The sequence below is a fragment of the Cupressus sempervirens genome, chromosome 2, assembly GCF_028749045.1.
Source record: "Cupressus sempervirens isolate cs-2001-9-10 chromosome 2, ASM2874904v1, whole genome shotgun sequence".
In the NCBI taxonomy this organism is placed as follows: domain Eukaryota; kingdom Viridiplantae; phylum Streptophyta; class Pinopsida; order Cupressales; family Cupressaceae; genus Cupressus; species Cupressus sempervirens.
The window spans coordinates 228,546,230-228,618,318 of NC_143119.1; the positions used below are offsets into that span (position 1 = coordinate 228,546,230).

Sequence of the window (72,089 nt, forward strand, 5' to 3'; positions counted from 1 at the left end):
TTAGTTTGAAAAGGTTATGCACAAGATGGAGGAGTAGATTATGGTGAGACTTTTGCATCTATATCAAGATAGGTGTAAAAACATTGTTGGCCTATTCTACCTACAAGAAGTTCAAAGTTTATCCAATGGATGTCAAATCTACATTTCTAAATGGAATACTTGAGCAGGAAGTCTATATTTAACAACTTGAAGGATTCATTGAACCTAATCAAAGGAAAAGGGTTTTAAAATTGGACAAGACATTGTATGGACTGGACTAAGCACCGAGAGCATGGTATGAAAGGTTAAAATCATATTTGATTAAGATTGGTATTTCTAGAACAAGTGAGAACCGTAATATGTATTTAAAATGTGAATTTGAAAGTATGGTGTTGATTGTTGAAACATTTGTGGATGATATTACATTTGGAGGAAACTACATGCTATGCAAGACATTTGTTGATCAAATGACTACAAAATTTGAGATGTCTATGTTTGTTGAGATCAAAATTTTCATTGGATTACAAGTTCATCAAACAAATGAATTTATATATGTGACTCAATCTAAGTATGTAAAATAAATATTGAAGATAGTTGGGATGGATGAAGCTAAGCCAGTCGTTACACCTATGGTGACTGGAGTGGAATTATCAAATGAAGAAACTATTGAAGATGTAAATGAAACACATTATAGATCTATGATTAGTAAACTACAATATATTGTACATAGTAGACTAGATATTACACATGATGTTGGTATAGTTGCAACATTTTCCGCTAATCCTAAGGAAACATGCATGACTACTTTGAAGAGGATATTCAAATATCTAAAAGGAACTAAAGATTATGGCCTATGTTATAAAAAAGATTATAAATTTAATCTTAAAGTCTACACTCATGTTGATTGGGCTAGAAATATGGATGATAAAAAAATTTAAAATGGTGGAGCTTTCTTTTTGGGAGAAAGATTGATAACATGAATAAGCAAGAAATAGAGTTGCATTTCACAATCTAATGTTGAAGCTGAGTATGTTGTTGTTGTAATCAATTGTTCAAATATTGTATGGATTAAGAAATTGTTGGAAGGTATGATAGAAGAGATAACTAAGCCTATTACTATTTACTATCATAACTCTAGTGCAATAAATATATCAAAGAGTCTGGTGATGCATGCAAAATGAAGCACATATCAATCAAGTATTAGTACTTGAGGAAGCAAGTTGAAGAGAAAAATGTGAGTCTTGAATATGTGAAGTCTAAAGAGAAAATTGCAAACATATTTACTAAGCCATTGTCTGAGGAAGCTTTTGAGTATCTAAGAGGTAAACTGAGGGTCTTGGCCCTATCCAAAATTCACTAGGAGAAGATGGATGCTGCATTTTTCATGGATGAACATAAATATATTTGTGAAGTTAATGCAAGAGTTCACACTTTAGGAACATCTATGAAGTTGTGAAGATGATTGTTATGAATATGATGTATACCATATATGCAAGCTATAAGGATAACTACAAGGTTTTATAAGTTTCTCATTAGAACTTATAATGACCTTTCGCATTTCTAGCATAGGGGGAGAAGATTTAAAAAGGGATAATATTACCAGAGTAGGAGAAGTATATCAAAGGAGAGAATCTATATAGTGGTGAAGAAAATATGTATCGGGGAATATTAGAAGATTACTAAAGGAAGAGATGACTCATAGGGAGAGATGAGATAAGTGAGAAGCAAAGAATGTTATGCAAAGGGGGAGCAATTCTGAAATAATCAAAGTGAAGTTGAATATAAAGACCATATCCTAAGGTGGAAAAATATTGATGATGATAGTTGTTTCTCAAGACCATGTCTAGGGGCATGTGAAGGAATACTTAGGGGCACAAGAGGATTGATAAATTCATCATATAGTACTCAAGAAAGTTGCATCCATGCCCCCCTCATTAAGATGAGCATAAGGCTACGTTGACATCTTAACGAAAAGAGAAACAAGGATGCTTACTTCCAACAAGGAGATATCCCTAAAAAACAATGTATGCGAAACTCTAGAAAAAGTGACACAACTCTCTCTAGAGACAAGGAAAGATAGTAGTGTAAAAGGATATCTACAAGAAGTGGAAAGAAAGCCTTGGGAGGAAGGGATCTAGTTACAATACAACCACCTCCAAGAGGAGAGCATGAACAAAATAACATATTCAAGACAAATGGAGAAAGGAGAATAGGAATCCATGTTTTGGTCTCTTGTTGCTATCTGAAATATGGATTCTTGATTAAGGATGACGAGCTTTAAGCTCCCAAGTAAGGCAAAATGTTTATGATAGAACTTTGTTAGAATGTCATTTATAAAGGAGAATGTTGTTATTATGTCATACTAGTTGTCATTGATGTCGGCACAATTCTATTGGCTTATTCTATTATGACTCTTGGATATTCAATGATACAATTTATATTGCTTTGGTATGCATCTCTACACAATCATATTTGAAGATACAACTAAGTTAGCATATTTTGGTATGTGTGTTGCTTTTATATGCAAGAGTTCTCAAGTTTTGATGCTTCAACCACATTGCTATTTTTCATCTATCTTGAAAGTTCTTATGGAAAGTGGGCCCAAGTATAGGAACCCATGATGAGATATAATTGAGTCTATTACTTCATATGGACCTCGATATTTCTTATTCTCTAAATATTTACTTTTTGATGCATAGCAAAGAATGATCAATGTAAAAATGCATGGTCATTATATGATGGATGTGCACCTTTAAGAAAGGGCAAAATATAATGGGTGAAATTTACATGTAAGTGTCAATTCACATTTGATTTTGGACAACTTTGAGAAAATATCTTAATGCAATTACATAGTGCCAAACTTTTTCTATTAAATTTTATTTCTAGTCTAATCGCTATTTGCCCTAGCTTACCTATGGCTCCACACAATCTAACTTGTTCATACCCTATCTATACGTGTTCCTCTACCTCAATGTCATTATTTTCTCAAACTCTTTTCAACTTAATTGTTATCTTGAAATAATGCATTCCCCATTTTTGGCTAATTTGTTTATATATTGGTTTTCTATCATATAAAACAGTTATTATTCAAAATCCAAATTTTAAAACACTCGGATTACCAAATTCCACCCCTATCCACTCGTCTTTTGGATTCAACTTCATACAAGTCCATGTAGTTATGCATTGCCTTAGCATTTCCAAGATGGTTCTACATTGTCTAGATATTTAAAGATATAAGTGTTGAACCACATGTTAATCATCCTATATCATTAAGACATTTTAAATGATTAGCAACATTCCTAAGAATATCCAAATTTGAAGCACTACTTGCATTAACATTCAAATTCAAAACTATGGCTTTTCTTGCTTGCAATTCACCAATGCTTAGCAAAGGTTACAAAGTTAGTCTTTCAAAATGGGTAATTAGAGAGAACATGATCCCTTACTATTCAACAATTTATCCCAAAAAAATTCTAAAGACCATCAATCCTGACACATTAGCAAAGATCAAGGATCACATCGTACATGACAATAATCTATAGTCAACAAAGTTCAAACTCTCACCCAAAGATTAATTCTTTTACACAAATTGATCTTGAACTAGCAAATTAACCATCACTCAAATTGTACAAAGTTCAAGGCTACTAGTTTTCTAATCAGTCAACATTTGTTTCATAAATCATTAGTAATCATGTTTCATCATTATATCAAAATCTAACTATACATTTTCTTTGCATCTGACTTTTGAAAAATAAATCTAATTATACTTTATTTATACTTCATTTATACATTTATTTATTTAATTAGCCCATGCTTACATAAATAAATATTAATAGTAATTAATCGCTATTTGCAAAACTTCAAATCCTATAAGTTTTAATAAAATTAAAATATAAATATAATAATAAATTTTGGATAAAATTAAATACACTAGAAAATTAAAAAAAATATATTGATTTTTTAAAAAGCCATCAGAAATACAAACATTTCGTGTGTAATTACATTTCTTTTTTAAGTCCTTAAATTAAGACCTAAAAGAAGAATTGGAAATATATTTAATCAAACATAATAGAACAACTACTATCATTACAAGGCACTGATTCCTTTAAATTTGTGGAACAACCTACCAAAACCATCTTTTTCATCTTTGTGAGTCCTCGGAAGCTTAATGGCCATTCTTCTAACATAGAAGAGTGGCTCAAATCCAATTCTTCCAAATTTTGGAGTTGCCCAAAGTTTGAAGGCAACTTTTTCAAGGCTGTACAATAATCCAAGTACAACTGTTTTAGGGAAATGAGATTTGCAAAGCTGGATGGCAATGCACATAATGAAGAGCATCCGCTTATATATAATGACGTCAAATTGCTAAGTTGCCCAAAGTCTGCAGGCAACTCTTTCAATTCATGGCACTGTTCTAGCCACAACTTTTTTAGATTGCCGAGATCCACCAATTCAGAAGGAAGTTCTGTCAACTGATGGCAATCAATTAAATACAACTCCTGTAACTTTGATAGCCTTTCCAATCCATCTGGTAGTCTTTTTATACTTTTCAAACCAGAAAAGCCTAATTTAACAACCGAAGCAGCTGGACTGATCTCTGCAGGAATTTTTGAATTTTCAAATCCACTCTCAGAAGAGCCTATAAAGTTCAAAGCGAGCAGGCTTGGAGGAAGCTACATATTTGCACAGAAGTTATGAACAAGGATTAAGTTGTATTAATAATTATCCAGTCTGATGAAAGCTAATTGAATGAAAAACATGATCTGAAGAGGCAAATCTTACCTCATACAAACTCATGGCTTGTGTGAACGGACCTCTGTATCTGGAAAGATGCCCAAGCTTCTCAAACCTTATTGGTAAATCCATGACATCACTAGGAATTACAAGGTTTCTGAGCTCTTTAAATGGTTTATGACATTTCCCCCTGAATATTATTTGGGATCCTTCATAAGATAGCACTCTTAAGGAGTTGCTCATACGATTTAGATGATTCTCATTGATTTCAACTGGAGACTGCTCATACTCTTCATTTAAAAGGATGCCTTTTATATTTTTGAGTTTCTGCACAAAAATAGACCATATATACCATTATGAATGCGAGTCACAAAAGCATTTCCACAATCTTGACAAAAGATGCTGTAACTAGACATACCTCTTCATCATTCAAGCATTTTAATAAAGTCTCTGAATCCCTTATTCTGTTTTGCTCTGACATCTTTTTTCCTCTAGCTTGAACTATGTCATGAACAAATACTGTACCGAACTGAGATTTCTTGATGAATGAAGCATCTTCTAGAGCTCTAAATTCCTCCTCTCCAACTATGTAGGCAACTTTTTGACTTGGCCAATCATGAAAGAAGGATGTGATATCTAGAAAAGCCTCTTTCACAGGTGGTAATAATCTGTGGTAAACAAAATCAACCATACGGTCACTGATGTCTTCCTCTTCCACCTTCTCTCCATCTCTAAGCAACTCTAATACTAAATTAAATGTATTTCTGCTACTTATAGCCAGTTGCGAACCAGCTATTTCTAGCAGAAGCGGTACACCACCACACAGCTCAAGGAGGTTGTGAATATTCTCTTCATCATTGTAATCAGTAGCTTTCCTCAACAAAATCTTTCTCGCCTGTGTTTGCGGAAGAGAACAGACATGATATTGTTGATGCTGAATATTCCTGGCATTGAATATGTACGTCTCATGGAGGTTTCTCGTCGTAACAAGTATTCGGCTTCTGGGTGAAAGGCAACTGCCCAGGTCTTCAGGCAGAAGTTGCTTGAGATCAGTATTTTTCAGACCATTGTCAATGTAAAGAAACAAAGCCTGATTGGGATGTTTTTGGCAAAGTGACCAGATCATTCCTCGACCTTGGTCACAGTCTGTCAATTCCACATTCTGTTGGAACAATCCATACAAAATCTGCTGTTGGAGGACTTTAAGATCTTTCTTATTACAGTTTTGATCCATGTGAATCCTACAATGTTTATAATTTTTAAGGTCAATCTGTGCATAAACTGCATCAGCAAGTGTGGTTTTCCCAATTCCCCCAAGACCATACACAACCACAACAATCGGCATTGCATCCTGTGCATTTAGATCAAGGAGTTGAATTACACTTTCCAATCTGCTCTGGATTCCAACTGTAATTTTTGCAGAAAAATTCTGTCAGGATTGATTAGCTTAATATAAGAGGAAGAGTTAGTAAAAGAAAAACACATGATGTCATTTTGAAGAGTGGCTATACCTTGTTCCTGGTATGCGAAAAACTCCTGTGACTGGGAAGCCATCTTTGGTTGTCTGCTTTCTATCTCCGTTACACCCAACAATGTTAGGTCAGCATATAAATGATTTATTTTGTCCCGGAAATCTTGTAAACTCTCAGCATTCACAGAAGCAGTAAGAAACCTTGAAACAAATCAAGAATTCAATGTGACATTAGCAAATAGACACTAAATTTTACACACAAGTATGTGATTTTAATATTACCTAATAACATGCTGAATGCTCTGTTTATCTCATAGCAATTGTTATCACTGGATTTTAATTTTGTTACTATGTGAAACATAGTGCTTTGACACCCTACAGTTCCTGTGCACATTACATGGAATAAAATAATGCCAAATAGATGCTAGTTCAGTCAACCCAACACGCCAACTTCTTCAATAGCAATATGCTTGATTCAAAACATGAGAACCAATAATTGCATTCCGAAACATGTTAGTTGATCGGTATGGAATAAAATAGAATTTAAGACCTGTATTTGATAATGGTGAAGGACCCGTGAAAGGCATATAAACTGTATTAAATTAAAGAAGAAATAACTGGCTTGAAGAAGTTTCTTGGAATAAAATAAGTACTAAAGGACATACTAAGGAATGAGGTGCATCGATGATGCCCTTACATGAAGCAATTAGGAAACCGCCTGCTCAAAATTCAAGGAGAATCCTTCGGATAATGGAATGTTTTGAGTTTTTGACCGGAGATAGGACTTGGTAGTTGTCGGATGAAAGAATAGAATATGCAAGAGAGAAAAAGGAAAGAGTGAAACTAAAAACTGACCTTAGTAGCAGTCAATCTGAAAAATGTTTTTACCCGAATAAAGATAGCACTTTGTTGAATGATAGTAATTTGTAAAGGTTAACCTTGTATCATGTTCCAGTAGCTTTTCACCTTACTTTTTAAACTGACAACTGACAAGTGTATATTTCCATGCCGCAGATTAAAGAAGTTGTAAGCTAAAGAGGAGATTTTCTAAGAGATCAGAGATCTTAGGGACTTATTTCATAAATGAGATTTTCTTAACAGTTATCACTCTTATGATGTTTGCAGGATTGAGATATTGTGTGAGAGTTCAGAACATTTGGGATCTTCTATGGATTATAGAGCTTTCTTAGCATTTAAATACTCAAGCTATTAATAATTATAATGTAAAATGAGATTTCCTCATTGCAATAGTGATATTAAAAATGTTCTTGTACTGGTAGGAAATCAAGTCAGTCCTCATGAGTGCATGGGCACACCTGGAATGATTTTAAGGACAATGTAATCAAATTGTGTCGCATGTTTTTCTGCTTTATGGCAATGCACTCGAGTTGTGTTACTCTGATATTTATTGATTGATAGGCCATTATGTGATCTATTACCTTGTAACTACCAGATATCTTTCTTTTTCTCTTGAATTCAGATTTACCAAGAACAAATCATACTTTTCTGAGACATGTCATTCTCTTAAATAGTTAAAGGGAAGGGATGATATGCTGTCATTTCTGTTCATAAGTAGACTTCTAGGTAGCAATTTGTTGTCAGAAATATACATGGTTTATGATATGGCAGAAAGGAAGCACAATATTTTTCTCAATGAGATTCTTTATGAATTTGTTATATCAATAATACCTTACCCCTCTACTCCAAACCATGTAACCTTTTATAAGATCCTTCTCCCACTTCATCTTTGGAAGGAGCGGCTGATCTTCCTACTTCATTCTTGCTCCCCCTCTTCATTTTTCCTATAGCAAGTTAATATCAACTTTCTATCAGCAGATATATCAAGAAAAGCATCATGAGAGGCTTCTGATCTGGAGCATCTACTTTAATATTCCCCTCCCACAATCAGTCAGCTGAGTAGTTGTTCAGTAATTTGAAGACTCTTGTTTTACTAGTCTTTAATTAACAGCTGTCATCTATTTTATACTTTCAGTTTCTGAAGAGTTTGATTAGTTTGTAATCTTTAAGAGCAGAGTTAGTGTAGTTCTTACACTTTCAGGGCTACTCTTAGAGGGAAATTAGTGATGAGAAAAGGGATCAGCTCCAAGGAGGATGCAAACAGTAGAGGCTGGATGCAAGAAGTTCAATATTTTACAATCTTTCCACTACCCTGGCCATTCTGGTGATTTTAGTTACCCGCATAATACAACTGGTTATATTAATATATTTTTCTTGATTATAGAGTGGTTGGATTTATGCCTTCTTGATTCTTAATTATTGAAATCCTGTATATACGTAAGGGCAAGGAAGAATACAGTATGTTGTGAGTATAATTTGCAGGTTATTAAAGTTTGAACTGCATCATTTTGTTATCAGTTCAAAACATAAATAGCCCAAAGGGAAATATTTTTACTTTTGAAGAGTTTGATTAGTTTGAAATCTCTCTATAAGCAGAGATAGTGGGGTTCTTATGTTTTGAAGGATAATCTTGGAGAGAAATTACTAATTAGTAACGAGAAAAGGGATCAGCTCAGAGGAGACAGAGAAGCTGAAGCTGAATGTTATATGGTCGATATTTACAACCTTTCCACTTCTGTGGCTATTCCCATAATTTTTAGCTCCCAATGTAATATAGGAATAACTGATTAGGTAGTTCTCTTGGTTCGCTTAAAGGATGCATTTATGCCCTCTTGATTCTTTAGTGTTGAAATTGCATATATTTGTAAGGATAAGGCAGAACAGAGCATGTTTTGAGTGTAATTTGCAGGTTCTTAGAGTTTAAACTATATCATTTTGCTATCAGTGCGAGCTCATGCGGTGTAGCAAAGAAAAGGTCAGAGGAAACCAAGATGGAAAGGTAACCAGATGAAGTGCTTACAAAGTTGCAGGCCCTTGAGGCTAGGCTGCCTCATGAGAATTCTAAGAAAAAATTAGAACTACAAAGAGGTTGAGGATGTTATTTTCTGCAGGTGTTATGTAATGTATATGTATTTTCTTGGAGGACTGATAGAGGAGGAAATGATTCTTCCTTCATATTTACCGGAGGTGCCCCTTCACCATGGGTCACCACACTTCCCTTAATATAATAATACAATATAATTATTATATTATTATATAACTATTATATTATCATTTCATATAATATAATTATATCACTGCAATAATTATATTGTAATAGTTATATCTCAATTTTTTATTACCAATAAAATTATATTATCAAAATAATATAATTATATTATCGCAACTAAGTGTTATCTATGTCAGCCTGAAGAAATCTGACCATAACTACAATAACATCAACAATCCCTCCTAGCTAGGGAGGAATCATTTTTGTCATTTACAAGTTGCATTACCTTATTGTAATGATTGACACAATGGCTATATCCATTTGTGGAAAGATAACACCTCTTGTGATATCAACCATTATGACTTATCCATAGATATTGCTTCAGTCATATCCGCCATTATTGCTTATAGACATCTCTACACATGATATCCACCAATATGGCTTATGCATAGATATCACCTCACGCAATATCCACCATTATGGCTATCCATAAATATTACTTCACAAGATGTCAACCATCATTATGAGATCATCACCTCACAATGATGGTAAGATGCACAAGTATCTATCATTGTGAGATTGTCACCTTACAATGATAGTCACCATGGCTCATCTAGAGGGTGAACACACAAGTATAAGAAAGTCACAAGGGATTCTCTCATTTGGTGTTGTCATGGCAATACACATTATATCCACCATGAACCATATCAAAGGGTCGTAATAAGGGCTTACACCTCAAGTCTCTCTCAAAGAGAGATGCATTAATAATGGATTGCACCTCATACTTCTCACTCATGGAAAAGAACTCATTATAGTACATCTCAAGGAATCACTGATGCTGAGACTCCCTCTCAGTCTGGGCTTTGTTCTCCATAATACCAAGATGCTCCCTCTGAATCTCAAGTTCTTGCATCAACCTCACGACCTCTTTGTCCAAGGTCATCACTGATGGATTGTCAAACTCCCTCTTTTAAAGAAACATCTTCAACTACCAACTCATTCTCATAGTAGAAATTATCAAGTTCTTCCTTCCTTGAATGCCATCTCTTATGCTTCTTGGTCCGTCTTGAAAGCATTCAAGAGATTATGCAAATGAAGAATACAGGATTCACTATCAAAGTTATAACATGAATTAGCTAAATTAATTTCATTATCAACATTCAAGGGTATGATCATAAAATACTTATCTCTAGAAGTCAAAGAGTAACTCCCTCTAGGCAATACTTGAACCCCTTTCGAGCAACAGAGGTTTAAATTGAAATTGGGCAAGCCGTCTTGAAGATTAGAAAGCAAAGAGTCTTCCTTGACAACTTCAGCTTTGACTAAACATCATTTCCCAACATGAGTTCCCTCTCTTCTAAGTTGACTGGATTGTACTGACTAGACTTAATTATCAATGTTATGGGCAAGAACTCCCCATCGCCTTGACATCAATGTATCTCACAAGAATTGAAGATGCATCAACTTCTCTATATTGGTTAATAAATCCTGCCAAATTCTTTCATATCCTTGTGATTGTAATCATATTATGAGACTCTCGCAAATAAAGAAGAAGAAGTCAGAGTCTGCAGATTCCATGCTAGTTAACTCAACCCTGTGCAAGCCTTTCTTGGAATGCTCGCCACAAGGAAGTTGAAAGCCGCACGACCAATAGCACGACCAAAAATTGACATGAGGCTTGGCCTTTTCATTTAGTCTACATAGCAACAGATAAACCCACCGCAAGAATAATCGTGCCTAATTCATGTTATAGCAAGAGCGTTTGATCCATATTGATGACACGATGATATTAAATTATTTGGAGAGCAACAATGGGTAGATCTGTTGTTTGAAGAGTTTGTGGTCTATCCTCCATAGAATGAACTGTACATGCTGAGAATATTGATTGAAACTGAGTAGATAATTCATAGCGACCGAAAGCCCTGTGGATGCTTCAAGGAAGCCTTCCATAAGCTCTCGACTACATTTAGAAGCCATATCCACGAGCCTATGGATGGCTTCCTCGAAGCATCCACATGGCTTCCAAAAGAATCCAGCACCCATCCGCATCCAGCGTCGAAGAGGAAGCATGGGTATTTAGTATTTAACCACCAAATAGTAGTAAAAATAAGGAATACATATGCCAAAGATGTAAATTGCTCCTATATCTCCAACAATCAATATAAGGCTCAATATGTTATTCCAACACAACACGTGTTATTCTTAGGGAATCATGATCTCCAATGACAATTCCTATCTACGCATGTGATCAAATACTAATAAGCACTGTGATAACTCCAATCCTCTAGTCACTAGGAATAACCTTAAGTAGGCATCAAACTCTATATTTGTTGATCAAATCATTGCTTGTATAACATTCAATGATCTTTTGTCGATCAAGTAATTGCTTGTATGGCACTCAATGATCTTCAAGAATATGTACGATATTTATTCGGTATTTACTTCGTAGATATTAGATGAAAGCATCTAGTAGAGTCTTTTATTATTTCCAATCCAATTTCATTTCTGATTAAATAGACAACTCTCTTACGCTGATATTGACTTAAAATTATTTCCCTAGGTCAACACACAGTTGGATCTCCATATGTCGCAAAAAAATATATTTGATCAATTGGTTCTCATATAATCCCTAATATCGATTCTGTCAATGACAATTCATTTCTTTAATGGATTGATATAAGAATATCCTGTAGCAATATTTGGCATCAAACCCAATATGATCATTACTTAGCTTCTATAATTTGATTACTTAACACTTGTGAGGTGAACGCAGAAGTGTTATTGCTATGTCATGTCTTATGGAGAAACTTCATTGTCAACTAAATGATGCCTTAATGGATGTCTATGTTCTCATTTAATGCTTTCATTTCATCACTGGCTGCTACTTCTATTCAACAAATTTATTGTTAAAAATTATAAGGCTCCAAAAGGTGGCTTCTCTATGTTGGCAACCTCATAGCCATTTACAGCTTTGAACTCATAACAATAGTATTAGCAAATCCATTTTGAGCATATCCTTACTTGATGATACCATATTTCTTTGGGGACACTTGTCAAGTTGCTAACTTGTTCCGATAACGATGTGTGCTATTTCTATATGTGACCCTTAGAATAGTGGGGCTGAGACTAATATCACAACATGAATAGATGGATGATACCTTCCTACCTATATCATATAGACCGGAAGGGACTACTAGGAGGAAAATACTCCCCCTCCCCAGATAGCTTCTAGCGCGCCATAGATAGTGAAGGGGGCGGAAAGTCCTATCCCTATAGACCCTTTATAAGAATTCGCAAGTTCAATAATCAACAATAAGAAGAGCCAAAGGATATTGTTTCCAACAACAAATGCCAACTATAGTCAGCCTATTTCCCACTTCTGAACAATTAAGTGTGGGTGGGAGGGCCCCTAAAATTCTATGGTAGGGAGGTAGATTAGAACCATATTAGCAGCAGGGAACATGCCTAGGAACACGAACGGGAGAAATATACGCAAATCTGACGCCCTACGGGACCAAGACCCTCTCTATATTGGCCTACCGATTGGTACACTGATGGGCTCGACCATCCTTTTGCATCATTATTCAGCAGGATTCCTTCTTAATTCACTCTTCAAATTAGGGAAATTTTCTTTTCATCAAGGAGGCATGTTATATAATTCTCTAATCTTCTCATTGATCCTTGTCTAGCCAATATTGGAGAGACGTAATTTCTCCTTGATCCATTGATGAACAACTTGGCGATCAAATAAATCAAGCATAAAATCACAAAAAATGATATATGTTGTTAGCGCTAGATGAGTAGTCACTGCAACATGGTCACCATGAACAGCAACATGCTAGTAACATTATTTTTGAAGCCTTACACATCTGGTAGGGAACTTGCTTTGATAGCATGCTATTTTTTGTCGGTGTTATATAATGTATATATATTTTCTCTCGGAGGACTAATAGAGCAAGAAATAATTCTTCCTTTATACTTCTCAATGGTGCCCCTTCACCAAGGGTCACCACACTTCCCTTAATTTAATAATAATATAATTGTTATATTATCAATATAATTATACTATCACAAAGATATAATTATATTATCAGAACTCTACATGTTATCTATGTTGGGTTGATAAAATCTGACCATAGCTACAATAACATCAATAGAGGAGGGGACACATATCCCATGGTATAGAGTTAATGTAACACATGGACTCGCACCCCCTACCAAACCTCAAAGTACCCATCCTCGAGATGTCCTTGCATCGGGTACTTGAGTACCTAACTACCTCCATCTCCGCCATTCCGCCTCTAGGATGGGTACTTGATTTCTATTTGAATTTTGATTTTTGAATGTTACTATTGGGTATGTAATATGTTGCTATGTTGAATGTTCAATGGTTCTAGTTCACGTTGCAATTTTTCTATATTCAAGTATTTTAACTTGGTATGCTCTACTGAAACATGATTTCATAACTAACATTTCAAGTTCTATATGTATACTATACAACCCCACTCCCTACCGCGTCCTCCCCTTACCGTCATCTTGAAAATGAGGCCCATTTCCCCTTGCCTCGAAGACTTGTCTAGACGTATCCCGATACTAGTGTTACAGTAGGTTAATGTCCCTAAGTTTAAATGTGAGTTAAATCTAAAATTGTTCTTGGAATGGATTCAAGCTTTAGAAAAATACTATGACATGGAAGGAATTGAAGAAACTGATAAATGAAGAGTTAAATTTGCAGCACCTGAGATGAAGTCTCTATTAGCATGAATACTAATGGTATTCCTTGGGGGAGTATCCTAAGCATTGCCAAGGCATGTGGAGATTGTTAGCATGATTGACATGTTGCATTCATGACTATGTTTGCCATTGATAACAACATAGTATGGTTTCTGTGACAATTGGCAGAGTAGCAAACAGAAAACGAGGTCATACGAATAGAGAATTGATGGTCAGGTGACGCCCAGTTAAGGACATGTTCTACACTGTGTTCTGATGGCAAGATTAAGTGTGCATCAAGTAAGTCAAAGAAATGCAGAAGATATGTGTGATTTATAGAGAGTAGTATACAGAGAGAGTATTTGAGAAACAATTTATGATGAATGGATTGTATCTCCTAACAGAGATGGAATCGTGATATGCGAGGTTAGACGGTGACAGGAGACAACCCGATGGTGACGTCAGCAAGTGCGCAAGGTCTAGAGTTGCACGTATGAGAAGTTGTAAAGATTGTGAGCTGACAGTGATGTGTAATTGTGAAATAATTAATTATCTTAATGTGGTCCTACTATAATTAATTGAGAAAGCTTCAAGGCCAACTCAAGGAATTGTTTCAAGGACATGGTATAAAGGAAGGATATTTTCCTTGTTTGGAAATGTATTAAGTGTGCGAAGAAAGGCAGAGCATTTGGTAAATGTGAGTAAGTGATCCAAGGGATTATTGGATGCGAAGTTGGTGATTTGGTATCAAGATCAGAAGAAGAGAAGTCTGGTTGACAGGACAAAGGAAGAGGAAGTACAAGTACAACTCATCTCTATTATTCTGCAAGGAATAATACAAAGATCATTTGGATAGTGGGTTCAGTGGTCTTGCCCTTGAAGCCGTTTGGACAATGGGTTGATTTTCCTTCTACAACTCCTCACAGGGTTAACAGGGATTCAAAGTCTCCTAACATATCTGGTGTTATTGTGTATGAGTATCTTTTTATGGTTGTTGATTATATTGCTCATTCAGTTAAGGATTAATAAGGTTGATAATTGTTATAATGGTTGATTCACCACCCCCCCCCCCCCCCCCCCCTCCTAGTTATATCAGTGGACTTTACTTTCTAATAGTCTCATCTTGGTCTCTAGTGGGAGAATCTCCAAAATTTTATGGAAAGACATAAGGGATTATTCATATCAACATATAACAGAAGATTATTTTGGGCTGAAAATTATAACTAATTTGCAAGATGATGAATATGCAGCAGCCAGATACATTAATGGACTTAGATTTCAACTCCAAAATGAGTTACCCCCACTAGAAGTGAATGCCATGGGTGAGGGATATCAATTAGACTTAAATCAGAGGAAAGATCGCATAGATTGGGCAAGTGGCAAGCAAAAGAGGTGGCAACAATTCAAGTAGAGGTAGAAGAAGTTCCTCCAAATTAACTAATGAAGGAGAGCCAAAGGAAAATGCAAAGCCAAACTTCCAAGAGAATTTGCCTTAAAATTAGAGGAAAAACCAAGTAGGTCGGAGAATGTGGCAAACTAAAGAGTTAGGCAATTTGAATAGAGCCAGAGAAATTTCCTCCAAATCAACTAATGAAGAAGAGACAATAATAATGTGAAGCCAAACTTTGAAGAGATGGGTGGCTTTACAGGTAGAAGATGAGGAAAGCAATCTTTGAGGTTGGAAATGTTTAAGGTAACCCTAGAAGGAGAACCATAGGAATGTAAACTGCCCCAAAACCCCAAGAGAGCAACGGTGACCCTAGAAGGAGAACACTTGATAAAAAAAGAATGAGCAAAGACGGATGAGAATTTGATGTTACATGAACCTTGATAGTTGGATACAAAGAAGTCCCTGTAGCTGATTGGAGGAGAAACACAATGCAAGTATAAAGATAAATTGTGCAAGATGATTGTGAATGGTAGGACTGCTAACAGCCTGGTAAGTACAAAAGTATTCCAAAACTTATAACTTGTTTGCATTCCAAAGAATCTAAATTTTTAAAAAATTGGTTGGAAATGTCATTGTGTGTTTGAAAACTGGATATTGGTTTGTCGTCTTAGAATTGGTCCACATGAAGATATGGTGTTCTGTGACTTACTGCCAATAGATGCTTGTCACTTTTCAGTAGGTAGACCTTTCAAGAGAGATAGAACAGCTTTAATAGCAACAGTTTTTACTTACAATGGGATGAAAAGAATTTTCAGGCAATCTAAGGGAGAGATTTGTTATTGGGAAAAGAGAACCCAAATCAGCAAACAATCCCATAAGAGGTGCAGAAATTGTTGCAACAATATTCTGACTTGGCACCAACTAATCCAGCTGCTAGTTTGCCTCCATCCAAAGACATTACCCATCAAATTGATCTAATTCCAGTTGCTTAGCTTCAAAATTAAGCTACTTGTAATTTTATAAATTAACTTCTGTAGAAAATGAGAAATGTTGACACAGATTTCTGAATTATTGAAAAGGGATTTCAATAGAAACCATGAATCCATGTGCCACACCATCTCTGTTCTTCCCAAGGGAAGAAGAAAAATGAAGATTATGTATGTATTCTAGAGCCATCAACAAATCAGTGTGAAATGTCAATATTGATTGAATAGAATGAATGACTTAATTGATTTCCTATAGAGAGCAAAGGTCTTCTCCAAAATCAACCTCAAAAGTGGATACAATCAAATTTAGATTTGTAAGGTGATGATTGGAAGACTATCTTAACACATGAGATAGGTCAGTTGAATGAGTGGCAATTCCACTCAGATTGTCCAAGGCTACAGCTATCTCCATCTGAAAAACGAACTATGTATTCCACTCAGATTGTCGCATAACTCTTGGATCACAAAAGCTTATCTGCTGAAGTACAGATGAACAACTCCATCCTATAAACCAATACCAGGAGGTTTAAAGTTTCCAAGAGAAGAGGAGGACAATGTTGATTGTCTGTGATAATTGTCTAATCTGACATTCAGTCAGTTGAGTTGTAGTTCAGTCATTTTAAGACTTCTGTTCTAGGATTTTTAGTAGCCTGTTCCAATTTGTATTGACCAGTTCTTCACAGCTTTAGCTATTCTCGCTTTCGAAGAGTTTTATATGTTAGAAATCTGATGGAGCTGAGTTGTTAGAGTTCATTCATTTTGAGGGATGGTCTAAGGGGTAAACTAGTAATAAGATGGACCAGATCAGAGGAGACTAAGAACAGCAGAAACTGAGTGTTTTATGGTCTATTCAGGTAAAATTTTGTTACTGATATAAGATAAGAATAACTGGCTATGTCTTTGTCTCGTCATAGAGCGGATATACTTGTGCCTTTGATTGTCTGATATTGACATTACTTAGATTCTTCAAGGTAAGGCAAAACACTGAACAGATCATATTTTCAAGTCTAATTTTCAAGTTCTTAGAATTTGAACCGAATCAGCTTCTCTTTCTGGACTTCCTAAATACTCATTTTAGTTCTCCTCACAAAAGGAAGATATCGAGCAATGGGATGCAAAAGAATGAACATCCAACTGACTTGACGACAATCACCCTCCATACTAATGACTTTTTTGTTAGCTTCTTTGTGTTACTCCAGAAATTTCTTCCATGAGGAAGGAGAAACTTCATCTGAACCATTGCAGTCAGTATGCCTCGCTTCGAACAATTATATTTTTTTATCTGAGACATCATTTGTTTTGCACAACTTTGAGAACTGAACACTTCTCTCTGAGGAGAAAAAAGCAGAAGGGGAAGAGATTCGCTTTTCCTTAAGGATATTATCTACGTGCCCCACTTTAAGGTGGAAGTAAATTAAAGAAAAGAAAAGAATATCTCCATAGTCAATCTCTTGCACAAATATGGTGAGGGGGAGATTAGCCAGGTCCCTAGAAATTTTTGAGCAGGCATATATTGTATGCTTACTTTCTAGAGATACTTCATCTATTTCTACCAAGTCAGCCAGACACAATCTTCACACAAAAACTCCGTAGTGGCTTCCAAAAATCAGCGGGGAAGCCGTGCAAACGAATCCAAACTTCATAACGAGCAGTAGGGAAAATAAGACCCAATAAACCCAGGGAATCATGCTTTCAAAGAGGTCTTCCTGTTTAAATTCTAGTATTCTCACGGAGGAGTAGAGCATCACAACCCTCTAGGCAAGAAAAAACTCAAAATAAAGAAACCTTTTGGGAAGAAAACATACCTGCGGGGAGGTGGACAAAGAAAAGTGCGCCCATTCTTGGACTGTTGAGACAAAGAGCCAAGGTTCCTTGCAATGCCCTTTTACGGAATAGGCCTGAAGCTTTAAATATACTGCTGCAGCCTATGAATCTGAAATGGGGACAACTGAGTACAGATGGTTACAACCAATGTGGTGATGACCCCACTGAAACATTATTCCAAGTGAAACCGCAGTCGCCAGGGTGGAACATTAGCCCCTCTCTGCACACTGCACTCTTTCCCTTGCTTCTAGAGTTCTGCAAATTGCGAAGCATATTTCTGACTATTGATCTTGAATCTTCCAATGCATTATTTGGGCAGTTTATTTGCAGCATGACGGTCAAAATGCAAGATAGTATGTAAGAGTATTCGCTTCAGGGAATGATATTTAAGCTATGGATGAAGGCTCTAGCTGTAAGCCTATAGGAGAGTGTTTCTAGACATGAGAAGAAACTTTTTTGTTTGTTTTTTAATGAATAGTGACCTTTTTTATTAATAAAATATATTCAGATTATAGTTCACAAAAAAGGGGTTGGGGGATACAAGATCACCTCGCGAAAGAGTTCAAACGGTCAAAGCCAGAATAAAAATACGGTTGCAACCGGAATAAAAAACTATTCATCAAAAAAAGCATAAAAGGCAACCTCAAGCTGCCAAAGCAGTGCCAACCGAGGGTGGTGGATCATCTTTATCTTAAAAACCCCAATCATCTTTAGGATTAGGGGGCGGGTTGGGAACAGTCCAACCATCGTCACCAGCAGCAACAATAGTGGCAGCCTCTGCATCTTTAATCTTTGGCTGCGGAGGAGAAATCGCCAGGTCCAAGCAAGGCCATTTCCCCGAGTGCGCACAATGAGAGCCAGGAGGAGGAGTCGGGGACCAACCAGTACCACCATGAGGTGGGGAAGCTGAGCGGCGCCTCCATCTGCCATCACCACCGCTAGGAGAGCAGCGGCGAGAAGCTTGGGAGCACAGGGTGTGCAAGTGGCAGTCGGAGGAGTGGCGCCGAGGACGGCGGCTACGGGGTGTCGAGGTCTCCACTAAGGCATCTGGAGGAACTCTGGCGCAATGTTAACATCCAAAAACTTTGTGTGAAAAGAATAGCATTCATATCTTTCCACAGAGAAAACAGGATCGCCAGCTTGAAGGTATGCTAAATCTGGGTGAACTTCCGAGGAAATCTAGAAGAGTCACCCAGTAAAATCATATGCCAAGAGAAAGACTCAGGTCTGAATGGCTTGAAAAAATCATGAATCCAATGCCAATAATTATGAGCACGCTTGTAGAACCAAAAAATATGCAAGAAAGACTTTGGTTGTCCACAAAAAGGGTATCTAGGATTAGGAACCCCAATATGTTTGAGCCAAGGCCCTAAGGGAAGACCTTGGAAGGCCAAGCACCAAGCAAAATGCGCAATCTTGGGTTCAGTTATAGCATTCCATATGGTGTTAAAGCATTTTCTCCAAATTGAGAAAGGGAAGATTGCAAATGCCATCTGTGGTTTAGCGTATCCACCATGGGAAGATGAGGCGAAAGCCATCTGTAACCCAAACTTGGCTTGTAATTAGAAAAGGAGTGGTGGGAAACCACCTCCAATCAAGCCACCAAGGGCGAACAGCTTGAATCCCCACATTATGAACTAAGTGAATAGGGATGGAAGAAAGCAGAAGGTCAAAAGTCTATCGGTCTGAATGGACAAGGCAGTATTGTACTTGCATATCTTTCCAGGTCCTAAAACTCATGGTGACCCATGAAAAGAAGTCCTTAGGAGTTCTGATGCCACGTTTGAAAAACACAGAGCACTGGCCCCTTGAGTCTTGGCAAGGGGAGTACCCTGAATGGCAAACAAGGGAGACCACCATATGTTATGCTGATTCAAGGAGAGGCCATTACAGAATTCATCTCCAGCCCATCAAAGCTAGGGCTCAATAACCTCCTAGGCTTTCTAGATGCTCTTGATGACGAAGGAGCCCTGAATGACCACGGGCTCACACATAATGAGAAGGGTTTGGAAACCAATCCCCTTCCAAGTAGGCCTGTTGACAGGGAAGCCAGAAGAAATGTAATGCTGAACCAAAATCTTCCAAGCTTCATCTCCTGAGAGAGCCCTAATAATCCATTTTGCACAAAGAGCAAGGCCTTGTCTCCGAGTGGAAAGCAAGCCAAGACCACCAGACTCTTTTGGGAGACAACAGAAATCCCAAGCCACTCTATGAAAGCCATGGTGATCAGAACTAGGGGCCTAGAGAAAATCCTTGAGCAATCTTTCCAACTTCATGTAAGAAGCTTTAGATGGAGCCCAGTAGGAGGAGTAATACACATGAGTGGCCACAAGAATCTTAGAGGAAATCTTGAATTTTCTCGCAAGGGAGAGTGGCTTTGTGATCCAGTAGTTGAGCTTTTTGCTAATTTTAGCCAGCACGACATTCCAAAGTTCCACAGGCAACGCCTGAAAAACAAAAGCAATGCCAAGAAAGCAGAAGATTTCTCCATGAGCAACCCATTTCCACTCAAACTAGCTAAGCCAAGGTGGAGCTGGCAGAAAGGACTGGCGGAAGAAGAGCGTTTTATGCCATTTAATGGCAAAACCAAAAGCTTGACAAAAGGTGTCCAGGCAACTTAAAGCATTATTGATGTTTTCTTCATCCTCTAAAAGTGTGAGAAAAGAATCATCAACAAAGTGTCCATTGACTAATTGGGAGGATGATTTAGGCAAGGAAATGCCACGAACTAGTCCTGAGGACACAAAATGCGCAAGTAAATATCCAAAACCTTCTGCAGCAAGGACATAAAGCGCAGGAGCTAGCGAACAACCTTGTCTAATGGAACGAAAAAGTCCAAAAGCTTATGATTGCGAATTGTTGATGGTAATGCAAGCATTAACATCCCCAAAGAGCATCTCCACGGATTGGAGGAAGTTGGGGCCAAAACCCAGAGCTTGGAGCATAGCCAAGATGAGGGACCATTCAATGCAATCATAGGCTTTAGCAAAATCTATCTTTAAAAAGATGGCCTTCTAATTGGACTTGCAAGCCCATTCCATTCCCTCCTAGAGAGGAATGATGTTGTCAAGAATATACTTGGACTTGATGAATCTAGTTTTCTTTGGTCGCACAATTAAGGGCAACATGTGCCTGATTTTGAGAGAGAGTGCTTTGGCAATGATCTTATATGGCACATTCAGAAGAGTAATGGATCTCCAATTACATATATCCTCTAGATCACCAGCTTTAGGTATGAATTTGATATTTCCTTTGTTTATAATGGCTCCTAAGCTTTTAGAGTGATAGGCTTCAAGATAAACTTTGTGCAGATCAAGACCTATATGCTCCCAGAGGTATTTGTAGAATTCACAAGGGAACCCATCACACCCAGGGGACTTATCATCCGCCATGGAGTAGACCGACTCTTTAAGGTCTCGGAGGGAAAGAAGTTGCTCACAAAAAGCGCGTTACTCAGCTGCTAGATGGTTTGGAGTAACAGAAATACACTTTCTGAGAGCTTCCTCCTGAGCAACTGAATTTCCCTGCGAAGCAAACACATTCTCATAGTGATGAACAAATGCTTGCAGGATGGTAGGGAGACTAGATAGAACAACATTTCCTTGTTTGATTTTTTTAATCCCAACATTGGTATGACAGGCACAAAGAGCCTGAAAAAACTCCTTTGAGGCTTTGTCGCCAACCTCCAACCAGTGGAGACAGGCTTTGATTTGGGCTCCCCGCACAGCATAATTATCAACAATTTGTTTGTCATGGCAAAGCTTGGCAAGCTGAATTTGCAAGTCCGCATCAAAGGGATTGAGGGTGAGGGCCTCAGAGGCTTTTTTGAGGGCAAGCATGTTGGCTTCATATGACCATTTATGGAACATAGCCAATTGTCGCCCATAAATGCGCAATAACTAAGCAGTTCTAGTAATGGCATCATTCCACCATTGAATCCAACCCCTTTGAGAATGCGAATGTGGCTCCAAGTTCCAAACATGTAGGATGTGCGAAATGGTGGAAGCATGCATCACCACAGATGTGTTGAGGAAGAACTGAGACTTGGCCACCTTTGGGACAGTTGTTTGCCAAGAAATGACAAAATAAATGGGGTAGTGGTTAGATAACGTCACATCTGGCAGGGGAATGATAGGAAAATCTCGATCCTCAGAAAAAGAGAAAAAAGATTGCACAATGATCAAGGCATTTTAATATGCGGTCAGAGCCAGCTCAAAAGTTGGACCAAGTGTGCCAAACCCCACTATCCTAGCGGCGGTTGGTATTGGGATAAAAAAGGCCCAATTTATTGTGCATGTAATACCAAGCTTGTCTTTCCCCAACTGTCCAGCAAAAAGGTAGAATGTCATCTTGGTTAGAGGCCACTTCAACCATATTAAAGTCCCCACACATAACCCAATTAGCTGGAGGCAAGTTGTCAGCCAGCCAAGCCCACATCTGGATCTTTCCACAACGTCATTGAAAGCATAAACATTAATGACTCCAAAAGAATGATTGTTAATGGAAAAAAAAAGCTAAATAATTCTATGTGTGGGGTCAAAACCGTGCAAAATAATAGCAAAATGAAGGTAAGGTGACAGGAGAGTAACTACACCACCTCAGCTAGCTTTGTGCTGGGAAGAAAACATCACGCCATCCTGCCAAATTACACAGCATGCCAAAGAAAGCATGAAACCAAAAATTTTAACTTCTTGCAGGTAGAGAAAATTTAAATTACCAAGTCTATGATGGACATCCCGAACATAGTACTTTCTGGGGAGGTCTATGAGACCTCGAACATTCTATGATAGGAAGTTCATGAAAACTCTTCCATATCATCTTTGTCCTCAAGAGAGGAGTAGCTATTCTGCAAGAAGGTAGAAACATGGTTTAAGTCAGACGGAAAACCCTCTGGACTTATAGCCTGACGTTTCACCTCTGGTATCTCTACACATCTAGGAGGACTGCGAGAATGCCACGTCGTTGGCGGTGCTATGGAAGAGGCAACAAGAGGAGTTTGCACCCCAGCCAAGGCAAAAACCTTGGTAGCTTACTTAATCCCCTACGAGCCAATAGTGTTTGAAACCTGCGAAACTCCAGAAGTAGTTCCTTTGTCTGTTGCTTGCGTCCCTACACTGGCTGGAATTGATGCTCCTGTAGGGATAGGAGGAACCATGATGACCATAGCATATGACTGCTTGGGGGGCAAGGGATTTGAGGGAGCCTTGCCCTTATGCCCAACAGTAACTCATTCTTCTTTTTTTTCTTTGGCTTGTTTGACAGGCGCCTCTTTAGGCATGGGCTTGACCCTAGGTGTAGCTAGAGGGTAGTCCTTGATCTTGTGTTCCATGGACTGGCACCTATAATAGGTGTTGGGGAGGTTCACGTAAAGAACCCTCTAAGAGAAGGTTTTAGTCCTAATTTGAATTTCCACATAATCCTTGAGATCCTTGGAAACATCCACCTCTATGCAAATGCACCGTTGCGGGTGAGCATTAAAGAATTTCTCAAGCTCCTTTGTGACAACTTTGCCAAGGGCTTTGGCAATGGACTCAATGAAAGGCTAGCAAGGTAGGGGTAAACCTGGGAACTCGACCCATATAGGAACCTTAAGCTTTTTATCATCTGAGACTGTGCAGTCTCGTGACCATTTTTGAAAAACAAGCAAGGAAGAATGCATAGACCATGGTCCGTTGTTAAAGACCACATCTACCTGCGAGGGGTTAGCGAAGAGAAATTTAAAAAAAAAAATTGGTAAGGTTTTGCACAGCGTCGAGGTGGACTCCATGAGGAGTCTAGCTATTGTTAACCCATTTGTAGAGCATAGCTTTAGGGAGAGTCCTACCCACAAAATAACCTATCAAGTTGTGTTGTTCTAAGCAATCACATGCAGCATCAAATTCTTGCAAAGGAAGGATAATGTTAGGATGACCTCGTGAAAAACCTTCAAGACAAACTTGCACGGACGTTTGTTCTGTGGAGGCGCCATGGCAGACCAAAGTAGTAGCGTGAACACTAGAAACAACTGGTTCATTGCTGGCTAGAAGCCATTATATCCTAGCCTAAAAACTACCATAGTAAATGTGATATGACAAGTGGAGCTAACAGAAGGAAAGTTTAGATGAAAAGCTGTAGACAAAAAACTGAAAGATCGCATGAAGCAAGAAACCCTAGCAGAGCAATAAAACCTCCCCGTCCCAACCCTTTCATTCCTCAATGTCTATTTTTCTCAGAAGAAACTTTTTTGATGAATAGACATTTTTATTAATTTAAAACTTTGAAGATACATATTCACAAAAAAGGGGTCAAGGATATAGACCACCCGGGAGTTCAAACGGCCCAAGGCCAGAGATCAACTCTGAAGAAGAATCTTTTCTTTTTTGATGGAGGGTTCAAATTTGGAAGGCAACCCAGTGAGGATAAAATGGAAAAACCGCAAAGAAATGGAGAGAATGTTTGGGCGAAATTGTAGCATCATTTTATCGTATCTTCTAGAAATTTTGAGTTTTGTTAAGATTATTTTAAGATGGGTGGTTTATAAAATTTAAGTTATAAGAAATTTGGTTGGGGAAGAGAATTAGTAATAATAATGATATTATTATAAATTTTTATTTTATTTATTCAATATTATTTTTTAAAAGTGAAAAATAAATGATAAGTAAAAGTTCATTAATAAATACATGTATCATTATTATTATTTGTTTATTTAGTTTATATATACATTATCATTGGAATATGTGTTTGTACTAATTAATAATTTTTAAATTTTATTTAGTTCATAAAAAGATTCATTTGTGCACTAATAGAACATTTGTATGCAAGTATTAGAATTTCAAGTACACCATTATTAAGACATCTCTTAAGTAAGAATTATTAATATTAAAGAAAATACTATATCTAATTCTAAACTTCCTTTTTAATGTTTGACGAGACCACTAATAGATTTTGAAGTTCCCCATTAAACATTACTTTATATTCAACATCTATAGCATCTTGCTTTAAAATGAAATAAACAAGGAGAGAACAAAAAAGAAGTTGGGATGTTCACTAATGGGTTTGTAGAAGGTTTCAGTCATTGATCCAGTCACATGTTGCTAAGTCTTGATTGTTTAATATGCTAGGGCATTATTTGGTTCTCTCAATGTAATGATTCAACAAAATCACTTAACAGAAAAGATAATATTTCTTTAATTATTTGTTAATTAGACATAAAAAGTATACAAAATGTAATCTAATTTTTTGTGTCATCCTTATTGTATAGTACCTTTTCTTAATCAATTTAATTGGTTGATTTGCTTTTGTGTTATAGGAACCCTTTTTTTGGTTGGGTCCATAATTTATTTTCTGGGCACAATTTTAGAGATAGATCAATAACAAAACTAATATTATCATTAAATCTATTACAATTTTTCTTTTAAATCATCACAAAACTATATATTATATTTGTATTAAAAAAAATCTCACATACATATATAATTTTACTAACATTAATAATTTAAAGAGTTAATAGAAATAAATAATTTAAGCTAATTTAAGTTTTTAAGCAGTATGGCTATTATTTATTTTTTCCAAACTATTTGCTATGACTTAACTACAAGTACATGCTACTATGTGGCACTTGTTTAAGTTTTATTGAATCTAGTGGTTTGATAATTTTTTAGCACTTGATTAATGGTTATAAATAAAAAGGCACAAAGTGAGATGTGTGGATCATATTATAATCATTTTAGTCTTAATGCAACAATGTCCCTAAGGTGAACCTCCCTCAATCAACATTGCAACACAAACTTGAAATAACACAAATCTATGACTATCAAATTTCAACGTTCAACATGAGAAAATTATTTAAAAGATGTTAGTAAATAGACCAATAAAATTTTATGAAATATAAGTAAAAAGTAAATTGGCATATCTAATTGATCATGTGTATTGTATGTCATCTCTTATTAATATGTCTTGAATAAACTTAAAACAATAACCAATTACATTATAGTATACTATGAAAATATTTATTTGTTCTTTCTCAACAAAAAAAAAAGAAAGTAAATTAATATAATTTATTCATTTTATACCTTTCAAATATATAAAAAAGTATATTCAAAACAAAAATTACAATATCTATAAAATAGTATTGGTTTATTCTTTATTTAATATTTTATTTAAAACTAACAATACGATCACTTGGAGAAATTGTATCACACTATGTGAGCATGACTAACCATTTCAACTTTAACAAAATTGAATTAATCATTCTTGTAGGAATTAATCAAAACCTTCAAATAAAATCAAGCGAATAATAGAACTAACCTGAAAACTTTTGTCATCATTGATTGTGAAATGCACATGGTGCATCCCACCACAATGCATTGGACTGTCTCATTTAGCTTGTTCTTTTGTTCTGGCATTTCGTCATTCAATCGCATGATATGTTTTGCAAGCTTAAACATGTCTTTAAGAAGTTCAAGACACTCTTGATAGTTTTTTGACATTTGATTGTATCTCTCTAATGCAAATCCTACAACAGAAAGAGCTGCTACCACCCAGTGAAGTTTTCCAGCACCTTTCAGAAAAGTTGTAACTACTTTATTTGTTTCTACACTCACTGCATCCTTCAAATCTTGCTGTAAAAGAAATAATTAAATGGTTCTCTTAGAATCTGAGTATTAGCATATAGACAAAAATATATGTAGAAGAATGATGAAATATTGATTCAATTAAAATCTTACATTGTATAATCCAAAAGAAAATAAGATAATTAATCCTCATAAAAAATTTAAAAATATTACTAATTGAATTTAAGAAAGAAACAAACAACCTTATGTTTTCTTATAACACACATAAGAACTCTAGTATCATTGTATTATCAAACTTATCAAACTTGTCAAACTTGTGAATGTAATTACAAAACATTCACAACCCTTATAATATAAAATAAATTAAGAATATTTTGGAATTAATTTCATCTAATAAGCAATGACGAGTATGAATTAAAACCCATTAAAAATCTTTAGTTCTTAGATATAAATTTAACCTTTTCATGAAGTCTATCAATGTGCTTCTCAATTGTTTCTAGCAATATTTGTCCATCTTGGATATAAGGACTGATTGATGCTTCTTCACTCTTCTTATCTGACTGCATATGGAAACACAAGACACATATTAATCATGGTTAAGTAGATTGTGAAGCTAAATTTAATATGAAGCTTGAAAATGAAAGCTGCATAAAACAGAAAACCGCAATTTCAAATAATGTAACACTGAGTTCTTGAATATGATTATCATGTAAACTGAAAAACATTTAGTGAAGAAAGTTGGCGTATACAGTAAAAGGATAAGTTGGTCATAAAAATGTAACATGATATGATATGTATTTTTAAATTCACATGGTTGATATGATACGTTTGTATCTATTTTTAAATTCAGATGTGTAAAATTTATTGTATCAATAATTTGGATCAAACTCTATTATCTATAATCGGAAAAAAGTGATATAAAAAAAAAAATCTAAAAAAAAGTTCTTAGATCATTTTTTAATTTCTAGTTTTATTCCAATAATATATTATAAAATTTAATCTCAGATATAAATACAAATAAATACTAATATAAATAGAAACGTTTCTTCTAATACCTCAGAATACTATTTCTAAACTAAAATATAGATTATAAAACATCTAAAACAACTGAATCAAAATTGAGGCTGGTTTAGCAATGGGAATATAAGCGGAATAGGCATATGTAAATTCTTAAAATTTTGAATTTTTCATTTGGATGCACCAAATCGAATACGAAGTAAAATAGGAATACGTATTCCAATTTTGGCCCAAAAATGGGATTTTGCAATTTCATCCAAATAGGTGTTATTGGAATACATATTTATGCCAGTTTTATTTATTTTAGAAAACATAAATTTTGTGGTCCGCAAATTTCCCATCAAATATTGGCTGAACCAAACAAGAATAGGAATACATAGCCCCATTTTCTATTCCAGAATAAGTATTCCAAAATAGCTATTCCTATTCCCCTATTCCTATCCCGCAGTAAAACAGGCCTACAACAGATTGTAAAACTTCATAACAACATGAACAAAGTTCTCGAAGTTGCTATACCAATCGGTTACCTAAGTTGCCTACAAACTTAATTATACAAATGACATATTGATAAACTGTAAGGTGAAGTGTGCATTATAAGACTTCAAACAAATGATATCATGTCTGAAATTGTTGTACTACGTAAAATTAGTTGAAAAGGGAACAATATGACTTACTTTGCTATCTAAGAGCTTCTCGATAAAGTGAATGAGATCGTTAAGCTGGCTGATATCATTGAATTTGTGGAGAAAACTTATAAAATCAGTCTCTACTGTAGTGGAAGAGTCACCAATAGTGTTATGCCGAGTAGAAGCAAGTGCTTGCTCAGGAGGAGTTGAAGAGGATGAGAAGCAGCAGATAGAAGGAAAAGAAGAATACTTCCCCATTGCAAGATAGATAATTAGTTACAGGGAGGAAACTTAACTAAAATAAAATGTTCGCGGTTGTGAAAGGCTCGTATGGCTTCTGATGTTATATCAACTTTCGATGTGGGCTGTGGTTGAAAAGATGGATAAGAAAAAGATGGAATTGCACCTCGTGTGTTTCTGTATGGACGAAAGTTCAGGCAGAGTGTCATTTCTTTTGAGTTTACTTTTTAGCTGGCAGCGTTTAATACGTGAAATCAGAGCACTTTTCCAATTCCTGGAAGGAATAAACTGTCTTCATGATCAGATGGTTGAATAATGGAAGAAAATCATGGCAGGCTTTCAAATCGGAATAATGTGGCTATGTTGCAAACAACCAAGCAAAAATAACACGTATACCGATCGTTGCTCTTGAGCAAATATTACTTCATTGAATCCTCATGTTTTAGGATTTCGATGATGTATGAAAATTTATCATGGTAGCATTCAAATCATGGAGCTGTTCTTGATGGTTATATAATGTTTTGTTTTCCAAATATATATATGCTTTTGAATATGGAATTAAATTAGTAATTTGAAATTATGAGTGAGGGTCATTTGGTTGGTGGAATATGATTTGAGAATTGGCATTTGAAATCTTGGATTTGGGATTCTGAAACTTGAAGTCCTTATAGTTTCCAGACTTTATTTTGGGACCATTTGGTTCAAACCTAAAAATATTTGATTTTCAAAATTTGTTATTCCAAAGTTTGGTTCAAAAATATGAATATGTGATTGAGAAGGTAAATATAAATGTTACAGTGATCAAAGCCTCAAATTTCTAATCTCAAAACTTGAAAAACAACAATTAATGGTAGACTGTAGTACATAAAAAAAAAAATTTTGATTCAAAAACATTGATAAATTTCCAATTGTATGAACAAAACTAGATAAATTTTCTATGGTAAAAACTTAGATAGAGTCACGGTAGGCAATCCAAGCTCTTGTATACCCAAAGCCCAAACTTAGAGAGAGCCACCGTAGGGAATCCAATTTCTTATATGCCTCAAGCCCTTCATTCAAAGAAGAATCGCTTGTGGTAATGAGTCAACGACATAGGTGTTTGATGGTGGTGGTGTTCGGTCATTCGAATCAACAACACAATTAGAGTGTAGATGCAGTCATCAGAGTTCAGAATTGTGTTGATTCTAATTAAATGAAGAGGGGGAGAGGGTAGTTATAGAATCCATGGCCAAAGTTAGATGCCCATCTACAATGCCCAATTCAAATATGATCTAATTCATCTTCTCCTATCAGAATAAGCCTTTGTCTATCTCTCCCATGTTTGCAGGTGACCAACACTTCAAAATCCTTGCTATTTCTCCATGCAATTCAACTCAATTTTTCTGTACATCGATTGGATCCACTATTTCCCCAGTGATCTTCCTTCAATCTCCAAAACTCTTTCTTTGTAGTTACAAAAATGAGCATTCGGCTGTCAAAGATGAATCAATTTCACTCTTATTTAGAATGTTCATTTTGGAATGGGATTTAAAATTGGAATCCCAAATAACAAGTATTTTGGAGGAATACAAAATTCTTGTTTTGGGGGTTAAATGGGGATACCAAATCTATGTTTGCCCAAATATCAATTCTCGTTTTGCAGACCCAAATAGTGGATTAATTTTTTTAAAGAATTCCAAATTCTAATTCTTGCTCAAATTTGCGATCCAAATGGGCCCTAAATGTTTTTGATTAAGATGGCATAGAGAATTTTGAATCAGAAGATAATAGATCACATTGTAGAAAGTTAGAGATTAAATGACTTAAACATCACACTAAGATTTGATTCCTAGACTAACAGTGTTAAATAGGAAAAGTTGACTTATTTTTCTAAGATTGACTTCTTACTTAGTATGTAATGCTTAAGAGTCACTCAGACCATTACTATTTGAAAGTAAAACCACCATCACTTACCAAAATTATCAAAAGTCTTCACCAAAGTATTAAAACTAAGACACTTAATACTGCTATTACTAAAAAGATTAACTACATATCGTTCATGATTAAAAGTAAACTAATTAAACTCCTCTCTTGGTTGATAATAGAATTGATTTCCATAACTATCTTATAAAATATAGAGTTTAACATAAGAGTAGGAAAAAAATATAATAGAACTACTATCCATTGAAGCATGCCATTAAATCATTTGGAACTATTTATAGCCTCCCATTCTAGAGAGGCGCTATTTGCAATTATGCATAAATGTTACGTTGATTTGAGATTGTCTTTATTTAAAATAAAGTCAAATTTCCACTTCACTACTAATCTATAATAGGTTTTAAATCTTAAATATGAGTATAAATTTCACTAGTACTCAACAATAGGTTTTAGCTTTATCGAAAAAAATTATAATGTCGATATATATCCTCATCATATTTATAAATCTTTGAACATGGAATTAAATGAAATTAAATAATATTATGAGTAGATGATTTAAGTTTATTCAAGATTGGTTGTATCTTAAATACAAGTGGAAATTCACTTCACTAATCAACATCATTTTTTTTCTTTTCAAATGATTTTCTAATGTCTATGTTATATAATATCATCTATATTGGTAAATATTTGAACATGGAATTAAGTTGTTAAGTGGATATTATGAGTAAATAACAATTTGAGTTGAGATTGGTTATATCTTATGGAAGAGCAAAACTTTCACTTCACTTGTAGGCAATCAACAACAGATTTTATCCACGGTTAATTATATAAGTGCATGAGAATATATACATACAACCTCTCTTATGATTTTTATGTATTTCATTTATACATTATATAACTTTTTACAAGAAAGAAAAACAAGTACTACATAGTAGCTTAGTACTTGCCTTTAGTACTTGCTTTTAACAGTACTACTTTTAATTTTATATGTAAATTTAGTTATAATTTTATTATGTAAATTTATTATATGTATGAAATATATTAATGTTTACTTTTATAATTTTAAATAATTATATTCATTGTTTTTCAAACATGTTTTATATATAGTTCATTTTATATAATGATGTAGTTGTGGATAAATAGTTCAAATTAAAAAGCTATTTGTGTAACCAACATATTAACTCACATAAGATTCACACATTATGGACTTCTAATAGTAATTAAATTTTAGTTTAAAAATAATTAATCATTATAATATTAAATATAACAATCGAAACAAAATGCTTATGTACTACAATGCAAAAAAAAAAATGTATTCAATTTAGTTTTATAATATTTCATGTTTAAAATTTACAATATAATATTAAAATTTATATAAAGAAAATGGAAAGAACTATTTAATAAATAAATTATATATTAGTATCGGATGAATGAAATAACCACAATATATTTATCAATTTAAATATTTAACAAATAAGTATTTGTGGTATTAAAATTTCTATTTTTTAAAAATAAAAATAAATGTATTCTAATTCATTCAAACATATTTTTAATCACTAATTAATAAAAAATGAATGGAATAGCACTCACCTAAGTATTGTAATAAAAAAATTGCATAAAAACTTAAAATATAGAAAAATGTTTTTTATTTCAATATTTTTTATAATTAAACAAATATTTATAATAATTCTAGAAAACTAAGAAGTGTCAAATGTTTTCTATTGTAGAAATTCATATACACAATTAAAGTGTACTTTAAATAAATATATAACAAATATAATATAAATGTGGTCAAAATTAGGGATAAGAGAAACCAATTCAAATATTTTATTAAAAAATCATATCTCACAAATCCCCATATAAGAGTCTAAATCATTTATCCAATTAAAATCTATTATATATATATATATATATATAGTTAAAAGTTGGCATGTATTTAATCAAAACATAATATTTTTATGAAAAATCAAAAGAAATGAATTTTAATTGGTAGAATAGAGCTTATTTTATAACAAGTTAACATCATAATTCAAATAATGACAAAATAGTACTTAGCCTATGGACAAGTACTAATAATAAATGAACATTATATACTATTATAGACCTTATTTTCATAAAATTAATGTGTCAAATCAATTGATTGTTATTTCTTGTACTTAAGTGGAGTACTTGCATTCTTTATAGTAGACTAGTTTGTGCACAAACTTGTTTGAAGAAAAAAATTGTAACATGCAAACATAATAACAAATTATCTAGGAGATAAGGTGTATGCTAGTGTAAACTAATATGATAAAACTCTAGCAAAGGGAAGGCTAATGTCTAGTGATCCATTAAAAGTATATAGTGAGTTTCAAAAGTTTATGTGATTTTATGATGTGTATTAGAATGGCAATCATAACCAATGGCATCAATAAATTTACAAATTACATTCACAATATAGTAGAAAATATTAATCTCAACACCAATCAAAGAATCAATATCCTACACATTCAACTTAGAAAGTTAGAAAAACAAGAATATGGAAAAAATGCCTTCATGATGTTTTCTCTCCTTGTCTATTCAATCTAGACAAAACTCTTAGTTCATGTAAAACAATGATTAAGAACTGATCCTAGTGAGATTTAAAATTGATACTTAAATGTTCAATTATCCTTCAAGTTTTAAAAAGCAATAATTGTGACATAAGAATCCAAAGTAGGATGACAATATTTTGAACGTCTATAGATATTTTACTGTAATTTAAGTATATGTATGAATATCCAACTTAAGATGATTCTATTGTCTTTTTACCTTTATAAAAAATGAACTTATGAGGCCAACACTATGGCTAACCGCAATAATACTCCATTCAACTCAATAAAAAAAGCATAATTTGTGTTCTACTTTTCACCTTATTGGTTATGCCTAATTACAATTTTGTGTTTACCTTTCATTTTTAACATTTCCCTTCTCTAATTATTAGTTTGCAATTTTTAATAGGTCCTATTAAACTCATGTCCACCATACAAATCATTTAACATTTTTCATTATTAATTAGAAGCTAAAACAATAGTTATAAGCTCATGGGTCATATACAAAGACATCTACCATCAAAAAATCATCAAAATGTGACGTACCATTTAAGAACTTAAGATACCAAATGCTTACAATAATAACCACCAATAGCCTTCTCATGTTTACCACAAAATCTCAAAAGGCCATGCGCATAGCTCTAAAAACTTATCAAAGCTCAAACTATATCTATTAATTTACCATTTCTAAAATTCTTTAAGTCATTGTATTAACTATTCTAATTCTAATTACATAGCTTTCTATATTAAGATAATCTCTAAATGAGATAAGCATGTTGACCTTCACACTACCCTCTTAAATTTGATCGAATGATTTAATGCAAACATATTAATAAAAAGAGGCGCATGTGTCAAAGTTCCTGTCTTCATGTTTTTATTGTTGACTGAAGTAGTATTACATGAAGGGGAAATTAAATTAGTTACAATTTTTAGCAAAAACTTGTTGATGATAAACATTTTTAGCTACTTAAATTAAAAAAATTAAATTGTTGATTACTTAAATCAAAGTACCAAAATATGTAGTAAGTTTGAGGGGTAGTATTAATGGTATAAAAATTTACAATTGTCAAAAATAAACATCAATGTAAAACTAATAAGAAATATATATAAAATAAGAAATAAAAAATATTTAACTCTATATTTGAACTTTGTAAGATAGCTAGTAAAATATAATGTAAACTTAAAGAAATAACATTTTACAAATTACAAAAATAAACATCAATATAAAACTAATAAGAAATATATTTAAAATAAGAAATATAAAAAAATTAACTCTATATTTGATTAAAATATCTAAATTATACAACTGAAAAAATATTTAACTCTATAAATTCATATGACTTCTTCATCATACACTATCTTAGATAATAAATGTATTTAAACTAAGAAATATAAAATATTTAACTTTATATTTAATGCCGATAGGCATTCTACAATGGCAGAATGGGGGAGTGAGATGGTGTGACCATGTTAATGTTAACTTTTATTCTTCTAAGTTAAATTTGACAACCATCCACATGTCAAAAGTTTACATTTTATTATAAATAGAATATACTTTTAAAAATAATTTAATAAATACCACATACAATATCCATATAAATTATTATATTTGGAAATATAAATCATCCATTTTCAAGAAATTAAATAAATAGTTTAAGTTAGCAAAAACTTAATAAATGGAGATAAAAGAAATATAAATAATTTTAGATGTAGTAAATTAAATTATTATTCTTTTATGGTGGATATCTATCGGCATTTCTTTAAATCGATTTATTTAAGATATCTAGACTAGTTGGTTAAAATATCTATATTTGAACTTGGTAAGAAAAATAGATAAGGATAATTAATATTGATTAGACATTCATCTGTGAGGTGGAAGATAAAAATGATTTAAAAAAAAAAGTTAATCCACTTGTCACAAATGTGGAAAAGATAAAGTTGTAATTAATACATTCATTAATAGAATTAATATTTGTATTTTTGTTGAAGAAAATTGAATTTTTTCATATTTTTTAATTTAAAAAAAAATTCAAATTAATATAACTTTTGCAAACATTAATATATCATCAAATTTCTAAATTTATGTAACTAATATAAAATCTAATTATTCTATTAGTTTCCTGCGAAAAGAAACAAATAATTTCGAAGAGATCAAGCGACCAAAATCCACAACATTAATAATTTTTCTACTCCTTGGAGCCCAATAATGTTGACTCCAACATACAATTGCAAAGGAGCGTTTATAAAACTCCAGAATAAAAGAATAAAATAATGGAGGTGATCGCTTTATGAAGGAGAAATCATGGGCTCCATAATGAACGCCAGAAGGAAAAAGGACGATGCGCATGCGAAAGACAAGTCGAGGGGATGTACACTAATATTATCCTTTGCCACGAGAAAATCTCACGCACTAAGTGTGCTGTTGCAGGCTTAACCAGTAGAAATTTAATATACCCCAACAGGCATGGTGTGAAATGAAATGAATAGACTTAGTGCGAACAACCCTTCAAGCGTACTTGATAAATTATTGCCCAGAAATTGTTGAAGAAAATGAACAAAATCATAGTAAGCTTGCAACTGAAGAAAAACGTCTAATATACCATCGTAGTGTTTCTTACTTTTGTAAGAGTTCGGGTTCTATCTGCTTTTACTTAATCAGAATGTAATGTAATCAGTCTACCATCGTGGAAAATCATATTAGATTTCATACTCATTCTAAATAATTTCAATTAAAATTTAGATTTTATTGTGCGATCCATCACCATAAATAGATAAGTTTGCATTCAATTGGTGTACTTCTATGATTGCATTCCTGTTTTTGCCGATTAGCAACTTTATTGGCAGCTCCTTGCCCTTGAAAAATCATCTAATTAATCTCTTACCTTCTATTTTCTCCAAATCTTAATAGAGGTGCTTACCAAGCAAATGCTCGATAAGACTATTCATTTCCATTGTGAAACCAATGTTTTGAACATAACAATAAGGCTTGAAGGGCACATTGTACTCAAGTTTAGGCCAATGATCATGACAGGTTCCAGCTTGTCAAGGTCACGTCACATTGCAGAATAGGTGGCCAACCATCTTTACCTCCACCTTTCAAAGTCGGCATCTATGGGGTATGGAAATCATATCTACCGTATCATATTCCTAGATGAAATCTTGTGATTTGTTTTTGAAATAAAAGCAGTGAAAATAAGGGGGCCGACCCATTACAAACAAGCTGGATGACTACCACCAGAAACCATTAGAACAAAACTAACTCCTAACTCTCTTAAAACAAAAATAGAAGTATGCTAAAAAACCAGAAACTATAGGGTTAAAACAAAATGCCTGTTAATCAAGCAACATAAGTTTATACTTAAATTATAAAGATATCTACAAGCTTTAAACAAAATGCCTGTTAATCGACAGAAGTCACATAACAAAAACAAAGGCATGGCATCCTTAAAATCAAAAAAGTTTGTAAACCAGTGGATTAACAACATGCAGACAAAAGAAGGGGGGGAGCCCTTAAGATTTCTTGACCTCCTTCTTCCCCAGGAGGACATTCACCCAATCTTTTGCCAGGAAGTCATAAAGCAGCTTGGAGTCCTCCCTAGGATGGTCCCCATTAGCTTCCCTCAACAGGCACATAGTGGTAACTGCCGCATGAGTGACTTTAACCGTAAACTTGGTTAATAGTCCCATTCTTTCCTCCAGTGTCTACATTCTCTCCCGTAGCTCATTTCCAGCCTTATCTGAAACACTCAGATGTCCATCCCTACTAGCTTGCGAATCCTACACAATAAGGGGGTTAGTGGCCTTTTTAGAACCTTCCTTAATAGGGGAGGAGATCGTAAGGGGGGAAGGCATCTTGTCCATTGTTTTGGGGAATTGATCTTTAGTTAGGTCCACACATTCGAGCACAACCGTCACCGAGACATGTGACACCTCCTTGTTCTCCTTGCCATTACCTAAGATTGACCTAAAGGAATCAGAAATCTCTTCTTCAACCCCCTCTGTACCTCCCTTACCAAAGTTAACAGTTTTCTCCTTCATTCTTCTTTTGTGGTAGCTCAAATCCTCAGAATTTGATTCCTCCTCATGTGAGGCTCCCTCCCTTAACTTCCTCTTAGCCTGAGACTTAGCCAACCTCCCTAACCTCCTCCTTCCCCCTCTCTCCTCATCCTCCAACTCCATTTGCATTTTCTCCTTACCTTTTCCTTTTTCCCCCCTGGGGGAGGGATTAACTAGGGACCCACTAGGAGAGGACTGAGGGGTGGGAGCTCTAGGACTAGTAATCCTAAGGGGGACCATTTGGGCCCTGGGTTTTGGGTGAACAGGAATATCAACTTCCACAATCCTAGGGGGGACCAAGGAAAGGTGAAATTGGTATAGCCTAAAAATTAGACCCTGGTGCAGAATAGTAAAATCAACCCCCCTTCTCATTTTATCTTTCACATCCACAATAGAATCTTCAAGTTCATGCAATAGGAAGAAGGGAATTGAAATAAAATCATGGTGTCTAAAATGATTAAGAAGAGGAAAATGGTAGTAGTAGCAAACTCCATACCTTCCTTCGAGGGTAAGATATTTCATCAGAATCAGACAAACCTCATTCCATGGGTTAGGCAGCTTCTCCCTCATGAAACCCCTTCTGTGCAGAACTGATTCCTCACCATCCTTGAAGAAATGTTGTAGACTAGTTTCATTAATCACTTGTGTCACCTTCTACCATTTTCTTCCCCTCATCACCATGCTCGTCACTATAGCAATCAACTCTTCAAAACATGAAACGAGATACCATTAATGGTCACCTTGCAATTTGCCCATGAGTTAACAAACTGCATAGAACAATTCTCGTCATGACCATTGAGGGTCTCCATGAATGGGACAAAACCGTCCTCTCTCAGAATGTAGTAGACCAAGGGCAACAGGTTCAATGCGCAACAGGTCACTTTTCTCTCTATTCAAAACCCAAGCCCTAAAAAATACTTTGCTCTTAGAAAGATAAACACATAAATGGAGATTATAATCACATTTAATAGTAATAAAGGAACCTGCCAAATTGGTGAGAAAGATCACGAGTTGGCTGCCATAATCTTTCCCCCAATCGTTTCCATCATTCCCAACATGCCACAAATCAATAAAATATAAATCTTTTTTCTACACGGCGTATGATGATCCATAAAGGGAAATGAATAAAAAATCCCCCATTTCAAATTTTCAATTTTCGGGCCATGAGTTATAATTATTGCCTATACTCAAGCCTTTTCTCCTTACCACATAAGCATCAAGTACGTTTTGACCCCGCCAACTCAATAGAGTTATAAAAAGCAACCAGCTAGGATTCATCATTATTTATTTCCTTATTCACTAACTCCCTCACCAAATTTGGCAAAGCGTTCAAATTCCTCCAACCTCTTAGCCCTTCCAGTTTTAAGCCAACCACCACCATGCCATCAGTCGCGCTATTTCCCTCTCAAAAAATGTGATTCAAATCAAATCTATTGAGGGTGGCTAATAGGTACTTGATATCATTAATAATACTTTTGATAGCCCATCCCTCCCACATATTGCCTTTAACTGTCTCAAAATTGACTTTAGAATCACCTTCAACTTGTACATCTTTCCATCCCACACTCAAGAAAAACTTTAAACTCTAGTACAGAGTCATCACTTCTGCAACATTATTTGAAACTTTCCCTAACAGACCAACATAAGCCAGTAACATCCTTCCCTTACAGTCCCTAATAATCCCTCCTCTTGCTGATCCCTCCTTTCTAGCAGCACCATCAAAATCAAGTTTGACCTAGTTAGCGAGTAGGGGTTTCCATTGAGTTCTCTTTCTAGCCATAAGATTAGAGTTGTTAATCTCCATAATCCCATCCATCAACGACCAACACTTTGCAATTCTTATCTCCAGGGTAAAAGGGGGGAACATTGGTTTTCTCCAATTGTTGCATCTCATGTTATCAACTATCAATTTTGAGACTATATGAACCACGACCTTTACCTCCCTCTCCTCATTTCTAAACACCTTGTTATTTTGCTCGTTCCAAGTACCCCAACACACCTCGGGGGGAATAATCTTCCACAAGTTGATAAGTAGGGGGTGGGTGAAGGGGCCTTGCCAGTTCACCAAATGCCCCACCTCTGCATTAAACACCCAATTCACCTCAAACTTCTGGAGGATTTTCCCCCACACCTTAGAAGCAAATTTACAATGTAGGAATAGGTCGTTGATGCTCTCTTCCTTCCTCTTACAGATACAATATCTGTTAGGTAATTGGAAACCCCTCTTCCTCAAGTTGTCAATGGTGAGAATTTTTCCATGGATAGTGGTCCACCAAAAAATGTTGCTTTTCAGGATTAAATGGTTAAACCAAACATTTCCCCAGTCATTAGGTTCAAGAGATTTATCAAACATTAGCTTGTAGGCAGATTTAACTGAGAATTCCCCAACCAAGGTGACCATCCAAATGAACTCATCAGTCCCATTTCTTCCCAAGATATTGTACTCTTCCAACAAAGAATTTCTCCCCAACAAAAATAATTGTTCTATAGGTTTTTTTTTCTCGATTTGATTTTCTTTATAATATTTGTTGTCATATTAAGGGGGCCAACCATCTTTCCTTCTACTTTTCAAAGCCGACATCTATGGGTTATGGAAATCATATCCATTGATCATATTCCCACTTGAAATCTTGTGATTTGTTTATGGCCAACAAAAAAAATTGTTCTATATATTTCTTTTCAAAGAGGTCTATAGGTTAGTTTGATTTTCTTTATATTTGTTGTCATATTATTCTATATGATTTTTGTTTGTGAATTGTAGAATATTTATATTATTATTAAATCAAATATCATTCAATAAATCTATTTCATTTTTTCAAAGAAAAAGGGATTCATTTGATGGAATTCCCTATTATAATGTTTAGAATTCTAGAAATGCATCGTTGTTTTCTTAAATTTTTATGTCAAAGAAGACATGTTTGTTTTTTACCACTATATGTTTTGTCTTGGTGTTACATAGTATTTTTATAGGGTTAATTTTATCGTGCTTGTGTCTCTCTTATTTATTATTATAAGTAGCATTGTATCATCTATAATGTTAATGAGTAACCACTTCCACACCTTGAACAATATTAATGCTCTTTCATTTTCCATTAATTTAGCTTGTGTTATGCTTTTAACAATTGGACCATTCTAGAAAACCAAATCATATAAAATAAATTTCATGCTAATTAAAACTGAGTTAATGGATTAAATTGTGAATTTGAGACTTGAGTTAATTTTCTATGATCCATCATTGCAAAGTAGATAATTGCTCCACTAATTGTTGTCTTTTATCACCCTTTTATAGATCTGGGTTTGCTGGACATTTATTCAGCACTCCCCTCGAGAGTTGTGACAAGGGCTTAATCACCTCTTGTGTATTATAAGTTGAGTGGTTGTATCGAGCAATGAGAGATTAGTCTTTTGGCACAATGACAACCCCGCTCTAACATGGCTTGTTAGTTCAATTGCTAATGATAAAGCCTTGGAATAAGTATGCATAATTAAATGGAATAGAGAATTTTGATAGGAATCTAACCCCTAGAGTTAACATCATGTAACCTAATTGAGATAAAGTATCTCCCAATAGAGTATTTGTTCCAACTATCCAAGAGATATGATGCATTAAATTAAAGGTACAACTTTATATCTATGTCTATTTCTATTTCTATATCTACTTCTATATCAATATCTATATCTATATCTATATCTATATCTATATCTATATGAATGATACTTACATACATACATAGATATTAATGAAGGGTGGTTGCCTTATTGACATAAACACACACAACATAATAGAGAAATTTTAACAATTTGAAAGAACAAGAAGTTTGATTTTTATTATCTCCAATACAATTACATTATAATATTGAAAAAGATGATATGAAAATCTATAAGGCCATTTTCTTTACAACTTTCTACAAGGCAGAACCACAACATACATCCCCATAACCATCCTAAACAAAATTACTAGCCTTCTTTATATAGATTATTTTAACCACCCAAGAAGGTTCTAATAAATTTAAACCTTAAACTTAGAGGGCAACAATTCCTAAAATATTATTATTTGTATGTTCTTTATTCAGTAAGCAAAGAGAGGGTATTGACCCCACACAAAGAGCCACATTATAGCATTACAATACAACAAAACCAAGAATTACAACATTCTAGACCACCTAAAGACCAACCAAGCTACTTTAAAATATAGAAAACAATAAAAAAGAGAATCCATGTATACAAATAATAGTTAGAAAAACCACTTTAAGTTGTCACTATAAACTTACTACTATTAACTATATAGTTTCAATTCAAATATAAAAATAACATATGCTATCAACACTAACCAAAGTATAAATCCCTTATGTAAAAACAATGAGAAACCAAAATAAAATGATGTTTACGATATCAAAAGTGTGTAAAGTATTAAACCAAAAATAATTAAAAAAGAAAAGCAACAAACAACTAATCATTTGGTTTTGTAAAAAGCCTCCCAATTCTTGGTGAGTCAACTCAAGTCCTTCCAACTCTCTTGCTTCCTCATTTCATTGTTAGAGTCATCTAAATCAATCATGCCATTTTTTTCAAATACTTCTCAATTCTTCTTCTTCTGGTAGTGATGCCAACCAATGAGTTCTTCATCACATCGTTGAACAACTTACAGAGAGAAGAAACCACCTTGTTCAAGTCATTGAGCGATATGATCAAGGGGACTACTTCCTCTAGTGTAGAAATCCTATTGTTAGGGGTATCTAAATACCCTTTTATAGTGTCCATGTTAATCTGACCACCTTCCTTACTCATAGGGTTGTTTATACAAGTGTTGACTTCAAACTTATTAGGATAATCAACCTTAATTTCTCCTAAGTTCACCCCTATTTCTTATTCCCTAAGATTGTAATCCTTATCATCAAAGTTTTTAGTTTCTTCATAATCTTAAGGGGCACACTATTGGTCCATCTCCAAGATCACTTCCTCCTCAACTAACTTCTCCTTGTTCAGGATTTTACTTTTAATTATGGAGAACCAACATTTCTCTAAGCTTCCCATAGTCTTTTTATCCTTTGTAGAATTACTTTGTAATATTTTTACTCTACTTCCTCAATAAAGTCCTTTGGATCGAGCTCAATCTAGCATTTCTCGATAGAGATGGTTTTTTCAATAGGGGTTTTTTGCTTGGAAGGGCTAGTGTCTAACAGATTCTTGTGCAATGAAATCATGTTATATTTAATCTTATTTCTCTCACATTTAGGCTCTTTCTTATGGGAAATTTATTTAACTTTCTATGTGATTTACTACTGATCATTTCAATACAAATAGAGTTTTTAGGGTTATGAGTAGAGTGGGGGTAGGTAAGGTTTCTACTAGTGAAAGTGGTAGTGTTAAAGATATGATGATAGAAGATGCATGTCAATCCATGGTGCAAGGGGGGGTTGGAACATTTCTCAATGGTGTTACAAAGAGAGGAAGAAACAAAAAACAACACATAATTTTATGACATTATGAACATGGTTGAGAATGGGAAAATGGTAACCTTGGATAATAGTGTACCTACCTTGAAGGGTGGAAATACAAGAGGAAGGGAGGTGAGATCATACCCATTACTAGAAGAAATATTAATTGGTTTCCCCTCTTTCTTGAAGAAATATTTTTGGTACATTTTGTAATCTCCTATGATTTTTCATTCCACATTTTCACCTAAATTATTGAGCCCTATCATTATTGAGCCGAAAGGAAATCTTGGTATTGTCTATTAGTGAAAAATAATTAGTCATTCACAAGGTAGACTTGGTTAGGCAATAGTGTGATTGAGCTACAATAAAGACCAAGCTACAAAGAGAAGATGTGGACACGTTCAATATTTGTTGAGTAACATTCAGTCATCGAGCTATCCAGAAGGAAATAAATCATACAAGCCAAGTGCTACATGAGTCAATACATTTAGAGAGAGAATAGGTTGAGCCAAGTGCAGTATATGTCGAGGATCAATAGGAAGATCCAAGCATGACCGAGTGTTAGAGGTTGTATGTGTCAAGTTATGTAGTTTGTGTATATGAGTTTGGAATGACATAAAATCTTACATAAATCATTTTTTCTGAGCATGAAATGTGTCTTTGATCAAGGTAAAGATTAAGGAGGTAATTACACCTATAATTTTGTATCACTAATCCCTATTCTATATGAAGAACAAATTATAAAATTGGAAAGGTTAAGTGGAAAAAAAGATGAATGAGGATCATTGATTATGATATAGAAACTTCTTAAGTTGGATATATAAGAAGGGTTTCAAGATAGAATAATGTTGCTACAATTTGAAGAAATGCATGTATGCAAACATGAAGGAGAATTAGTGAGTATCCATTGTTGAAGGACTAAAGGTGTCTAAGTAGTGTAATGAGGAGTTAGTGTGTATTAGTTAGCATGAGGTGATTAGATATTGGAAAGAGAAGATCCATTATCAACAATTACTATAGACTGAAGGATCAAGGTATTGTTACATTTTAATTAGTGTATTAGGTGAATATCTTAATAGAGTGGTCCTAATAGATCTATTGTAAATCTCCTAACAGAGTACTCACTAAGCTGTGAAGGTAAATAAATCCTTTTGTAAAGGTATACTTCTATAATGTTTAGAATTCTAGAAATGCATCTTTGTTTTCTTAATTTTTTATGTTAAAGAAGAAATGTTTGATTTTTACCACTATATGTTTTGTCCTAGTGTTACATAGTATTTTTATAGGGTGAATCTTATCATGCTTGTCTCTCTCTTATTTATTATTATAAGTAGCATTGTATCATCCATAATGTTAATGGGTAACCACTTCCACACCTTGAACAATATTAATGCTCTTTCATTTTCCATTAATTTAGCTTGTGTTATGCTATTAATAATTGGACCATTCTAGAAAACCAAATCCTATAAAATAAATTTCATGCTAATTAAAATTGAGTTAATGGATTAAATTGTGAATTTGAGATTTGAGTTAATTTTCTATGATCCATCATTGCAAAGTAGATAGTTGATCCACTAATTGTTGTCTTTTATCACCCTTTTATAGATGGGTTTGCTAGAAATTTATTCAGCACTCCCCTTGGGAGTTGTGACAAGGGCTTAACCACCTCTTGTGTACTACAAGTTGAGTGGTTGTATCAAGTAGTGAGAGATCAATCTTTTGGTGCAATGACAACCCCACTCTAACATGGCTTCTTAGTTTAGTTGCTAACAATAAAGCCTTGGAATAAGTATACATAATTTAATGGAATAGAGAAATTTGATAGGAATCTAACCTTAGAGTTAACATCATGTAACCTAATTGAGACATAGTATCTCCTAATAGAGCATTTGTTCCAACTATCCAAGAGATATGATGCATTAAATTAAAGGTACAACTTTATTTCTATATCTATATCTATTTCTATATTTATATTTATATCTATATCTATATCTATATCTATCTATATCTATATCTATAGCTATATCTATATGAATTATACTTACATACATACATAGATATTAATGAAGGGTGGTTGCCTTATTAACATAAACACACACAACATAATAGTGAAATTTTAACAATTTGAAAGAACAAGAAATTTGATTTTTATTATCTCGAATAAAATGATATTATAATATTGAAAAATATGACATGAAAATCTATATGACCATTTTCTTTACAACATTCTACAAGGCAAAACCACAACATACATCCCTAGAACCATCCTAAACAACCTTACTAGCCTTCTTTATATAGATTATTTTAACCACCCAAGAAGGCTCTAATAAATTTAAACCTTAAACTTAGAGGGCAGTAATACCTAAAATATTATTATTTGTATGGTCTTTATTAAGTAAGTAGATAGAGGGCATTAACCCCACACAAAGAGCCACATTATAGCATAACCAAGAATAACAACATTCTAGACCACCTGAAGACCAACCAAGCTACTTTAAAATATAGAAAAAAATCAAAAGGAAAATCCATGTATAAAAATAATAGTTAAAAAAACCACTTTAATTTTTCACTAAACTTACTACTATTAACCATATAGTTTCAGTCCAAATATAAAAATAACATAGCCTATCAATACTAACCAAAGTATAAATCCCTTATGTGACAACAATGAGAAACCAAAATAAAATAATGTTTATGATATCAAAAGTGTTTAAAGTATTAAAGGAGAAATAATTAAAAAATAAAAGCAACAAACAACTAATCATTTGGTTTTGTAAAAGCCTCCCAATTCTTGGTGAGGCAACTCAGGTCCTTCCAACTCTCTTGCTTCCTCATTGCATTGTTAGAGTCATCTAAATCAATCATGCCATTTTTTCTTATAATTCTCAATTCTTGTTCTTCTAGTAGTGATGCCAACCAATGAGTTCTTCATCACGTCATTGAACAACTTACAGAGGGAAGAAACTACCTTGTTCAAGTCAATGAGCAACATGATCAAGGGGACTACTTCCTCTAGTGTAGAAATCCTATTGTAAAGGGTATCTAAATACCCTTTTATAGTGTCCATGTTAATCTGACTACCTTCCTTACTTGTAGGGTTGTTCATACGAGTGTTGACTTCAACCTTATTAAGATAATCATCTTTAATTTGTCCTAAGTTCACCCCTATTTCAATAGACATTTCCTCTTTACAGTCGTCCATTGCTTCTTTCCTAACATTGTAATCCTATTCACACTAGTACATTTGCACTTGTTTTTCTACCAAAATCTTTGACCAAAGCTATAATTCCTTCTTTTTCTTTCTTTTCATTCCTGCGTTGGTCGAAAATAAAAATTCTGTGGCCGATTTGGTCGAAGTTTTGACCAACCTATGTTTTCGACCAACTCAATGTTATAACAAAAAAAAAAAAAGTTTCATTCATTTACAGGTTAAAAGGAAAAAAATTCATTCATTCATGGGTAATGCATTTCCTCACGCACCTATTTATGCCAATTGCTGGGATTCCTTGAGCTTTTCCGCCAGCAAGGGCTTGCCACAGACCTGCTTACCACATGAGTGAGCACTTAGGTGAAGTGTAAGTTGGTTCATAGCCAGGCAGCAAGCCACGAGCCATTGCTTTCTATTTTGTTTGGCAAAGTCATGCACCACAATGCCCTTTCTGATAATGCTTGTATTGTTGGCTACAAACGACACAAGAAGTAGACAACGATGGATTGGAGAAGAGGTCTAAATTTGTGACATTGCTTGGCTAGTGCCAAATTGGTATTTCTCCATTCTCCTTTTACTAGGGTTTCAACTTATGTGTAGTTGCTTGCATTTTTAGACACTCTCCAAATGTAGTTGTTTTAGGAATTACCATATATTCTAATACAACTCATATCAAAAATGCTTGTTTAAGCCACCAATATGGGATGGATTTATTGTATCCTAAGAATTTGATTTGTAATGGCTATATGGCACCTCAAATTTTCTTGCGACTCATCAAAAAATATTGTTCCAAGGAAACATTTTGGTAGAATAAGTGATAGGAAAAAGCTATGATTAAAAATGCATTTGCACATCTAATTTACTCTAACCAAAAACATTCTTAAGCATAAAAAAGGATGAAGGATCAAGAACCTCTTCGTGAGCCAAAAAGGTCTCTATTCAAATCAGTCTACATATTCGTGCTCATTTCTTCACTAGTCTATAAATGATTTTTAATTTTTAATCTCCAAGATAACCATGAACTAAATGAAATCACCAACATCCAAATCCTTTAGGTTAATTTAAGTGTGTGGAATCCTTCATGCTCAATTGAAGCATGTGGTTTCCCTTATAGATCTATCTCTTTATATTAAAAGGAGAGAAAGCTGTTTGTATTAGATATCCATATCACAAAACTACCATATTTTTCTCAGTGTATATAGTCCCTTTTGGATAGTTCTGCCTCATTTCGAGGCAACTATACTCAAATGTTAATTTGTTTCTTGGATCAATTTTGTCACAGTTTTTAGCATCAATGTTAAATTGGATCATCCTACATGATCTATCAACATTACTCTCCCGTATCTTGATGATGGATCATGTAGTATGATCCGAAACGTTGATGCTAAAAACTGTCACACAATTTATCCTAGAAATAAATCAGCATTTAACATGGATTTTGAAGATCTGATAGACTTACCTGCATTTAAGTCATGTCAATTATTCATGATACATTCTTGGACATTTATTATTGTGGAATCTGCTTCTACATAAACAAGATAAGAAAACATGGCTTCATGCCAAGCAAATCTTCATGCTAAATTTTATAGTTTAAATCTCATTGTGATGATAAAATAGAAAATGTTAGTGTACTTCAACCATGAACTTTACATTGGTTAGCATGGAGAATCAATAGAAAGCAAGCACAAATTAGTAATATATGCATACTTTTGATTTGTATATTTAGCAAAGAAGAAAAGAACATAGATTAAATATGAGGGGTTCCAAGCAGGCTGGTTAATACCAGTCTCTTTCTAATTTATTCCTCTAATACAAAACTTTAGGAATACTCAAAAAATTGTTCCTTCCTGGTATCTAATTAAACATCTTCACATTACTTCAGAAACCCTAGGTCTGAAACTGAATGCATGCATGTTGAAGAAGTTATAAAAAAAATTAGATAGAACTCAACATATCTTAGTAAATTAAAATATACATCAATTTGGTATATTTGAAACAGGATTGAAGCATTTCAGAAACCTTTGTAACTACTCCTCTAAAACCTCACACTTGGTAATGGCATCTTTGCATTACATACGCTCCTCCTGAAGCTCTAGCTCCAAAGCATCCACTTTTTCAGACAACCCTTTCATCTCAGTTTCTATTGCCTTTAATTGAGATTTAATATTTGATTTATGTGAAATCATGGTTGCTAGTTCATTTTCTAATAACTGCTTTGATTCCTTAGTAGATTCAAGCTGCATTTGCAAGTTTTCCAACATTTGTTCCAATTTAGTAAGTTGACTTTCTCTGTGTTCAAGTTTCTCTTTAGTTGTAGCTAGGACTACCTTTTAGATTAGCATTGTCACTCTTCAAATGCATAAGTTGTTCCTCCAACTCTGTAACTTGATGCTGGGTGTGATCAAGCTTCTCTTTTGTTACAGTGAAGACTCCTTCTAGATTAGCATCCTTACTCTTGAGATGTATGAGCTCCTCTTTTAACTCAATAATCTGATACTGTGTGTGTCCAAGATCCTCTTTGGCTATAACCAAGACTGTTTCTAGATTTGCATTCTCACTCTTGAAGCACATAAGCTCCTCTTCTCACTCTCCAATTCTGCTTACCTGGGCCTTTAACTTAGATTCCAAAGATGTTTTTTCTACTTGAATGCTGTTAAGCTTCCTAATTATGTATAAATTGCCACCAGCTAGTTGAAAGCGTAGGCTATTTGCCTTTTCTTCTCCTGAAAGATCCCGAGCACTTTCTTGTCTTGTGAAATTATCTGTAGTAATCGAATTACGAATAAAACTAGACTGCATCAGGTTGGGCAATTGGTTGCTAAAATCTGTGGCTTCATTTTGGAAGATTTCAATAAAACCAAGAGAAAACATTTTCCTAAATTGAGATAACAAAGATATCAGTTCAAAAATTAACTCTGTAATGTTTTCTTTGCACTACAAAAAGTAATCCACTAACTGAGAAAACTCCTGAATTCTAAAAACCAGTTTATCAGTATTTGATGATTTTAATTTTTGAGTCTTTTCAGGGTCTTGGGCTATAGATTGTAAGAAATTAATGATGCTGACAATAGTAGTTGCAAACTCTACATCAATAGAACTAATTCTAATCCCAGTATCAGAATGAGAAGTGAAGTTAGCTTTCACAGAAGACCAGATATGTGCCTAAGAATCTCTAGTACTTTTAGCATCTATTGCCATGGCATATTTGACCTCATCTAGTATTTTGTGCAGGTCCGCACCCTCAACATCAACAGCAAGGATCATATCATGCTTTTCTTTGAGACAAACTAGGGCAGATTCATTCCAAGTGTTTCTAGCTTGTAAAACAATTAGATTTTCTTGTAAATGGTTCATTTTTTTTAGCAACTCAGAGCATTCTTGATTGATAGTTTGAAGCTTTGATTCTTTTTGTGCAAGAGCTTCTTCTAAGAAAGCTCTATCTTCTTGATTAGATGAAATATCAAAACTTCTTGAAACATTCTTATCAATGATTTCATCTAAATTTCCTACTTCTGTCTGATCCAATCTAGTTGAATCCATGGAAGCCAATCTCTCCATCTCAAGGAAATTATCCATCAAATCTACCTTGGACACATCACTGAGCTTCTTAGCTTTGCCAATGACCTTTTCTATTTTGATATGATCTAGCTCTACAATCAGTGCTAAAGCCCATGACTCTATGCTAGGATCATCATCATTCCTATCCTAAAAAATGGAAGACAAGCTTCGTGGATTGCTTGTGCTTTCATTTCTTGATCCTTCCAAATGCAACTCAAGTGCAGGTTTTCCTCGCCTTCTCCTCAAAGATTCCAACTGTTGTTTAACAGTGGAGACTTTTGCAGCTGTTCTAGCACACATGACTCTAGAAGCCTTAAGCTCACCATTTTGCTTTGAGAGAGCATCTTTTAGCATCTTGTTCTCTTCTTCTATTGCCGACACTTTTCCTGTATGGTATTTAGTTGCTTTTTGAGAATGTTCTTTGTGTCTATCATTTAATGTCTCTACTGAAGAATGTGGTGAACCAACACCCTTACTAAGTGGCTTCCTCAATTTGATATCCCCAGACTCCCTTCCAATAGTATCTACTTCAAGTTTCATTTGAGCCAGTGTAGTAGGCCCTGGTAATCATTTTTTAAGCAAACCTCTTAACCTTTGACACACGACCTCTAACTTGGTAACTTTCTTAACTATTTCTATTTGCTGCTTGCTAGTAGCCTGGGCAGATTTCTTACTAATATCCCTTTCATTAATTATTATACCTAGTTCTTTGTTAAGAGCATGAAGTTTATATTTGAGGCCAACATTCTCACTTTCTAACATCTCAAGTTTAGTTTGAAGAACTTTAGCCTTAGACTCAAATTAGTTTCTGGCTTCTTGCAAATCAGATAATGCTTTTGAATTTTCCTGAAGAGATGTGGATGTTGCATTACTTCTTGCTTCTACCTCATTTAGCAGCTGCTCCAATTCTACTATTCTAGAATTACGCTCACATTTTGATTTGTCCCATTCTCTAGTCTTTTTCACCATAGCCTCATGAAGCTTCTATTCTTGTTCCTCTCTTGTACTCCTAAGCTCCTGTGAAATTACTTGATTGAGTGTCTACATTTTTTTAAATCAAATCATATTTGAGGATTCATGATGAAGAAACTCTGAAATTAGTGATCAATATTTTGATTCTATCACAACTTTTTTTTTAGCATGTTTAACAAGAGAAAATCCAAACATTATTGCATTAGGAGAGAAAATATTTGATTTTGTAAAAGTTTGTTTACACTATATTTATTAATTAGAGAAAATATGGGAATTTCCTTTGTACAGATTCATTAGTACTAATTCAGAGGATTTCGCAACTAAAGTCTGCTCCAAGCAATTCTCAAGTGCCACAATCAAGCTTTGAGAATGTCAAGAGAGGTAAAGGGCAACCTAAAAAAAAATCTTTCATTTGTGGGAAGGATTAGTCCAACATGGTGGATTGTTATGGAAAGGATAACCTCAAAGTCTTGAAGGAAAATTCATTGGGACCAAAGTTAAGGCATGAGCATTTGTCTACTGTAAGATCTTTCCCAAGTATAAAAACCTATTGATTGTGTCTTTGTCTCCACCACAAGAAAATCCAAACTCCAAAACCCATTAAACATAAGAGGCCCAGACTTACATTGAATGAGACTGCCACTTTATGTTTTTTAGAGTCTCCAGTTGGTACCGTACCTATAACTATTTAGCTAAGGAAATTAAATAAAGATTGAAAAGATTGAAGAAGCATAAATAACCTCACCTTCTCATGAATTCACTATAAAAGCCATGGGTGCTGGAGACTCCCTAAGACAATTCTACATAGTACCTCCAAATAGCAGATGATTTCCTTTGATACTGGCAAATTCCAAACACCCAAACCCCAAAATCAACACTTCAATCTAAATATCAGTTATATTTTAATGCAAAAATGCATTCACATGTGAAACATAATTCCCACATAGCATAAGAGGGAAGATTGTTCGTACATGACGGTTCAAGCATAATCATGGGTATTGACCCAGTTAGATTATTGTGGGACAAATCTCTAAAAATGGGGCAGACGGGTTAAATACTAAAACAAAACCTAGCATAAATGGAAAATAAAATATGGATAAAGAGTAGAGCCTTACAAAAATTCTTCAGGAAGTGGACTTGATATTTCATTGTTCTGCAATAGCCTACACATGTCACAAAAATTAGTGCATTTGTCTCATACTGTAATGCTCAAGCATTCATTTTAGAAAGTGATGTCTTGTTCTTTTCCTTAGAAATCAGTCAAAATGGATACAAAAATGTTCTTGTCACAAAATACCCCAAAAAGACCTCAATAGAGACAAATAGATTGAAGTTTGAATCCATTGCAAGACACTTGCTTATTGACACAAATGGATATTTTCAGGATAGATTCACAATTGGCAATGCAATGAGTCCAATTCTTTTAGATGAATGAAGCTTATAGCCATGAAATCAATTTCACTTGGGTTAAATTTCATTCTGCATATGTTGGTTTCAAGTATACATTTGACATCTTTGCTAGAAATGGGTTTATTAAGTAATACGTTAACATAGAGGAGTAACACAAATTGTCAGTGTTTAGTTTCATTTGGATTACCATGGTCAGTAGGTAGATACAAACAAGATGGTTTCATAAACAAAACATTAGAAAGTACTATAATTTTTTCTTTAAGAAATGTTAGGGTTAGGTCAAGAATCATGGATGTAATTGCAAAGAAGTTGCATATTCTCAGTGATTGCATATAAAAAATGGTGGTAGAATGTAGGTGTAAAGCCAATTTACACACTCACTCAGCATCTTATTAACTAAGGAAATTTGAATGATTCACACTCATATATAAACCATTTCAAGCAAAGAAATAAACATTCTCTAAATGGGAAAATACAAATTAAAATGGTTGAGCACAACCATTGTTGTAGATTCTAAGATTTCTCCAGCCCACTACTGTTTGCCTCTACTACTGTATACCTAGTTGTTGTACGCAGCAATACAAAAGAATATCAGAAGTGTATACCTAGTTGTTGTAGGTAGAAATAAAAAAGAATATCAAAAGGGTTATTGAGGAGCAGGAAGCATATTTAATCTGTAGCAATGCTGGAAATTTACCTATCCTTGTTCTAATTTGCAAGCTGTATACAAAAACTCGTGTGCTAATGGTTGTCTTAGGCTTTTTCTTCATCCTTTTTTGAGAACCTAGGTTTGCTAGGTTTTGGCGTGGGACTAACAATTTGTTTGTTGTTTGAAGATGAGCTTCCCTCTTTCTGTGATGTTCTAACTGGATTTGAATTTTGCATTACTCTGAAGCTGCAATATTATTTTAAATAGTTTGATCATTTTATGTTGGCTCCTTGGTATTTCAATCAGCTTCTAAAAAAGATCCACCCTATTTTGTTTTTTCAGACGTCTTAAACTTTTCTGCATTATTCATTGGTTGACGGGATCACAACTCTGATACCACTATGAATGCCTTAACTAATAACTTGCAAAGTATCACTTAGAGGATAATGTTATGTCAATTTACATTGTAAAATGTTATGTACATATGTAGAGGATAATATTTTTTAATTTAATAAGGCCATATTGTTGTCTGCATTAATCAATGGAATGCTCTAATTTCAAAGATACCCTTCCTTGTGTTTCTTTCAAAATTTAATTGTATCTTTCTTGTTGGATGCACGTGCCTTCAATGGAAAAATACACAAAAACATTGTTTCAACTATAAATTTGGATTGCAAATTGGACCTCAAGGCTATAGCTCTTCAGGCTAGGAATGCTGAGTACAATCCCAAGGTAAGTGGCTTGGATATTATTTGTATTTTCTGTAAAAGTGTTGTCACTTTATTGTTCATGGTTGCTCAGAATTAAAACTCTCTCCATAGAGTAACACACAAGCAAGAGATGCATAACTATAGTAGTATATTGTATGGAGGATTTGAAAATTTAAAAATTACTAGAAAATGCTTGTGGAAGGAAATTGTAATAAAAGCATTTCTATCAACTCTGTGTTCTCCAATAAGGATAAGATTGAAAACTAAGAAAAGATGACAACTAAAAGAATAAAGAATATTCCTGAAGTTTATCATAACAACTTAGTTGACCATTATAAATTTATAACTAAAATTGCAATATTATTTTACTAATGGGGATGAGAATGAAAATTCCCCTTCCCATTGTGCCTAGCTTGTAAAATGATTAGGACATCCCCAACCTAGTGCCCTTAGATAGTAATATCTATAAAATCAAAGTTACACATTTCATATATGTAAAATCTCAGAAGACACTCAAAAATATGAAATTCATAAATACCCACATTTTCAAAGAAGCTACTAGATTCATTTGTGAGATTCTTCCATCTCTTGAAAGGATTAAGGGTTTGCATTTTTGTCACAACTACTCAAAAGATGATGCGGCAGAGGCCCTTTCAGTGCTTGTAAAAAAATGCATTGCTCTGGAGGATTTTGAATTCTCAAGAAGTTGTATAGGTATCTAAGGTGTTAAATCTTTAGTAGGAGCTTTTAGCCAAGGTGGTAGGTTGAAAACACTCAATTTATTAAATAACATGTTTGGGATAGTCGGTGGTGTTTCTCTGAGCCAAGTCATCCATGGACAAATAGGTCTCACAAAAGTTCATTTAAACTATATGAATCTTGAGGATGAAGGCACAATTTCCATTGCAGATAACCTCAAGGATGCTACTCCATCTCTAAGAGTTCTTATGATTGCTGGAAATGGTATCACTCCAAAAGTGGCTCCAACTTTGGCTGCATGCCTTGCTGAAAAAAGCTTGTTGACAAAGTTTGTTGCAACACAAAACAAACTCAAGGATGACAGAACAATCATGATATGCAAAGCAATTTTGAAAGGTCACAAGCAACTTAGAGTGCTTGATTTGAGTACTACTACTATCTCTAGGATTGGGGCTAAGGCTGCTACAGAGGCTGTTGTAGACAAGCCTAATTTTAGTTGGCTTTTTATCTTTGGGAATTTCATTACTAAAAAAGGAATTGAGATGGTCAAAAATGTGCTAAGAAAATTAAGGTACCAAAGGCGAATATGTTCTTGAAGTGCTGTATCAATATAAATATGATGGTCACATGATGTATCAATATAAAAATGAGGGTCTCAGTGATAGTGACTATGAAACTGATAGTGAGTTAAAGTGGTATGGCATTTATGATTAAGAGCACTACAAGAGGTTTCAATTTCAAAGAAATTTGGAAAAAATTGTTAAGTCTTCAAACACACATCTCAATTCTCTTTAATGAGACTAAAGTTTTTTCGCTTGTAATAATCTCATTGAAGTTATCTTTTGGTTCCTTGAACATATAGTCAATGTGGTCTTTTTTGTTTCCTTGAACATATAGTCATCTTTTAGTCCCTTGGCAGTGGAGCCCTATTTTATATGATGCTAAACTTACTGACTCTATTTTAGAGTCCTTGAAGAATTGTTTGATATCATCTTCCTTAACAACTCGAGGAAGGTTACCAATATATGCAATTTTGCATCCACTGATTTTAACCGGTGGACTTTTTTTCTTTGGTCTAACCTTGGACAACTCAATTTTCATGGATATGTCCCTCCTGAATACAAAAGTAGAAACAAATAAAATTTCTTTTACATTCAATTAGTATACCCTGACTCACCAAGTCATTACCGAGTCATGACCAAGTCCAAGCTGGGTCACAAGTTGAATTGCCCTTATTGAGTCAGAGTTGAGTCCGAGTCGCATTACTTTGGGTTGAATAACATTGGAGTTGAAAATTCTAGTCAATACTCATTACATGTTCTAATAGCCATATTACCAGATTTGTGCATCTGGCTTGTGGACTAGATCTAGGTCTATATTGGGTTTGGATTCTTGAACCGGTATGTACTAGATTTGCATAGTGCTCAGATTTGACCCTATGGATTTGTGATTTGTGAATCTGGACAAACCCATAAGGTTAAATCTGAACTCAACATGAATCCATCATGAATTCATATGAATTTTGATGTAAATCTACCCAGATCCCTAGAGACCCATATGCCAAACATGGAATAAATACACATGATTCCAAACACAATGCATGCATATGTTCTTATATATAATACATATACACATGAATCCATATTGTTGGGTGATGCGACGCGCTCCCCTACCCACAGGTGGTTAATTATGTGGTGTTCCATGTTCACTAATAGTCATGGCTTTTGGTGCAACGGCAAATGGGCCCTACAATTGGTATCAGAGCCTGGTTTTGGCCTGGTCATGGGTTCAAATCTCCCCAGTGCCTTCCCGACCCGCGTAAGCACCTGGTATGCGCGTCGAGGGGGAGATTGTTGGGTGATGCGACGCGCTCCCCTACCCACAAGTGGTTAATTATGTGGTGTTCCATGTTCACTAATAGTCATGGCTTTTGGTGCAACGGCAAATGGGCCCTACACATATGAATCATAATAAGAAAAAAAATGATGAATCATATTTTGGTACCTAAGTCTATCCCTAAATTTGAATGAGCAACTTAACCTAATAGTTATAATGTTACTCCTATAAAAATGCACATATTTCTAGTTACTCATAATCCTAGTTGTGAGTTTTTTTACTGTTGTACTAAATTTTGTTCTCTGTTTTCACTAGTTTATAGTGTACCCTTAACACCTCAACTAGTTTTAGATTCTTGGATCAAAATTGTATTCTCAAGTTAGTCAGCATTTAACAAGCACATCCATTTTTAGCCTATTAAAATGTTTTCCATATCGTTAACCATGTTTTCAACTGGTTTTAGCTTACAATATTGATTTGATAATAATTAAACTCTATGATTTTAGTTGCATTTCAAGATTTTGTGCCTGCAAATTATAGCTTGTGATTTGTTCATAGGAGTAATAGGTCATGTTTCATGACAGATTTTCTCACTTGAATCTTCTGTGCAAACATTATTCAGAAATTTAGGGTTAGAAGAGGTAGGCTTTGTACATTTCACTATTGCTTAAGTGACCAAGCCATGACTGGGCCACAATAGCTTAATAATGTCTGCATTACTCGAGCTAGGGTTGCGAAGTCCACATCTAACAATAACATTGTTTCTTGTGAAAACCAACTACCCCCACCTTTTCCTCCAGTGGGCCAAAGGAAGATGAGGAAAAGACCAGCATCTGAGGATTCCACCACACATTCTTTACATGATGCTACTAGTCTAGCTAAACGTCAAGTAGTACTTGGAGATGTGACTAACATGTATAAAGATGGAGAATCGGCTTTGCCAAGAGTTAGGACACATAAGGTAAAACTGAATTTTATTTTGCATACTTATGTTGGTTTTAACTTTTATATTCTACATGTTATTTCAGGGAGATGATGAGAAATGACAGTGTAGTCTAAATTGTATGGCAAAAGTCTGCTTTAATTTAGTATTCTATGCACACTGGGGTTTAAATTTAAAATTCGCATATCTTCAAGAGAACCTGATACTATTTGTGTCATATCTCCTCTGTTCTCACTTGAAGAAATTCTCACTATTGTATGTTGAATAGTTTACGCTTTCCTTTCAGATATATATAATTTATTTGTATTGTGATATGAGCTTAGGCTGCATCCTTGGGTAATAATAGCAAAGGAAAATGCTAAGGAATTATTCAGAATGTCAATACAGATACCAAAGTTGTAGAAATTGAAAAGGATATGATACTTGTTCCTTGCCATTCCAAGGATCATTCTTCCAATGATGATGTTGGGATTGGTGAAAAAAAGAGCAATGGAGAGAATGCGTAGGATATACAGGCTAATTCTAAAGATCTAACTACAACTGCAGAAAATATACTAGTGCAATTACAATGCAAACAACTTGTAGCTGAAACAAATAATGAAAATTCTTCAGCATGTGCTAATGAGGCATTAGTGTCTTCTCTAAAGCAATAAATTTGCCAAAATCAGCACATATCAAGAGAGTTCAAGAACAATTCAAAACAAGGTAATTTGATTGGGATTTCGTAAACTAATTAAGAGTACCTAAACATATAATTCATTAAGTTTTGTTTTTTTTTTTTGATTGATTTTTAGAAATTCTCTTCTTTTTGCTTTTTACTCATAGTTTTGATCTTCTACAAATGTCATGAGTTCCTTCCATTCTAGTCAAATCTCGTGAGGGTATGGGGTGCTCAAGCCATTCTCACTATATTGATATTGATTTGGACCATGGTGATCCTTAGATGTGTACTACTTATGCCATAGAAATTTATGATAAACTACGCATTATAGAGGTTTGCTCTGTTCACAATGATCTTTTATTCTTGGTTAAGAAAATTTATATTGTTCAATTGAGTTGATTTGTTTTTATGCACTTTTCTAATGCTTGTTAGTATAATTCTCACTATCATTAGATGTATTATGCTTTTAACAACTTCAGCTTATTGTTGTAAATTTTTTATTATAGGCATATAACTATAGATCCTTGGATGGATCTACAATGTTCTATAGAGGAAGTTGTGAATTACTTTGTTTTTATGTGGTGTGCTAGATATAGATTTAGTTGATACATATCTTCACTAAAAATTGCAATTTTTTTTTGATGTTCTAAGCTTAAATGAAGTAATATAGGTACTTGAAGCAAAAAAGTTATCGATTTTCATGTGTCAAGCTAGACTGAATTTATGACATTTTCTTGAAGCTTCTTTTGATTAATACTTACAATCATCAATTACTTTTTTAGCTAAAATATTGAGCATTACCTTGTTACATTGAAACAATTCAATAGCAGATCAATGTAAATATGAGGGGCATGCTTGTTGATTGGCTTGTTGAGGTTTGTTGCTTATTGCATTTCTTCATGCTATCTATATATTTATTTTGCCCTATTGTAGTTGTGCAATTAATTTTATATAATCAATTCAAAATTAGATTGTTGTAATAGGTTGCCGAGGAGTACAAGCTTGTGCCAGATACACTTTACTTAACTGTGTCCTATATTGATCAGTTTCTCTCTGCAAATGTTGTGAATAGACAAAAGCTTTAGCTTCTTGGGGTTACTTGCATGCTTGTTGCCTTGTGTTTACTTCTTGTCTACTATAACATTTTCTTTTCTTTTGTTTTCTTTGGTCAGTTTTTAACTACTACTTTGATGTCACTTTCAGGAAGTATGAAGAAATTTGTGCTCCACATGTGGAAGAATTTTGTTACATTACAGATAATACTTACACAAGGGAGGAGGTACAATTTTCCTTTTGTATTGCAAGATGATTTGTCACATCTCTCTTGGACGGTATTCTTAAAATGAGAATTATCCTTATCTTAATACTAATAGGTGTTAGAAATGGAGATTGATGTCCTAACTTATTTCCGATATGATCTGACAACACCAACAACTAAGAGCTTTCTCAGGTAATTTTTTTGTGGAGCAATCTTGGTGACTATTTTCATCGAAGTTAACATGAAAAACAAAAAAATTGATATATTCAAATGTTAGCCATAGAAAAATCATGATAAATTAATGCTATACTCATTTTTCATTTTCCCTTCTCAATTCAAATAGGTGCTTTGCCCGTGCTGCTCAAACATGATATAAGGTAGCTTTACATTCTAGTTTTCTTTTTTTGTATGTGGGAGATAAAATTATTTAATATATAAAAGTATTTTATTCATACCTTCATAATTTTTTTCATTCAGGTTCCATCTCTACATTTGGAATTCAAGGGCAATTGTCTTGCTAAACTCACCCTTGTTGAGTATGACTTTCTTCGTTATGTTTCGTCAATGATAGCTGCATCAGCTGTATTTGTGGTAAGGATGACTCTTGATCATAGAACTTTCCCCTGGGTAATGTAAATTCCATCGAGTCATTTTTTTGTTTGGTCTTGTCTATACTAAAATTTGAACAGGATTTTATTGTCCTCGATCTTTAGAATGCTATGCTAGAACATTACACAAGCTATAAAGTATTAGAGATGAAGGACTATATTCATGCATTACATAATTTACAACTAAATAGCAAAGGGTGTGCATTGATTGTAGTCAGGGAGAAGTATCGCCAACACAAGGTATCTAAATATCTTCTAGCATTTAAAATTATAAATTTATCACCCCCATGGTCAATAATTTCTAGCATCTTTATTTTGTATTTACAGTTCAAATGTGTGGCAAACATGTCTCCCCCAACGGTAATTTCTCCTCAGTTCTTGGAAAAGTAATAATAATGAAGTTGAAGCTAAAATCTTGAGGGTTGAGTGGCTCTTAATTTATAATGGGATTCAACTCACTACTAGCAGATATATCAAATTTTAGTGTTCAAATCTAGAAATTGTTTAATAATCGACATCCTTTAATTTTTTTCACATTATCTATTTTCAAAGTCTACTCTATGTAAAGTCTATAATATGTACTATTCACATGACACTCCTAATTGTTTTGTTCTCCATATATGTTCAGCAAATGGCAATGGCTGAAAGAATTTATTTTTCAGGTCCTCAAATGCTTTATATAGTCTAGTTGAAATGATTTAACTTGTCACCAGTATAGATGTCAATATCTAGTGTTCAAATCCATAGCAAAACCACCACCTTTAGTTTTTTTTAGATGGTCTATTATAAAAATCTAATCCTTGTATTTAAATAAAAAACTAGTTGTACTGGCTAAAATATTTTCGTTTTTCATGTCATCAAACAAGTTTGTATTCCTACTTGAAATGATATATTTGCTTCCCTTTTAGTATTGATCATGTGGAGTTTTTTTCTATAGCATCTGCATTGGGCATCAAAGAAGCAATTCCAACATATCTGGATGACAGTATTACCTTAGATGATTTGCTTACCAGAGTAAGCTTCACTCTAGCTAGCTCTGGCTATGATAATTTTATGGTAAGATCTTCAAACCATAACCCTACTCCATGTTGTTTCATTGATGGTTGTTATTGGTGTTATTGATGTGAACTATCATGATTTTGACTGACTTGATGACGTTGTGTAATTTTCAAAGTTTGTGATCTAATACTATCAATCTATTAGGATGGTAGTTGTTTCACTTTAAAAGTCCTAAGCTTTTAATTTTTGGGGGCTTGCATTTAATTTTCATTTATGTGGTATGGTTAAGAATTACTATTCCAATCTTCAGAGAATTGATGAATGACTACAATATTACTAGTTTTAAAAGGCTTCACATGTTAGAGATATAGATAGTGCAAAGCCCTTTGTAACATTACAATTGAATTGGCTATGAAGTATCACAATGATTTTGGATGATACATTTATGTACATTTAAAATGCTCTTTCTATTAGCTTAGAAAATGATAGAGATGTTAAGGTAAAAACTTTAATGCTTTGCTTTCACCATAGTCATATCTTAGATAGGAATAGTGATCATTATGCATTTTATTAATACTAAACCAACCAATGAAATTGAAAATTCATAGACAAGTTACTGCTCCAAAAAATTAAAAATATGATTTTTGGAAAATCACTTGCTACTCAAAATTTAAAGTATGATATTAGGAATTCGAATGATTATTTCACTTTGACTCTTTGGGGAGCTACTGATTTCTTTTCATAGAGCAACAGGAAAAAAGCCTCTGTGAATCACATTTTATAGGTAATTTATTTCATCTTGATTGGTTTTTGTGGTGAGATTTAGTTCTGCATTTCTCATGTCTCCTTAGTGACAACTTTGGTATTTCTTTAGAGATGGTGTAAGTGAAGGGCAGTTTTACCAAGTTCTACTTTATGAATTGGATGTTATTCGTAGGGTCAATATCCTAATACTCACAATAGTACATGCTATTCAATTGAGATTGGCATGGCTCATTAGTTTGTTTGTATTCTCTTTGGATTTTGTTCAAGAAGACAGATGAATGCTATATGAACTATAAGTTCTGTGGTGTGAATAGGCTTGTGCATCTCTTTAACCAAATTACCAACTCCTAGTGACATTTGTTGTTCAAAAGTGGCACCATACTAGACTATTTGCAAACAACCATGTAGATAGGCATTCTATAGATAGAAGTGGGAACATCTTGCTAGGTATGAAGGTCCTATAAGGCTATATAGTATTGTTCTACTCTATTCAAAGGTGTCAATTTGTAACGCTGATATGGGTTTCCTATATTTTTAGGCACTGTGGTTGATTCCAAAATTTGCCATCCCACAAAATTCAACTTTTATCTCTGCAGTCATGCTAAGATACATGTATAATACTTATTTCTTAGATCAACTTGTCATGCTTTCTTTTCCATGTATTATAACAAAAACTGATCTAGTTTTTATCATTTACAAGGGACCAACAAACCAACACATTATCATGTGCTTTGGGATGAGAACAAATTTATAGCTGATGGGTTGCAATCATTAACAAAAAATATTTGTTACACATATATCCTCTTTCATTAATTCTCTTGATTCTTTTTGTTATGCACAATGCATATCTTCTAGTGTAAATCCCCTTTCATTTAACTCGTTTTCCTTGAAGTCCTCAATTCTTGGCTTTCGTTATCTAATAGAAGCTTGCTTGTTATAATTGGAAGTAGATTCAACTTTAAAGACGAGTCTATTTTTTTCTAATTTTGGCATGTAGCTTTAGGAGAACAACAACTGAGTGGTCAACAAAAAATCTCTCCCCTTTCTCAGGAAGGGTTTCTCCATCAAACATGAATGTGGCATTCATCTAGCTGGTTCATATTGCCCTAGGCCATGGCCAAGAAGATTTTTTGACTGGTATGAAATATAGCTTCTAGTACTATATTCTAGATCAAAATCTGCCCAAACTTTTGATGGATGCCTATAGCTTATCCATAAGCTCTCATTCAGTAGTTATAAGATGATCAATCAAGAGGAAATAGTTGAGAGCTTAGAGTGACACAATTTTCAGATGATCATATGAAATGAAATGGGTGTGTGAGTAGAAAGAAACTAGAAAGACATTATGTATAGATGAAGACATGAAATGGATGGTTTTGGAGCACTTAGCAGAAACACTCAACATTCTGAACATATCATCATTCAAGATCAAATGGGTGTATGGGATTATATGCATAGTGAATAATAAGGGAGGGAATTGAACCCTCCCTGAGGTTCACAGTTGTTGAGGTCCACTTCAGAAATGGCCCTTCCTATGAAATTTCCATCTAAAACCTTTCTAATGAGATAATGTGTTATGAGCTCTTCATCAGTGGGATGGAATGTGAATCCAGGAGGCAGTTGTGCATCACCCATATCATGAACCATGATATGGGTGATGCACAACTGCCTCCTGGATTCACGTTCCATCCCACTGATGAAGAGCTCAGAACACATTATCTCATTAGAAAGGTTTTAGACATAAATTTCATAGGAAGGGCCATTGCTGAAGTGGACCTCAAAAACTGTGAGCCTCAAAAAAATTTTGACCAATGCCTAAAATTTTTCTACCAAGTATTGGTCAAAATTTTGAGCAATTTGAAATAGTTTACCACCAAGAATGGTAAAAATTTTGACCAATTCCTAGTAGTTTTCTACCAAGAATTGGTCAAAATTTTGACTAGTGCCCTATAGTCAGCTACCAAGAATTGGTCAAAATTTTGACCAATTACTAATAATTTTCTACCAAGAATTGGTCAAAATTTTGACCATTGCTTGGCAAACTATGTCCTTGCAATTACAAAAGTTTTCGACCAATGTATTGGTCAAAATTTTGACCAATAGTAGGATGGTCAAAATTTTGACCAAATTTTTTTTGACTAATGTCTTGGTTGAATTTGGTCGAAGTTTGGTTGAAAATTGGGTCAAAATTTTGACCAATAAAGGTCAAAAAATGAGCTTGAATGTACTAGTGTCATGAAATTTTTTAGTTTCTTTGTAATCTTAAGGGGCACACTATTGGTCCATCTCTAGGATCACTTCCTCCTCAACTAATGATGCAATGCAAGGTAGGAGAATCCCCAAAGGAAATGTCCTAGCCCCCAATGATATAACCACATAGTGGAAACTCAACACAAGATAAAAAAATGCAAGATCTGATACCAAATAACTATTCTTTATTTATAAAATAACTATTTACATGCAATATGCTTGGCTATAAGGCCTTCTAGGTTATGACCAAATATAACAAAAATTACAATAACAATTGTGCAGGATCCCTCAAGATCCAACTCACAACACTAATCCCAGCTAGCGTAGATCTATAACACAACAACAATCTAGTAGAAACCTCCAAGATCTCAACTTGTGCTCACAAGCCACCAAGCAACCTCCTTGTTTCTAAATCACAACCACTTGTTTCTAAATCACAGCCACTAGCTTTTCTCTAGACTTACAACTCTACCACAATCCTTTTGTAAACTACCTCACATTCGGCACTTTGTCCATAGACCTAGGAAAACTCACCCTTCAACTACTCCCAAATGCACTACTCCAAAATTGCTTCTCCAAAGTTGTTTTAACTCTAAGCTAAAGCACCCTATTTATAGGTGCCAAAACAACTTACAAAATATTCTAGAGCATTATAAAATAGGAAGGCTGACCCAAAAATGGTTTGGACACATCCTAAGGTAAGATCTTATCATAAACGACATGAACAAATTAAATCCTACAAGTCAACTTGACCCAAAAATGCAAAAATCACATCCAAAATCCTAACACTTGGCATAAATAGGAAAACTCGACACATGAAGAGTCACTCAAAACATGAAGAGTCACTTGACACACACTATGGAACTTAGCACATACTACAACATAAAATTGCAATAACACACTAACCCAACACTAGTAAATTTAGGGCTAAATTTCGATGCAAAAAGGTCACAATTTCAAAAAGAGTAGGTCGATAAAGCCATGAAACTTGCTATCGATATTTTTTGGTCAATTTTCCACCACATTCATTTTGAGTTGCAATTTTGACTTCATAAAGGTGGACTTATTGACATGAATTTCATTGATTTCTCTAGTCAACCTGAACTATTATTTTCTCATTTCCGAGCGTAGGTGGTCGCAATTGCGACATAAACCTACATCAATTTGGCATCTGAATTTTGACTAAAATCCCTTAATTTTCTATGCCAATGCCATACTCAAGATGTCAAAGGCGACCAGTTTGGTGTCGTAATTGAGACCAATATATGTAGAAATTTCAACGCACTGTCCCAATTATTTTGAAAGCTTTTATCTCACAGGAGCCTTCAAAACTGCACAAAACTTGATTCTAAAGCGTAATTGCTTGATGCATGAGAGTCAGGGTATCATGCACATTTCTACCTCCACACCATTGTTTCATTCATCAAATGATTTATTTTATACAAAACAATGGGAAGGAGGAAGAAATGTGCATGATATCCTATTTCCACTGAGTAATTATGCTTTACAACTCAAATTTTGTGGAGTTTAGAAGGCTCCTATGAGAGAAAAGCCTTTGCAATAATTGGCACAACATGTCTAAATTTTGGTTCCTGCAGGGAAGAATAAAATTAGGAAAGAATTATTTATCAGGAATGAAAGCCAATAATTTCATCTATTTTTCAAACAGATAAACATGACAAAAAAACTTACAGTCCCAATCACATCATCATAAGAGTGCATATATAACTATAACTATAACTATGTCTAAAACAAACATAATTTAAAAATATCCACAATTCAAATATTATCCATTGATTTTTTCTTTAATGCAAAGTTTTAAGTCAACTATGTTATCGCCCTGGATGTAATACCAAACTGTCATTGGGCTAAAGACTGCAGCAAGATTTATGATTTACAAATGCAAGGAGAACTACCCAACCAAAGTAGAAAATGACATGAAAATTTAACAATCTATCAATTAACAATTTAGATGAAATATTTCTAGCAATTGAACTGTACATTATAGAAACAAAAAATTGCCTTAAAATTGACACCTCATCAGTTGCTCATTTGCATCCATAATGGCTTCACAAAAGTTGAAAGCTTATGATTTGTCAAGAACACAAAAGGCACTCGTAGTTCAGCTGCATCAATAAAACTAAAGTAGTTTAGTTGCACGGTGAGGGCAAGAGACTGTCAATATTGATTGTGGAGTTGTAGATAGGTAAGCGATAAACATAAAAAGGTAGTACAAGATTTTAATAGCAATTGTGACCTTCACAATTTTTCTTAGTAGTTTTGGGTCATTAAATTGGACAAAAAATTGATAGTAAAATGTAAAAGAGAACACACATAATGTCACATCAAAATAAGTTTGCATCCTACATATGAGTATGCATCAAAACTGAATTTTTACCTCCTCAATCTACCTGTATCAATAAAGAAATAAGACATTTTTGTAATACAAAATTCTTGAACCCTATTCCACTATAATTTTTCAAACCTGCAAAATAAAACAAAAGCCATAAGAACTAAAATAAAAGGATTTATTTCTAACAAACTATCACAGATGCTTTGTATATACCTTAGGACATGATACAAGCTGTTTCACAAGCAACACTTAACATTCTAGTTTTTTTCTCGTTTACAAGAGTGATGATAAACTATATGCAAAGTAGAAATAGTGCAGCATAATAGATGATTAGTATCTACAATTTTTAATACTAAAAATTATAAAGAATGTAATACTCACAAGTATCGTTGCCTAATAGAATGCAACCCAAGTTTATCATGATCTCTGCAACATTCATTGCATTGGGAATATCCTACTTATTTGCAAACACCAGTAACACTGCATCTCGTAGTTCATCTTGCAAGAACAAGAAACTTAAATGATAAAAAAAATTCTATGGATAACATGAAAATAATTGTTAAAATAATGAGGCCAATTTTAAACATAATAACCAAAGTTTCCATGAGAAAGACATGAAATCTTCTTGATCCATTTTCCAATTGTGTTTATACAATCCTAAAAATTCACTTTGATAGTTCTGACTAATTATTGTTGGAAGGATTTTATTTGCTTCATCAAAAGAGTGTATATTGTAGTCTTGGCTTCTTTTATTTTTCAAGATAGTATCATTACTCATCTAGTATTGTTCAATCTAAAAGGATGATATTGGTATGTTGTTTTTCTATAATAGCCAAAACAAGGGGTTGTTAACCTTTACAAAAACAAAGGATGAAAGCATAAACATAGGGCATCAACAACACAACAAAAAAAACCTCTTCCTATGCACTTGGACAAAAGTCTAAGCAATGCTATTGTGAGGATTGCAACAAAGGAAACCCCACTACAACTTGTCAACAAGGCCCAAGAGTGATTATTTAAGAGTTAGCATTATCAATAGAATTTTGTTCAAAATAGAAGTGGAAGTAGTAACTTCAACAACATAGGCCACAAGGCTAGCGGGCATCGCACCTGAAATATTGTCTAACATCCAAAATTGTGACAAGAATGGAAGCGATAGAAGTCTAGCTCATACCAACAACATGAGAAGCATCAATATAATCAAAAAGAGTTTCTTCTTCATTAGGAAATAAGTCCTAAAAAGGAAAATCTAAAATAGAATTAGAAGCTCTAATTGTCAAATGGTCATTTTTCACAGCCCTCCATCAAGTGATTGCACTTATCCAACACAAAATGGCAATCATTAGGCATGTATCCTATAGAGATGCAATCTCTACAAAAAAATGGAAAACCCTCATATTCAATGCTTCACCCATGGCCTCTCATCAACCATGATTGAAGTGGAGAGATCTCTATTTCAACTAGAATACAAACATAGAATAACCCAATATTGTACTAGATCCATCCAATTTTAGGAACTAGCAAAGGGAATTTCCAATGGCCTCAAGAAAAACAACTCACAAAAGTGAAATGAAGATGAGGAAGGAAACCCAAACATAACTCACATAGGTATAGCTCAATGTCACCAAACATTAGGGACTTCAAAGAATTAGTCACCCAATAGTGTAAATCTTAGAGGCACTAGAGACTCTATGAATTTATAGACCATACTTCTACATTGATAAAAGTCCATGTTATCACCACAAAATAGGACAGCCCAAGCATAGCTCCTTCAACCAAAATTTGATAGACAATTATCTAGAGCATTTAGCGGGTCTAGAACCACCAACAAGAGCAAATATCCTAGCACCTAGAAGCCTAGATTAGCGCTACACTAGGAGAGTCAAACCCCAACAAAAACCATCCAATGGATCTCTTTTGATGGGGTGTGTTATGAATATATTAAGTTCCCCTCTTTCTCTAGAGTAGAAAACATCATGAATTTTGAGTTCAGATCTATGTTATGTAATACTACTTTACTCATGTTTAGAGATCCTTACAGTATATTTAGAGATACTTATTATATCTACTCTATAATAAATGGTAGTGTAATAGCATACTAACATCAAATTTCATAACCCACATAAAAAGTGGTTAGTTACACAAGAAGAAGCATCTAACATGGGACATGAGAAACAAATTTAGATTGATTTCACCTCTATTATCAGAGGATCATAGTAAGGCACAACACAAATTCTCAAATATAAATAATAGTCAATTGTCATTTTACTTAGATCCCTATGAAAATGTAGCATTGAAATACAATATACATTGGAGTTAGGAATTTGGTTGACAACCAAAATCAATTGAATTGAAATAAGAAATTTCACCAAAGAATCAACTAAATATGTAATTTTAAGCATATTTTGCTACTCAAAATGTTACAAATTCTTCCTTCTTGACCTTAAACTTGTGACATTTTCTAGTTTTACAAGGGGAAACATGATCTCTCCAACTATTATTTGTAAATGGCTTCCACCTTAGGCAGATAGAGTCTTTAAATTAGATAGATAAAATACACAACCATGCTAAAGACCATAGAAATAGAGGATAACATGGAAACTACCAAACAACAAGTTGGATGATGATAAAGACTACAATGAAGGTAGAAGATCCCAGACATCATCAATTAATACCAAACTACCAAATGGAGTATACAAACTTGTGCAATCCAATCTCCCAAGGAATAGACAACACCACTTATCGCTATCTTTGCCAAAAAAGGATTTGTCATAAAGAAATGTTAGAATAGTTACTAAAATGGTCATAAATTATGTTCTTATAGTAAAAGAATACTTTGACTTAAGAAAAAAACTACACAATATTAAAACACGACATCGTGCTTTAAAAACTAAAAAGGTACCTATAATGAAGAACTTCATTTTGACTTGCTAATTGGTTGTCACTATTAACTATAAGCTTATCTTTAAAGTTTGAGCTTCACTTGGTTTCGAGAATAGTTAAATATTCTCTACTTAACAGGGCCAAACACATGAAGGTGGAAGCTCATTTGGCCCCTTCCCCCCCTAACATCACTCTAAATTCTCCATTAACATTTAATAACATTCAATTCATCCATTTTTGAAATATAACATTCAATTGTTATAATCACATGATAACATTCATTAACACATAAAATTCATAAAAACACAACATTCATGAATAATTCAAGAGTAAGTCATTCATGAATAATCATATCTTTTTTGCTTTCTTGCCATTTCTTTTTTTCATAAAATTTCTAAGAGGAATATCAATGTCCTCATCATCCCCATTAACATTTAATAACATTCAATTCATCCATTTTTGAAATATAACATTCAATCATTATAATCACATGATAACATTCATTAACACATAAAATTCATAAACACACAACATTCGTGAATAATTCATTGACACAAAATTCACTAACACGCAACATTCAAGAGTAAGTCATTCATGAATAATTCATTAACACCCAAGATTAATGAATAATATTCATTAACACAATATTCATTAACAATATTCAAGAGTAAATCATTCATGAATAATCATATCTTTTTTTCTTTCTTGCTGTTTCTTTTTTTCATAAAATTTCTAAGAGGAATATCAATGTCCTCATCATCTCCCTCCTCTACTGATTCTAACACATGTCTCCTCCTCATCCATTCAGGAACATCATGAGGCTATTGCACCAAAGGGGGGTCTGCTGCAATAACAAGTACTTCATGAATTAAATTCGCACCATTTTATATTAGTGAATTACAAGTTTTTATTTAAGTAAAAGAACTATAAATCAAAAAATTAATTTAAAAGAACAAAACATAGTTTTTCTTTACTTGAATGTGCAACATGATCTACCTGCTAATCAGTTTGAACATCCTACAACACTCGTTCAACACGACATGATTCTATATTCTCAATAAAAAAAGGTTACACCAAGTTCAATTAAAGATGTTAAATTGTATTAATAATTATATAATTAGTTTTAAATAACAAATGAGCACCTCCATCGATAGTACAATGCACATTAGGGGCTTCATGATGCTGCATATGATCTATGTCACGATTAACAAGCTACATTGCAATGTCATGCACATTATTATCAAATAAATTGTTGCTCAAGTATTCAATTTCTAATATATATTTTGGCATATTTACCTATGCACATGATGCAAGAGAGTGTTCGGTTGGGGCAATGGAAGTTTTTTGTAGGCATTCAGCCACCGCTGCATAGCCTTGCTTGAAGGCAATTTTTTTGTGTTCTTCCATAGCCTCCAGATTAAAATCAGTGCCCTGCATTTTTTTATTAATTAACAAAATTATTTGTATTTTATAAATAATTTTTCTTTGCAATTCATTTATTGCTACTTACAACGTGTGCTTTGATTTTTGAATATCCCCTAGAGCCAAGTTTGTGCTGCCCAACCTTTTCTAGCCTCGCCTTTGTTGCCTTTGATGTGTCTTGCAACCTATGAAAATTTTGAAATATGCTAGATGATATATATAAAAATATTAGTATTAAATAGTGGATTATTATATATTGGTATGAAGGTTTTAGCATAAAGTAGCATGTTCCACCAAAAATATGAAAAAAGGGAAGAAATTATAGCATCATACCTTTAAGTGACATGTGTAATCATGCTATTTATCTATGGAGTTCATGCTATTTATCCATATTCTGACATGCCTCTCCATAAAATTACATATCAATTTCGACAGTCTATATTATCCATTGTCACACAAAGTAAATGATAGCCTAAAAGTTCAAATAGCTAGTAGATTTTATAGATTAAATTTTTTTTCATCAAAGATAAGTCAATTTAGTTGAATGGGATGTGAAAACATTTGGTAAATTTGGGGGGGGGGGGAGGGGTGCTTCATGGAGGAACCATTGGTTCAAACTGCAGTTTAGAGTCTATACGCTTAGTGGAAAGGCATGAGTTTGGTAGCATTACCTTGGTATCATTACCTGCTGGTTCATGATGTCCTGCAGAGTATCCATAGGTTCCACACTCAAAGTGTTTTTATCCCCAAGGCTGCAACAAGTATAAACTTGAGGGAGAATGTCAGATTTCAGATTGTTTTAGTAGCATTCCCTTTTACTCGTAGCTGAAAAGTAAGTATTTTTTTGTTTTCAATTTAAAAGACATCACCTTTTTGCATCAAGTGCTTCTTTAGCCTCCACACTACATGGAACTGATTTTATAAATGGTGGTTGTAACTGAAACAAAATCCCCATTGGTTTGCTTAGATAACTAGCAACTAACAGGAACTACTTAGCATTGTTCTAGCAGAAGACTTATGAATTAAGACTTGTCTTAATCTATGTTTATTTTCATTGCTTCTAGCAGTGGAACACCATTTAAAATGTTTGAGAAGATCAGAAATGTTACATCATAGCTTGGAGGATGTTTCGTATAGTCTACATCCACAAGAAACGATTTCAAAGATGATAGTTGGATAGAAAACTATTTAGACAAGCTTCAACTATTCTTAAAAGTCACACAGTAAAAGAAGAATTAAGGATACAAAAAAATAAAAATTCAACTTTAACACTTTTACTATAGAAATTAAGAAGATTAGTATGTGATCATGTTTAAACCATTCACTTTAATAATGCCACATAATTTTGATCCTATAAATAAGGTATAAGAGTTTAAGAAACAATAAATTTCATAGAGTGGAAAGAAATAGCAAAAATTATCAGCATTATTTATAAGAATGAAATTTGGGTTAGAGTTTTCCAAAAAAAAATTCATAACTTTAAATGCTTGCAAACAAATGCTTTCATGCAGATTAAAATAACATAAATGCTTACACTTGTAGGCGACACAACCAATAATGGAGAATGCATGCACAAATCATCCAAATAAGGAAAGCATTGTAGAAATTTGACATTAGCAAAATCTTCATCATTAGAATAGGTGATTTTCCTGATTGATTTCACTTTTGCAAAATGTTCTAGAAGTTGGGTGTCAGTTTCCAAATAGAGACATTTAGGTAAATAGAAGGTCACCATTACTTACTGGGAAAATTGCAATCAACAATTCTAATGCTATCTAAGAGTGGAGAATTTGCATCCAGTGTCATATATATATCATTGACATGTCAGAGGGGTGATACAATCAAAACATCAAAACTAAGTGCTAATCAGAGCACTATCAATATCTCAAGTCTCAAAATGATACATCAAATATACAATGAATCTGATGATCGATATAAAGATACAAAAAAGAACAAAAGATAGCATTGACCTAACTATAGCCTTCCCCCACATCACCAGGAGGAGGAGGAGGAGTAACATCTGCATGTGCAGGAGGCACTACACCATCAGAATCTCAAGCATAATCAAAGAACATTGAGACATGTTGAGCTAGAGGTATTGCATTTTCATATACTACACAATAATGAGCAGCCTAAGAGGTATGATGATAGGTCTCATCTCGCTCTAACTCTATCTATCTCTTTAGCTCTATGATCTCAGACCATAGATCTACTATCTCACAGTTCCCCTCTTCTAGCTAGTCATGCATCTCTAACTATAACTTGCACCTGTAACTTGCCCACCTACCTCTGAGAAGTCCTCAATCTCTCCCTCACATGTCATAG

The 72,089-nt window shown here is 34.0% G+C and overlaps 1 protein-coding gene and 3 pseudogenes across 3 annotated transcripts; 2 read left to right on the forward strand and 2 right to left on the reverse strand.

The window, feature by feature from the left end:
* Positions 1-3,905: 3,905 nt before the first annotated feature.
* On the reverse strand, positions 3,906-18,523 carry LOC149571876 (disease resistance protein RML1B-like). 3 transcript variants are annotated; one of them, XM_089813289.1, is made up of 5 exons: positions 18,146-18,523; positions 6,225-6,284; positions 5,132-6,120; positions 4,762-5,040; positions 3,906-4,652 (listed from the first exon to the last, which is right to left on the reverse strand). In XM_089813289.1, exons 1-5 carry the CDS (start codon positions 18,177-18,179, stop codon positions 4,035-4,037), a joined length of 1,980 nt encoding a protein of 659 aa, XP_089669415.1. In that variant the 5' UTR covers positions 18,180-18,523; the 3' UTR covers positions 3,906-4,034. The 3 variants fall into 3 exon arrangements, with proteins under 3 accessions (XP_089669415.1, XP_089669416.1, XP_089669417.1); XM_089813290.1 differs by having other exon boundaries at positions 6,225-6,385; positions 18,146-18,521; XM_089813291.1 differs by having other exon boundaries at positions 6,225-6,288; positions 18,146-18,274.
* Positions 18,524-18,855: 332 nt separating this feature from the next.
* Positions 18,856-52,613, reverse strand: LOC149571877 (uncharacterized; annotated as a pseudogene).
* Positions 52,614-53,959: 1,346 nt separating this feature from the next.
* Positions 53,960-54,382, forward strand: LOC149571878 (RAN GTPase-activating protein 2 pseudogene; annotated as a pseudogene).
* A 1,922-nt stretch (positions 54,383-56,304) lies between these two features.
* LOC149571879 (cyclin-A1-4-like) lies at positions 56,305-59,482 on the forward strand (annotated as a pseudogene).
* The last annotated feature ends 12,607 nt before the right edge of the window (positions 59,483-72,089 follow it).

Bases quoted from the DNA above. Each gene is read 5' to 3' on its own strand.
- LOC149571876 (XM_089813289.1), bottom strand. From the start codon at position 18,179: ATGGGCGCACTTTTCTTTGTCCACCTCCCCGCAG. The intron at 6,121-6,224 runs GTATAGCCACTC...CAAAAATTACAG, and splicing joins TTTCGCATACCAGGAACAAG to TTGGAATCCAGAGCAGATTG. The intron at 4,653-4,761 runs GTAAGATTTGCC...GCAAATATGTAG, and splicing joins AAGCCATGAGTTTGTATGAG to CTTCCTCCAAGCCTGCTCGC.